Below are 72,089 nucleotides of genomic sequence, written 5' to 3'. Positions count from 1 at the left end.
GAATTTGCAACTGTAAAGAAACTTTGTGTTCCCAAAGATCTATGTGAAGGACGGCTTTCACACACAATTATCTCTCAGAACTGAGCATGTGGAGAGACGTTCGTTCATCTAGCACCAAGGGAACGGGTTGCAGGAGAAACTTTTACTCTGGTTTCCTCATTTGTTTCCTAGAGCCGGTTTGAAGTTCCTGCAGTTTTCACGGTAAAACCGAGTTGGGGCTTGTTACTCCCCATATATATGTATGGAGTGGAGTTGGCAACTGTTAAGATACTTTATGTTCCCAACAAGCTAGTTGAAGTATGGCTTTTACACACAATCATCTCTCAGTACTGAGCATGTGGAGAGACGTTCGTTCTTTTAGCAGAAAGGGAACGGGTTGCAGGAGAAACTTTTACACTGTTTTCTCAGTCTGTTTCCTAGTGCCGGTTTGAAGTTCCTGCAGTTTTCTCTGTAAAACCGAGTTGGAACTAGTACCTGCCCATATATATGTATGGAGAGGATTTGGCAACAGGAAAAATACTTTGTTTTCCCAACAAGCTAGGTGAAGGGCGGCTTTCACACACGCTTATCTCTCAGAACTGAGCATGTGGAGAGACGTTCGTTCATTTAGCACAAAGGGAACGGGTTTCAGGAGAAACTTTTACTCTGGTTTCTCTGTCTGTTTCCTAGTGCCGGTTTGAAGTTTCTGCAGTTTGCACTGTCAAACCGTGTTGGAGTTTGTTCTTCCCCATATATATGTATGGAGTGGAGTTTGCAACTGTAAAGAAACTTTGTGTTCCCAAAAATCTAGGTGAAAGACGGCTTTCACACACACATAACTCTCAGAACTGAGCATGTGGAGAGACGTTCGTTCATCTAGCACCAAGGGAACGGGTTGCAGGAGAAACTTTTACTCTGGATACTCAATCAGTTTCCGAGTTCCGGTTTGAAATTCCTGCAGTTTTCACTGTAAAAGCGAGTTGGAGCTTGTAGCTCCCCATATATATGTATGTAGTGGAATTTGCAACTGTAAAGAAACTTTGTGTTACCAAAAATCTAGGTGAAAGACGGCTTTCACACACACTTGTCTCTCAGAACTGAGCATGTGTAGAGACTTTCGTTCATCTAGCACCAAGGGAACGGGTTGCAGGATAAACTTTTACTCTGGTTTCTCAGTCTGTTTCCTAGTGCCGGTTTGACGTTCCTGCAGTTTTCACTGTAAAACCGAGTTGGAGCTTGTACCTCCCCATATATATGTATGGAGTGGAATTTGCCACTGTAAAGAAACTTTGTGTTCCCAAAGATCTAGGTGAAGGACGGCTTTCACACACACTTATCTCTCAGAACTGAGCATGTGGAGAGACGTTCGTTCATCTAGCACCAAGGGAACGGGTTGCAGGAGAAACTTTTACTCTGGATTCCTCATCTGTTTCCTAGAGCTGGTTTGAAGTTCCTGCAGTTTTCACTGTAAAACCGAGTTGGGGCTTGTTCCTCCCCATATATATGTATGGAGTGGAGTTGGCTACTCTAAAGAAACTTTGTGTTCCCAACAAGCTAGTTGAAGTATGGCTTTTACACACAATTATCTCTCAGTACTGAGCATGTGGAGAGACGTTCGTTCTTCTAGCAGAAAGGGTACGGGTTGCAGGAGAAACTTTTGCACTGTTTTCTCAGTCTGTTTCCTAGTGCCGGTTTGAAGTTCCTGCAGTTTTCACTGTAATACCGAGTTGGAACTAGTACCTGCCCATATATATGTATGGAGAGGATTTGGCAACAGAAAAAATACTTTGTTTTCCCAACAAGCTAGGTGAAGGGCGGCTTTCACACACGCTTATCTCTCAGAACTGAGCATGTGGAGAGACGTTCGTTCATTTAGCACAAAGGGAACGGGTTTCAGGAGAAACTTTTACTCTGGTTTCTCTGTCTGTTTCCTAGTGCCGGTTTGAAGTTTCTGCAGTTTGCACTGTCAAACCGTGTTGGAGCTTGTTCTTCCCCATATATATGTATGGAGTGGAGTTTGCAACTGTAAAGAAACTTTGTGTTCCCAAAAATCTAGGTGAAAGACGGCTTTCACACCCACATATCTCTCAGAACTGAGCATGTGGAGAGACGTTCGTTCATCTAGCACCAAGGGAACGGGTTGCAGGAGAAACTTTTACTCTGTATTCTCAATCTGTTTCCGTGTGCCGGTTTGAAATTCCTGCAGTTTTCACTATAAAACCGAGTTGGAGCTTGTACCTCCCCATATATATGTATGGATTGGAGTTTGCCACTGAAAAGGATCTTTGTGTTCCCAACAAGCTAGGTGAAGGACGGCTTTCACACACACTTATCTCTCAGAACTGAGCATATGGAGAGACTTTGGTTCATCTAGCACCAAGGGAACGGGTAGCAGGAGAAACTTTTACTCTGGTTTCTCAGTCTGTTTCCTAGTGCCGGATTGAAGTTCCTGCAGTTTTCACTGTAAAAATGAGTTGCAGCTTGTACCTCCTCATATATATGTATGGAATGGAGTTTGCAACTGAAAAGAATCTTTGTGTTCCCAACAACCTAGTTGAAGGACGCCTTCCAAACACACTTATCTCTCAGAACTGAGCATGTGGAGAGACGTTCGTTCATCTAGCACCAAAGGAACGGGTTGCAGGAGAAACTTTTACTATGGTTTCTCGGACTGTTTCTTAGTGCCTGATTGAATTTCCTGCAGTTTTCACTATAAACCCGAGTTTGAGCTAGTACCTCCCAATATATATGTATGGAGAGGGGTTTGCCACTGAAAAGAAACTTTGTGTTCCCAACAAGCTAGGTGAAGGACGGCTTTCACACACACTTATCTCTCAGAACTGAGCATGTGGAGAGACGTTCGTTCATCTAGCACCAAGGCAACAGGTTGCAGGATAAACTTTTACTCTGGTTTCTCAGTCTGTATCCTAGGGCCGGTTTGAAGATCCTGCAATTTTCACTGTAAAACCGTGTTGGAACTAGTACCTCCCCATATGTATGTATGGAGTGGAGTTTGCAACTGTAAAGAAACATTGTGTTCCCAAAAACCTAGTTGAAGGACGGCTTTTACACACAATTATCTCTCAGAACTGAGCAAGTGGAGAGACGTTCGTTCATCTAGCACCAATTTAACGGGTTGCAGGAGAAACTTTTACTCTGGTTTCTCAGTCAGTTTCCTAGTGCCGGTTAGAATTTCCTGCAGTTTTCACTCTAAAACCGAGTTGGAGCTTGTTCCTCCCCATATATATGTATGGAGTGGAGTTTGCAACTGTAAAGAAACTTTGTGTTCCCAAAAATCTAGGTGAAAGACGGCTTTCACACACACTTGTCTCTCAGAACGGAGCATGTGGAGAGACGTTCGTTAATCTAGCACCAAGGGAACGGGTTGCAGGGTAAACTTTTCCTCTGGTTTCTCAATCTTTTTCCGAGTGCCGGTTTGAAGTTCCTGCAGTTTTCACTGTAAAACCGTGTTGGAGCTTGTACCTCCCCATATATATGTATGGAGTGGAATTTGCAACTGTAAAGAAACTTTGTGTTCCCAAAAATCTAGGTGAAGGACGGCTTTCACACACACTTATCTCTCAGAACTGAGCATGTGGAGAGACTTTCGTTCATCTAGCACCAAGTGAACGGGTTGCAGGAGTAACTTTTACTCTGTATTCTCAATCTGTTTCCGAGTGCCGGTTTGAAATTCCTGCAGTTTTCACTGTAAAACCGAGTTGGAGCTTGTACCTCCCCATATATATGTATGGAGTGGAATTTGCAACTATAAAGAAACTTTGTGTTCCCAAAGATCCAGGTGAAGGACGGCTTTCACACACACTTATCTCTCAGAACTGAGCATGTGGAGAGACGTTCGTTCATCTAGCACCAAGGGAACGGGTTGCAGGGGAAACTTTTACTCTGTTTTCTCAGTCTGTTTCCTAGTGCCGGTTTGAAGTTCCTGCAGTTTTCACTGTAATACCGATTTGAAGCTTGTACCTCCCCATATATATATATGGAATTCAGTTTGCAACTGTAAAGAAAATATGTGTTCCCAAAAATCTAGTTGAAGGACTGCTTTCACACACACTTATCTCTCAGAACTGAGCATGTGGAGGGACGTTCGTTCATGTAGCAAAAGGGAACGGGTTGCACGGGAAATTTTTACTCTGGTTTCTCCGTCTGTTTCCTAGTGCCGGTTTGATGTTCCTGCAGTTTTCTCTGTAAAACCGATTTGGGGCTTGTTCCTCCCCATATATATGTATGGAGTGGAGTTTGCAACTGTAAAGAAACTTTGTGTTCCCAAAAATCTAGGTGAAGGACGGCTTTCACACACACTTATCTATCAGAACTGAGCATGTGGACAGACGTTCGTTCATCTAGCACCAATGGAACGGGTTGCAGGAGAAACTATTACTCTGGTTTCTCAGTCTGTTTCCTAGTGCCGGTTTGAAGTTCCTGCAGTTTTCACTGTAAAACCGAGTTGGAGCTTTTACCTCCCCATATATATGTATGGATTGGACTTTGCAACTGTAAAGAAACTATGTGTTCCCAAAAATCTTGTTGAAGGACGGCTTTCACACACACTTATCTCTCTGAACTGAGCATGTAGAGAGAATTTCGCTAATCTAGCAAAAAAAGAACGGTTTGCAGGAGAAACTATTTCTATGGATTCTCGGTCTGTTTCTTAGTGCCGGTTTGAATTTCCTGCAGTTTTCACTGTAAAACCGAGTTGGAGCTAGTACCTACCCATATATATGTATGGAGTGGAGTTTGCCACTGAAAAGGATCTTTGTGTTCCCAACAAGCTAGGTGAAGGACGGCTTTCACACACACTTATCTCTCAGAACTGAGCATATGGAGAGACATTGGTTCATCTAGCACCAAGGGAACGGGTAGCAGGAGAAACTTTTACTCTGGTTTCTCAGTCTGTTTCCGTGTGCCGGTTTGAAATTCCTGCAGTTTTCACTATAAAACCGAGTTGGAGCTTGTACCTCCCCATATATATGTATGGATTGGAGTTTGCCACTGAAAAGGATCTTTGTGTTCCCAACAAGCTAGGTGAAGGACGGCTTTCACACACACTTATCTCTCAGAACTGAGCATATGGAGAGACTTTGGTTCATCTAGCACCAAGGGAACGGGTAGCAGGAGAAACTTTTACTCTGGTTTCTCAGTCTGTTTCCTAGTGCCGGATTGAAGTTCCTGCAGTTTTCACTGTAAAAATGAGTTGCAGCTTGTACCTCCTCATATATATGTATGGAATGGAGTTTGCAACTGAAAAGAATCTTTGTGTTCCCAACAACCTAGTTGAAGGACGCCTTCCAAACACACTTATCTCTCAGAACTGAGCATGTGGAGAGACGTTCGTTCATCTAGCACCAAAGGAACGGGTTGCAGGAGAAACTTTTACTATGGTTTCTCGGACTGTTTCTTAGTGCCTGATTGAATTTCCTGCAGTTTTCACTATAAACCCGAGTTTGAGCTAGTACCTCCCAATATATATGTATGGAGAGGGGTTTGCCACTGAAAAGAAACTTTGTGTTCCCAACAAGCTAGGTGAAGGACGGCTTTCACACACACTTATCTCTCAGAACTGAGCATGTGGAGAGACGTTCGTTCATCTAGCACCAAGGCAACAGGTTGCAGGATAAACTTTTACTCTGGTTTCTCAGTCTGTATCCTAGGGCCGGTTTGAAGATCCTGCAATTTTCACTGTAAAACCGTGTTGGAACTAGTACCTCCCCATATGTATGTATGGAGTGGAGTTTGCAACTGTAAAGAAACATTGTGTTCCCAAAAACCTAGTTGAAGGACGGCTTTTACACACAATTATCTCTCAGAACTGAGCAAGTGGAGAGACGTTCGTTCATCTAGCACCAATTTAACGGGTTGCAGGAGAAACTTTTACTCTGGTTTCTCAGTCAGTTTCCTAGTGCCGGTTAGAATTTCCTGCAGTTTTCACTCTAAAACCGAGTTGGAGCTTGTTCCTCCCCATATATATGTATGGAGTGGAGTTTGCAACTGTAAAGAAACTTTGTGTTCCCAAAAATCTAGGTGAAAGACGGCTTTCACACACACTTGTCTCTCAGAACGGAGCATGTGGAGAGACGTTCGTTAATCTAGCACCAAGGGAACGGGTTGCAGGGTAAACTTTTACTCTGGTTTCTCAATCTTTTTCCGAGTGCCGGTTTGAAGTTCCTGCAGTTTTCACTGTAAAACCGTGTTGGAGCTTGTACCTCCCCATATATATGTATGGAGTGGAATTTGCAACTGTAAAGAAACTTTGTGTTCCCAAAAATCTAGGTGAAGGACGGCTTTCACACACACTTATCTCTCAGAACTGAGCATGTGGAGAGACTTTCGTTCATCTAGCACCAAGGGAACGGGTTGCAGGAGTAACTTTTACTCTGTATTCTCAATCTGTTTCCGAGTGCCGGTTTGAAATTCCTGCAGTTTTCACTGTAAAACCGAGTTGGAGCTTGTACCTCCCCATATATATGTATGGAGTGGAATTTGCAACTATAAAGAAACTTTGTGTTCCCAAAGATCCAGGTGAAGGACGGCTTTCACACACACTTATCTCTCAGAACTGAGCATGTGGAGAGACGTTCGTTCATCTAGCACCAAGGGAACGGGTTGCAGGGGAAACTTTTACTCTGTTTTCTCAGTCTGTTTCCTAGTGCCGGTTTGAAGTTCCTGCAGTTTTCACTGTAATACCGATTTGAAGCTTGTACCTCCCCATATATATATATGGAATTCAGTTTGCAACTGTAAAGAAAATATGTGTTCCCAAAAATCTAGTTGAAGGACTGCTTTCACACACACTTATCTCTCAGAACTGAGCATGTGGAGGGACGTTCGTTCATGTAGCAAAAGGGAACGGGTTGCAGGGGAAATTTTTACTCTGGTTTCTCCGTCTGTTTCCTAGTGCCGGTTTGATGTTCCTGCAGTTTTCTCTGTAAAACCGATTTGGGGCTTGTTCCTCCCCATATATATGTATGGAGTGGAGTTTGCAACTGTAAAGAAACTTTGTGTTCCCAAAAATCTAGGTGAAGGACGGCTTTCACACACACTTATCTATCAGAACTGAGCATGTGGACAGACGTTCGTTCATCTAGCACCAATGGAACGGGTTGCAGGAGAAACTATTACTCTGGTTTCTCAGTCTGTTTCCTAGTGCCGGTTTGAAGTTCCTGCAGTTTTCACTGTAAAACCGAGTTGGAGCTTTTACCTCCCCATATATATGTATGGATTGGACTTTGCAACTGTAAAGAAACTATGTGTTCCCAAAAATCTTGTTGAAGGACGGCTTTCACACACACTTATCTCTCTGAACTGAGCATGTAGAGAGAATTTCGCTAATCTAGCAAAAAAAGAACGGTTTGCAGGAGAAACTATTTCTATGGATTCTCGGTCTGTTTCTTAGTGCCGGTTTGAATTTCCTGCAGTTTTCACTGTAAAACCGAGTTGGAGCTAGTACCTCCCCATATATATGTATGGAGTGGAGTTTGCCACTGAAAAGGATCTTTGTGTTCCCAACAAGCTAGGTGAAGGACGGCTTTCACACACACTTATCTCTCAGAACTGAGCATATGGAGAGACATTGGTTCATCTAGCACCAAGGGAACGGGTAGCAGGAGAAACTTTTACTCTGGTTTCTCAGTCTGTTTCCTAGTGCCGGATTGAACTTCCGGCAGTTTTCACTGTAAAAATGACTTGGAGCTTGTACCTCCTCATATATATGTATGGAATGGAGTTTGCAACTGAAAAGAATCTTTGTGTTCCCAACAACCTAGATGAAGGACGCCTTCCAAACAAACTTATCTCTCAGAACTGAGCAATTGGAGAGACGTTCGTTCATCTAGCACCAATTTAACGGGTTGCAGGAGAAACTTTTACTCTGGTTTCTCAGTCAGTTTCCTAGTGCCGGTTTGCATTTCCTGCAGTTTTCACTCTAAAACCGAGTTGGAGCTTGTTCCTCCCCATATATATGTAAGGAGTGGAGTTTGCAACTGTAAAGAAACTTTGTGTTCCCAAATATCTAGGTGAAAGACGGCTTTCACACACACTTATCTCTCAGAACGAAGCATGTGGAGAGACGTTCGTTCATCTAGCACCAAGGGAACGGGTTGCAGGGTAAACTTTTACTCTGGTTTCTCAATCTTTTTCCGAGTGCCGGTTTGAAGTTCCTGCAGTTTTCACTGTAAAACCGTTTTGGAGCTTGTACCTCCCCATATATATGTATGGAGTGGAATTTGCAACTGTAAAGAAACTTTGTGTTCCCAAAAATCTAGGTGAAGGACGGCTTTCACACACACTTATCTCTCAGAACTGAGCATGTGGAGAGACTTTCGTTCATCTAGCACCAAGGGAACGGGTTGCAGGGGAAACTTTTACTCTGGTTTCTCAGTCTGTTTCCTAGTGCCGGTTTGAAGTTCCTGCAATTTTCACTGTAAAACCGGGTTGGAGCTTGTACCGCCCCATATATATTTATGGAGTGGAGTTTGCAACTGTAAAGAAACTATGTGTTCCCAAAAATCTAGGTGAACGACGGCTTTCACACACACTTATCTGTCAGAACTGAGCATGTGGAGAGACGTTCGTTCATCTAGCATCAAGGGAACGGGTTGCAGGACAAATTTTTACTCTTATTTCTCCGTCTGTTTCCTAGAGCCGGTTTGAAGTTCCTGCAGTTTTCACTGTAAAACCGAGTTGGGGCTTGTTCCTCCCCATATATATGTATGGAGTGGAGTTGGCAACTGTAAAGAAATTTGTGTTCCCAACATGCAAGTTGAAGTATGGCTTTCACACACACTTATCTCTCAGTACTGACCATGTGGAGAGACGTTCGTTCTTCTAGCCAAAGGGAACGGGTTGCAGGAGAAACTTTTACACTGGTTTCTCAGTCTGTTTCCTAGTCCCGGTTTGAAGTTCCTGCAGTTTTCACTGTAAAACCGAGTTGGAACTAGTACCTCCCCATATATATGTATGGAGAGGATTTGGCTACAGAAAAAATACTTTGTTTTCCCAACAAGCTAGCTGAAGTGCGGCTTTCACACACGCTTATCTCTCAGATCTGAGCATGTGGAGAGACGTTCGTTCATTTAGCACAAAGAGAACGGGTTTAAGGAGAAACTTTTACTCTGGTTTCTCAGTCTGTTTCCTATTGCCGGTTTGAAGTTTCTGCAGTTTGCACTGTCAAACCGTGTTGGAGCATGTACCTCCTCATATATATGTACGGAGTGAGGTTTTCAACTGAAAAGAAATTTTGTGTTCCCAACAAACTAGGTGAAGTACGGCTATCACACACACTTATCTCTCAGAACTGAGCATGTGGAGAGAAGTTCGTTCATCTAGCACCAAGGGAACGGGTTGCAGGAGAATCTTTTACTCTGGTTTCTCAATCAGTTTCCTAGTGCCGGTTTGAAGTTCCTGCAGTTTTCACTGTAAAACTGACTTGGAGCTAGTACATCCCCATATATATGTATGGAGTTGAGTTGTAAACTGAAAAGAAACTATGTGTTCCCAGCAAACTAGGTGAAGGACGACTTTCACCCAACTTATCCCTCAGAACTGAGCATGTGGAGAGACGTTCGTTCATCTAGCACCAAGGGAACGGGTTGCAGGAGAAACTTTTACTCTGGTTTCTCAGTCTGTTTCCTAGTGCCGGTTTGAAGTTCCTGCAGTTTTCACTGTAAAACCGAGTTGGAACTAGTACCTCCCCATATATATGTATGGAGAGGATTTGGCTACAGAAAAAATACTTTGTTTTCCCAACAAGCTAGCTGAAGTGCGGCTTTCACACACGCTTATCTCTCAGAACTGAGCATGTGGAGAGACGTTCGTTCATTTAGCACAAAGGGAACGGGTTTAAGGAGAAACTTTTACTCTGGTTTCTCAGTCTGTTTCCTATTGCCGGTTTGAAGTTTCTGCAGTTTGCACTGTCAAACCGTGTTGGAGCATGTACCTCCTCATATATATGTACGGAGTGAGGTTTTCAACTGAAAAGAAATTTTGTGTTCCCAACAAACTAGGTGAAGTACGGCTATCACACACACTTATCTCTCAGAACTGAGCATGTGGAGAGATGTTCGTTCATCTAGCACCAAGGGAACGGGTTGCAGGAGAATCTTTTACTCTGGTTTCTCAATCAGTTTCCTAGTGCCGGTTTGAAGTTCCTGCAGTTTTCACTGTAAAACTGACTTGGAGCTAGTACCTCCCCATATATATGTATGGAGTTGAGTTGTAAACTGAAAAGAAACTTTGTGTTCCCAACAAACTAGGTGAAGGACGACTTTCACCCAACTTATCCCTCAGAACTGAGCATGTGGAGAGACGTTCGTTCATCTAGCACCAAGGGAACGGGTTGCAGGAGAAACTTTTACTCTGGTTTCTCAGTCTGTTTCCTAGTGCCGGTTTGAAGTTCCTGCAGTTTTCACTGTAAAACCGAGTTGGAACTAGTACCTCCCCATATATATGTATGGAGAGGATTTGGCTACAGAAAAAATACTTTGTTTTCCCAACAAGCTAGCTGAAGTGCGGCTTTCACACACGCTTATCTCTCAGAACTGAGCATGTGGAGAGACGTTCGTTCATTTAGCACAAAGGGAACGGGTTTAAGGAGAAACTTTTACTCTGGTTTCTCAGTCGGTTTCCTATTGCCGGTTTGAAGTTTCTGCAGTTTGCACTGTCAAACCGTGTTGGAACATGTACCTTCTCATATATATGTATGCAGTGGGGTTTTCAACTGAAAAGAAATTTTGTGTTCCCAACAAACTAGGTGAAGTACGGCTATCACACACACTTATCTCTCAGAACTGAGCATGTGGAGAGAAGTTCGTTCATCTAGCACCAAGGGAACGGGTTGCAGGAGAATCTTTTACTCTGGTTTCTCAATCAGTTTCCTAGTGCCGGTTTGAAGTTCCTGCAGTTTTCACTGTAAAACCGAGTTGGAGCTTGATCCTCCCCATATATATGTATGGATTGGAGTTTGCAACTGTAAAGAAACTTTGTGTTCCCAAAAATCTAGGTGAAGGACGGCTTTCACACACACTTATCTCTCAGAACTGAGCATGTGGAGAGACGTTCGTTCATCTAGCACCAAGGGAACGGGTTGCAGGAGAAACTTTTACACTGGTTTCTCAGTCTGTTTCCTAGTGCCGGTTTGAAGTTCCTGCAGTTTTCACTGTAAAACCGAGTTGGAACTAGTACCTGCCCATATATATGTATGGAGAGGATTTGGCAACAGAAAAAATACTTTGTTTTCCCAACAAGCTAGGTGAAGGGCGGCTTTCACACACGCTTATCTCTCAGAACTGAGCATGTGGAGAGACGATCGTTCATTTAGCACAAAGGGAACGGGTTTCAGGAGAAACTTTTACTCTGGTTTCTCTGTCTGTTTCCTAGTGCCGGTTTGAAGTTTCTGCAGTTTGCACTGTCAAACCGTGTTGGAGCTTGTTCTTCCCCATATAGATGTATGGAGTGGAGTTTGCAACTGTAAAGAAACTTTGTGTTCCCAAAAATCTAGGTGAAAGACGGCTTTCACAGAGACTTATCTCTCAGAACTGAGCATGTGGAGAGACGTTCGTTCATCTAGCACCAAGGGAACGGGTTGCAGGAGAAACTTTTACTCTGGATTCTCCATCTGTTTCCGAGTGCCGGTTTGAAATTCCTACAGTTTTCACTGTAAAAGCGAGTTGGAGCTTGTACCTCCCCATATATATGTATGGAGTGGAATTTGCAACTGTAAAGAAACTTTGAGTTCCCAAAAATCTAGGTGAAGGACACTTTCACACACACTTATCTCTCACAACTCAGCATGTGGAGATACGTTCTTTCATCAAGCACCAAGGGAACGGGTTGCAGGGGAAACTTTTACTCTGGTTTCTCAGTCTCTTTCCTAGTGCCGGTTTGATGTTCCTGCAGTTTGCACTGTCAAACCGTGGTGGAGCATGTACCTCCCCATATATATGTATGGAGTGGGGTTTTCAACTGAAAAGAATCTATGTGTTCCCAACAAGCTAGGTGAATTACGGCTATAACACACAATTATCTCTCAGAACTGAGCATGTGGAGAGACGTTCGTTTCTCTAGCGAAAAGGGGACGGGTTGCAGGAGAAACTTTTACTCTGGTTCTCAGTCTGTTTCCGAGTTCCGGTTTGAAGTTCCTGCAGTTTTCACTGTAAAACCGAGTTGGAGCTTGTACCTCCCCATATATATGTATGGAGTGGAATTTGCAAATGTAAAGAAACTTTGTGTTCCCAAAGATCTAGGTGAAGGACGGCTTTCACACACACTTATCTCTCAGAACTAAGCATGTGGAGAGACGTTCGTTCATCTAGCACCAAGGGAACGGGTTGCAGGAGAAACTTTTACACTGGTTTCTCAGTCTGTTTCCTAGTGCCGGTATAAAGTTCCTGCAGTTTTCACTGTAAAACCGAGTTGGAACTAGTACATGCCCATATATATGTATGGAGAGGATTTGGCAACAGAAAAAATACTTTGTTTACCCAACAAGCTAGGTGAAGGGCGGCTTTCACACACGCTTATCTCTCAGAACTGAGCATGTGGAGAGACGATCGTTCATTTAGCACAAAGGGAACGGGTTTCAGGAGAAACTTTTACTCTGGTTTCTCTGTCTGTTTCTTAGTGCCGGTTTGAAGTTTCTGCAGTTTGCACTGTCAAACCGTGTTGGAGCTTGTTCTTCCCCATATATATGTATGGAGTGGAGTTTGCAACTGTAAAGAAACTTTGTTTTCCCAAAAATCTAGGTGAAAGACGGCTTTCACAGAGACTTATCTCTCAGAACTGAGCATGTGGAGAGACGTTCGTTCATCTAGCACCAAGGGAACGGGTTGCAGGAGAAACTTTTACTCTGGATTCCCAATCTGTTTCCGAGTGCCGGTTTGAAATTCCTGCAGTTTTCACTGTAAAAGCGAGTTGGAGCTTGTACCTCCCCATATATATGTATGGAGTGGAAATTGCAACTGTAAAGAAACTTTGTGTTCCCAAAAATCTAGGTGAAGGACACTTTCACACACACTTATCTCTCAGAACTGAGCATGTGGAGAGACGTTCATTCATCTAGCACCAAGGGAACGGGTTGCAGGGGAAACTTTTACTCTGTTTTCTCAGTCTGTTTCCTAGTGCCGGTTTGAAGTTCCTGCAGTTTTCACTGTAAAACCGAGTTGGAGCTTGTACCTCCCCATATATATGTATGGAGTGGAGTTTACTACTGTAAAGAAACATTGTGTTCCCAAAAATCTAGGTGAAGGACGGCTTTCACACACACTTATCTCTCAGAACTGAGCATGTTGAGACACGTTCGTTCATCTAGCACCAAGGGAACGGGTTGCAGGAGAAACTTTTACTCTGGTTTCTCCATCTGTTTCCTAGAGCCGGTTTGCAGTTCCTGCATTTTTCACTGTAAAACCGTGTTGGAGCTTGTTCCTCCCCATATATATGTATGGATTGGGGTTTGCAACTGTAAAGAAACTTTGTGTTCCCAAAAATCTAGGTGAAGGACGGCTTTCACACACAATTATCTCTCAGAAATGAGCATGTGGAGAGACGTTCGTTCATCAAGCACCAAGGTAACGGGTTGCAGGAGAAAATTTTACTGTGGTTTCTCAGTATGTTTCCAGTGCCGGTTTGAAGTTCCTGCAGTTTTCACTGTAAAACCGAGTTGGAGCTTGTACCTGCCCATATATATGTATGGAGTGGAGTTTGCAACTGTAAGGAAACTTTGTGTTCCCAAAAATCTGGCTGTAGTACGGCTTTCACCCACATTATCTCTCAGAACTGAGCATGTGGAGAGACTTTCGTTCATCTAGACCCAAGGGAACGGGTTGCATGAGAAAGTTTTACTCTGGTTTCTCAGTCAGTTTCCTAGTGCCGGTTTGCATTTCCTGCAGTTTTCACTCTAAAACCGAGTTGGAGCTTGTTCCTCCCCATATATATGTAAGGAGTGGAGTTTGCAACTGTAAAGAAACTTTGTGTTCCCAAATATCTAGGTGAAAGACGGCTTTCACACACACTTATCTCTCAGAACGAAGCATGTGGAGAGACGTTCGTTCATCTAGCACCAAGGGAACGGGTTGCAGGGTAAACTTTTACTCTGGTTTCTCAATCTTTTTCCGAGTGCCGGTTTGAAGTTCCTGCAGTTTTCACTGTAAAACCGTTTTGGAGCTTGTACCTCCCCATATATATGTATGGAGTGGAATTTGCAACTGTAAAGAAACTTTGTGTTCCCAAAAATCTAGGTGAAGGACGGCTTTCACACACACTTATCTCTCAGAACTGAGCATGTGGAGAGACTTTCGTTCATCTAGCACCAAGGGAACGGGTTGCAGGGGAAACTTTTACTCTGGTTTCTCAGTCTGTTTCCTAGTGCCGGTTTGAAGTTCCTGCAATTTTCACTGTAAAACCGGGTTGGAGCTTGTACCGCCCCATATATATTTATGGAGTGGAGTTTGCAACTGTAAAGAAACTATGTGTTCCCAAAAATCTAGGTGAACGACGGCTTTCACACACACTTATCTGTCAGAACTGAGCATGTGGAGAGACTTTCGTTCATCTAGCATCAAGGGAACGGGTTGCAGGACAAATTTTTACTCTTATTTCTCCGTCTGTTTCCTAGAGCCGGTTTGAAGTTCCTGCAGTTTTCACTGTAAAACCGAGTTGGGGCTTGTTCCTCCCCATATATATGTATGGAGTGGAGTTGGCAACTGTAAAGAAATTTGTGTTCCCAACATGCAAGTTGAAGTATGGCTTTCACACACACTTATCTCTCAGTACTGACCATGTGGAGAGACGTTCGTTCTTCTAGCCAAAGGGAACGGGTTGCAGGAGAAACTTTTACACTGGTTTCTCAGTCTGTTTCCTAGTCCCGGTTTGAAGTTCCTGCAGTTTTCACTGTAAAACCGAGTTGGAACTAGTACCTCCCCATATATATGTATGGAGAGGATTTGGCTACAGAAAAAATACTTTGTTTTCCCAACAAGCTAGCTGAAGTGCGGCTTTCACACACGCTTATCTCTCAGATCTGAGCATGTGGAGAGACGTTCGTTCATTTAGCACAAAGAGAACGGGTTTAAGGAGAAACTTTTACTCTGGTTTCTCAGTCTGTTTCCTATTGCCGGTTTGAAGTTTCTGCAGTTTGCACTGTCAAACCGTGTTGGAGCATGTACCTCCTCATATATATGTACGGAGTGGGGTTTTCAACTGAAAAGAAATTTTGTGTTCCCAACAAACTAGGTGAAGTACGGCTATCACACACACTTATCTCTCAGAACTGAGCATGTGGAGAGAAGTTCGTTCATCTAGCACCAAGGGAACTAGTTGCAGGAGAATCTTTTACTCTGGTTTCTCAATCAGTTTCCTAGTGCCGGTTTGAAGTTCCTGCAGTTTTCACTGTAAAACTGACTTGGAGCTAGTACTTCCCCATATATATGTACGGAGTTGAGTTGTAAACTGAAAAGAAACTTTGTGTTCCCAACAAACTAGGTGAAGGACGACTTTCACCCAACTTATCCCTCAGAACTGAGCATGTGGAGAGACGTTCGTTCATCTAGCACCAAGGGAACGGGTTGCAGGGGAAACTTTTACTCTGTTTTCTCAGTCTGTTTCCTAGTGCCGGTTTGAAGTTCCTGCAGTTTTCACTGTAAAACCGAGTTGGAGCTTGTACCTCCCCATATATATGTATGGAGTGGAGTTTACTACTGTAAAGAAACATTGTGTTCCCAAAAATCTAGGTGAAGGACGGCTTTCACACACACTTATCTCTCAGAACTGAGCATGTTGAGACACGTTCGTTCATCTAGCACCAAGGGAACGGGTTGCAGGAGAAACTTTTACTCTGGTTTCTCCATCTGTTTCCTAGAGCCGGTTTGCAGTTCCTGCATTTTTCACTGTAAAACCGTGTTGGAGCTTGTTCCTCCCCATATATATGTATGGATTGGGGTTTGCAACTGTAAAGAAACTTTGTGTTCCCAAAAATCTAGGTGAAGGACGGCTTTCACACACAATTATCTCTCAGAAATGAGCATGTGGAGAGACGTTCGTTCATCAAGCACCAAGGTAACGGGTTGCAGGAGAAAATTTTACTGTGGTTTCTCAGTATGTTTCCAGTGCCGGTTTGAAGTTCCTGCAGTTTTCACTGTAAAACCGAGTTGGAGCTTGTACCTGCCCATATATATGTATGGAGTGGAGTTTGCAACTGTAAGGAAACTTTGTGTTCCCAAAAATCTGGCTGTAGTACGGCTTTCACCCACATTATCTCTCAGAACTGAGCATTTGGAGAGACTTTCGTTCATCTAGACCCAAGGGAACGGGTTGCATGAGAAAGTTTTACTCTGGTTTCTCAGTCAGTTTCCTAGTGCCGGTTTGCATTTCCTGCAGTTTTCACTCTAAAACCGAGTTGGAGCTTGTTCCTCCCCATATATATGTAAGGAGTGGAGTTTGCAACTGTAAAGAAACTTTGTGTTCCCAAATATCTAGGTGAAAGTCGGCTTTCACACACACTTATCTCTCAGAACGAAGCATGTGGAGAGACGTTCGTTCATCTAGCACCAAGGGAACGGGTTGCAGGGTAAACTTTTACTCTGGTTTCTCAATCTTTTTCCGAGTGCCGGTTTGAAGTTCCTGCAGTTTTCACTGTAAAACCGTTTTGGAGCTTGTACCTCCCCATATATATGTATGGAGTGGAATTTGCAACTGTAAAGAAACTTTGTGTTCCCAAAAATCTAGGTGAAGGACGGCTTTCACACACACTTATCTCTCAGAACTGAGCATGTGGAGAGACTTTCGTTCATCTAGCACCAAGGGAACGGGTTGCAGGGGAAACTTTTACTCTGGTTTCTCAGTCTGTTTCCTAGTGCCGGTTTGAAGTTCCTGCAATTTTCACTGTAAAACCGGGTTGGAGCTTGTACCGCCCCATATATATTTATGGAGTGGAGTTTGCAACTGTAAAGAAACTATGTGTTCCCAAAAATCTAGGTGAACGACGGCTTTCACACACACTTATCTGTCAGAACTGAGCATGTGGAGAGACGTTCGTTCATCTAGCATCAAGGGAACGGGTTGCAGGACAAATTTTTACTCTTATTTCTCCGTCTGTTTCCTAGAGCCGGTTTGAAGTTCCTGCAGTTTTCACTGTAAAACCGAGTTGGGGCTTGTTCCTCCCCATATATATGTATGGAGTGGAGTTGGCAACTGTAAAGAAATTTGTGTTCCCAACATGCAAGTTGAAGTATGGCTTTCACACACACTTATCTCTCAGTACTGACCATGTGGAGAGACGTTCGTTCTTCTAGCCAAAGGGAACGGGTTGCAGGAGAAACTTTTACACTGGTTTCTCAGTCTGTTTCCTAGTCCCGGTTTGAAGTTCCTGCAGTTTTCACTGTAAAACCGAGTTGGAACTAGTACCTCCCCATATATATGTATGGAGAGGATTTGGCTACAGAAAAAATACTTTGTTTTCCCAACAAGCTAGCTGAAGTGCGGCTTTCACACACGCTTATCTCTCAGATCTGAGCATGTGGAGAGACGTTCGTTCATTTAGCACAAAGAGAACGGGTTTAAGGAGAAACTTTTACTCTGGTTTCTCAGTCTGTTTCCTATTGCCGGTTTGAAGTTTCTGCAGTTTGCACTGTCAAACCGTGTTGGAGCATGTACCTCCTCATATATATGTACGGAGTGGGGTTTTCAACTGAAAAGAAATTTTGTGTTCCCAACAAACTAGGTGAAGTACGGCTATCACACACACTTATCTCTCAGAACTGAGCATGTGGAGAGAAGTTCGTTCATCTAGCACCAAGGGAACGGGTTGCAGGAGAATCTTTTACTCTGGTTTCTCAATCAGTTTCCTAGTGCCGGTTTGAAGTTCCTGCAGTTTTCACTGTAAAACTGACTTGGAGCTAGTACCTCCCCATATATATGTATGGAGTTGAGTTGTAAACTGAAAAGAAACTTTGTGTTCCCAACAAACTAGGTGAAGGACGACTTTCACCCAACTTATCCCTCAGAACTGAGCATGTGGAGAGACGTTCGTTCATCTAGCACCAAGGGAACGGGTTGCAGGAGAAACTTTTACTCTGGTTTCTCAGTCTGTTTCCTAGTGCCGGTTTGAAGTTCCTGCAGTTTTCACTGTAAAACCGAGTTGGAACTAGTACCTCCCCATATATATGTATGGAGAGGATTTGGCTACAGAAAAAATACTTTGTTTTCCCAACAAGCTAGCTGAAGTGCGGCTTTCACACACGCTTATCTCTCAGAACTGAGCATGTGGAGAGACGTTCGTTCATTTAGCACAAAGGGAACGGGTTTAAGGAGAAACTTTTACTCTGGTTTCTCAGTCGGTTTCCTATTGCCGGTTTGAAGTTTCTGCAGTTTGCACTGTCAAACCGTGTTGGAACATGTACCTTCTCATATATATGTATGCAGTGGGGTTTTCAACTGAAAAGAAATTTTGTGTTCCCAACAAACTAGGTGAAGTACGGCTATCACACACACTTATCTCTCAGAACTGAGCATGTGGAGAGAAGTTCGTTCATCTAGCACCAAGGGAACGGGTTGCAGGAGAATCTTTTACTCTGGTTTCTCAATCAGTTTCCTAGTGCCGGTTTGAAGTTCCTGCAGTTTTCACTGTAAAACCGAGTTGGAGCTTGATCCTCCCCATATATATGTATGGATTGGAGTTTGCAACTGTAAAGAAACTTTGTGTTCCCAAAAATCTAGGTGAAGGACGGCTTTCACACACACTTATCTCTCAGAACTGAGCATGTGGAGAGACGTTCGTTCATCTAGCACCAAGGGAACGGGTTGCAGGAGAAACTTTTACACTGGTTTCTCAGTCTGTTTCCTAGTGCCGGCTTGAAGTTCCTGCAGTTTTCACTGTAAAACCGAGTTGGAACTAGTACCTGCCCATATATATGTATGGAGAGGATTTGGCAACAGAAAAAATACTTTGTTTTCCCAACAAGCTAGGTGAAGGGCGGCTTTCACACACGCTTATCTCTCAGAACTGAGCATGTGGAGAGACGATCGTTCATTTAGCACAAAGGGAACGGGTTTCAGGAGAAACTTTTACTCTGGTTTCTCTGTCTGTTTCCTAGTGCCGGTTTGAAGTTTCTGCAGTTTGCACTGTCAAACCGTGTTGGAGCTTGTTCTTCCCCATATAGATGTATGGAGTGGAGTTTGCAACTGTAAAGAAACTTTGTGTTCCCAAAAATCTAGGTGAAAGACGGCTTTCACAGAGACTTATCTCTCAGAACTGAGCATGTGGAGAGACGTTCGTTCATCTAGCACCAAGGGAACGGGTTGCAGGAGAAACTTTTACTCTGGATTCTCCATCTGTTTCCGAGTGCCGGTTTGAAATTCCTACAGTTTTCACTGTAAAAGCGAGTTGGAGCTTGTACCTCCCCATATATATGTATGGAGTGGAATTTGCAACTGTAAAGAAACTTTGAGTTCCCAAAAATCTAGGTGAAGGACACTTTCACACACACTTATCTCTCACAACTCAGCATGTGGAGATACGTTCTTTCATCAAGCACCAAGGGAACGGGTTGCAGGGGAAACTTTTACTCTGGTTTCTCAGTCTCTTTCCTAGTGCCGGTTTGATGTTCCTGCAGTTTGCACTGTCAAACCGTGGTGGAGCATGTACCTCCCCATATATATGTATGGAGTGGGGTTTTCAACTGAAAAGAATCTATGTGTTCCCAACAAGCTAGGTGAATTACGGCTATAACACACAATTATCTCTCAGAACTGAGCATGTGGAGAGACGTTCGTTTCTCTAGCGAAAAGGGGACGGGTTGCAGGAGAAACTTTTACTCTGGTTCTCAGTCTGTTTCCGAGTTCCGGTTTGAAGTTCCTGCAGTTTTCACTGTAAAACCGAGTTGGAGCTTGTACCTCCCCATATATATGTATGGAGTGGAATTTGCAAATGTAAAGAAACTTTGTGTTCCCAAAGATCTAGGTGAAGGACGGCTTTCACACACACTTATCTCTCAGAACTAAGCATGTGGAGAGACGTTCGTTAATCTAGCACCAAGGGAACGGGTTGCAGGAGAAACTTTTACACTGGTTTCTCAGTCTGTTTCCTAGTGCCGGTATAAAGTTCCTGCAGTTTTCACTGTAAAACCGAGTTGGAACTAGTACATGCCCATATATATGTATGGAGAGGATTTGGCAACAGAAAAAATACTTTGTTTACCCAACAAGCTAGGTGAAGGGCGGCTTTCACACACGCTTATCTCTCAGAACTGAGCATGTGGAGAGACGATCGTTCATTTAGCACAAAGGGAACGGGTTTCAGGAGAAACTTTTACTCTGGTTTCTCTGTCTGTTTCTTAGTGCCGGTTTGAAGTTTCTGCAGTTTGCACTGTCAAACCGTGTTGGAGCTTGTTCTTCCCCATATATATGTATGGAGTGGAGTTTGCAACTGTAAAGAAACTTTGTTTTCCCAAAAATCTAGGTGAAAGACGGCTTTCACAGAGACTTATCTCTCAGAACTGAGCATGTGGAGAGACGTTCGTTCATCTAGCACCAAGGGAACGGGTTGCAGGAGAAACTTTTACTCTGGATTCCCAATCTGTTTCCGAGTGCCGGTTTGAAATTCCTGCAGTTTTCACTGTAAAAGCGAGTTGGAGCTTGTACCTCCCCATATATATGTATGGAGTGGAATTTGCAACTGTAAAGAAACTTTGTGTTCCCAAAAATCTAGGTGAAGGACACTTTCACACACACATATCTCTCAGAACTGAGCATGTGGAGAGACGTTCATTCATCTAGCACCAAGGGAACGGGTTGCAGGGGAAACTTTTACTCTGTTTTCTCAGTCTGTTTCCTAGTGCCGGTTTGAAGTTCCTGCAGTTTTCACTGTAAAACCGAGTTGGAGCTTGTACCTCCCCATATATATGTATGGAGTGGAGTTTACTACTGTAAAGAAACATTGTGTTCCCAAAAATCTAGGTGAAGGACGGCTTTCACACACACTTATCTCTCAGAACTGAGCATGTTGAGACACGTTCGTTCATCTAGCACCAAGGGAACGGGTTGCAGGAGAAACTTTTACTATGGTTTCTCCATCTGTTTCCTAGAGCCGGTTTGCAGTTCCTGCATTTTTCACTGTAAAACCGTGTTGGAGCTTCTTCCTCCCCATATATATGTATGGATTGGGGTTTGCAACTGTAAGAAACTTTGTGTTCCCAAAAATCTAGGTGAAGGACGGCTTTCACACACAATTATCTCTCAGAAATGAGCATGTGGAGAGACGTTCGTTCATCAAGCACCAAGGGAACGGGTTGCAGGAGAAAATTTTACTGTGGTTTCTCAGTATGTTTCCAGTGCCGGTTTGAAGTTCCTGCAGTTTTCACTGTAAAACCGAGTTGGAGCTTGTACCTGCCCATATATATGTATGGAGTGGAGTTTGCAACTGTAAGGAAACTTTGTGTTCCCAAAAATCTGGCTGTAGTACGGCTTTCACCCACATTATCTCTCAGAACTGAGCATGTGGAGAGACTTTCGTTCATCTAGCACCAAGGGAACGGGTTGCATGAGAAAGTTTTACTCTGGTTTCTCAGTCTGTTTCCTAGTGCCGGTTTGAATTTCATGCAGTTTTCACTGTAAAACCGAGTTGAAGCTAGTTCCTCCCCATATGTATGTATGAAGTGGAGTTGGCAACTGAAAAGAAACTTTGTATTCCCAACAAGCTAGTTGAAGTACGGCATTCACACACACATATCTCTCAAAACTGAGCATGTGGTGAGACGTTCTTTCATCTAGCACAAAGTGAACCGGTTGCAGGTGAAACTTTTACTCTGATATCTCAGTCTGTTTCCAAGTGCCGGTTTGATGTTCCTGCAGGTTTCCCTTTAAAACCGAGTTGGAACTAGTACCTACCCATATATATGTGTGCAGTGGAGTTTGCAACTGTAAAGAAACTTTGTGTTCCCAAAAATCTAGGTGAAGGACTTCTTTCACACACACTTATCTCTCACAACTGAGCATGTGGAGAGACATTGGTTCATCTAGCACCAAGGGAACGGGTTGCAGGTGAAACTTTTACTCTGTATTCTCAGTCTGTTTCCTAGTGCCGGTTTGAAGTACCTGCAGTTTTCTCTATAAATCCGAGTTGGGGTTCTTACCTCCAGATATATATGTAAGGAGTGGAGTTTGCAAGTGAAAAGAAAATTTTGTTCCCAACAAGCTAGTTGAAGGACAGCTGTCACACACACTTATCTTTCAGAACTGAGCATGGGGAGAGACGTTCGTTCATCTAGCACAAAGAACGGTTTGCAGGAGAAACTTTTCTGTGTTTTCTCAGTCTGTTTCCTAGTGCCGGTTAGAAGTTCCTGCAGTTTTCACTGTAAAACTGACTTGGAGCTAGTACCTCCCCATATATATGTATGGAGTGGAGTTGGAAACTGAAAAGAAACTTTGTGTTCCCAAAAATCTTGTTGAAGGACGGCTTTCACCCAACTTATCTCTCAGAACTGAGCATGTGGAGAGACTTTCGTTCATCTAGCAACAAAGGAAAGGGTTGCAGGAGAAACTTTTACACTGGTTTCTCAGTCTGTATCTTAGTGCAGGTTTGAATTTCCTGCAGGTTTCACTGTAAAACCGAGTTGGAACTAGTACCAACCCATATATATGTATGCAGGGAAGTTTGCAACTGTAAAGAAACTTGTGTTCCCAAAAATCTAGGTGAAGGGCGGCTTTCACACACTTATCACTCACAACTGAGCATGTGGAGAGACATTGGTTCATCTAGCACCAAGGGAACGGGTTGCAGGTGAACCTTTTACTCTGTATTCTCAGTCTGTTTCCTAGTGCCGGTTTGAAGTTCCTGCAGTTTTCACTGTAAAACCGAGTTGGAGCTAGTACATTCCCATATATATGTATGGAGTAGAGATTGCAACTGTAAAGCAACTTTGTGTTCCCAAAAATCTAGGTGAAGGACGGCTTTCACACACACTTATATCTCAGAAATGAGCATGTGGAAACACTTTCGTTCATCTAGCAAAAAGGGAACGGGTTGCAGGAGAAACTTTTACTCTGGTTTCTCAGTCAGTTTCCTAGTGCCGGTTTGAAGTTCCTGTAGTTTTCACTGTAAAACCGAGTGGAGCTTGTTCCTCCCTAATATATATGTATGGAGTGGAGTTTGCAACTCTAAAGAAACTTTGTGTTACCAAAAATCTAGGTGAAGTTCGGCTTAAAAACACAATTATCTCTCAGAACTCAGCATGTGGATAGACGTTCGTTCATCTAGCACAAAAAGAACTGGTTGCAGGGGAAACTTTTACTCTGGTTTCTCAGTCTGTTTCCTAGTGCCGGTTTTAAGTTACTGCAGTTTTCACTAAAAATCAGAGTTGGAGTTCTTACCTCTAGATATATATGTAAGGAAAGGGTTTTGCAAGTGAAAAGAAAATTTGTGTTCCCAACAAGCTAGGTGAAGGACAGCTGTCACACACACTTATCTCTCAGAACTGAACATGTGGAGAGACGTTCGTTCATCTAGCACAAAGGGAATGGTTTGCAGGATAAAATTTTTCTCTGGATTCTCAGTCTGTTTCCTAGTGCCGGTTTGAAGTTCCTGCAGTTTTCACTGTAAAACCGAGTTGGAACTAGTACCACCCCATATATATATATGGAGTGGATTTGGCAACAGAAAAAATACTTTGTGTTCACAACAAGCTAGGTGATGGGCGGCTTTCACACACGCTTATCTCTCAGAACTGAGCATATGGAGAGACGTTCGTTCATTTAGCACAAAGGGAACGGGTTGCAGGGGCAACTTTTACTCTGGTTTTCAGTCTGTTTTCTAGTGCCGTTTTGAAGTTCCTGCAGTTTTCACTGTAAAACCGAGTTGGAGCTTGTACCTGCCCATATATATGTATGGAATGGAGTTTGCAACTGTAAAGAAACTTTGTGTTCCCAAAAATCTAGGTGAAGGACGTCTTTCACACAGACTTACCTCTCAGAACTGAGCATGTGGAGAGACATTCGTTCATCTACCACCAACTGAACGGGTTGCAGGAGAAAATTTTACTCTGGTTTCTCCGTCGGTTTCCTAGAGCCGGTTTGAAATTCCTGCAGTTTTCACTGTAAAACCGTGTTGGATCTAGTACCTCCCCATATATATGTATGGAGTGGAGTTTGCAACTGTAAAGCAACTTTGTGTTCCCAAAAATCTATGTGAAGGACGGCATTCACACACACTTATCTCTCAGAACTGAGCATGTGGGGAGACTTTCGTTCATCTAGCAAAAAGGAAACGGGTTGCAGGGGAAAATTTTACTCTGTTTTCTTAGTCTGTTTAATAGTGCTGTATTTAATTTCCTGCAGTTTTCAATGTAAAACCGAGTTGGAGCTTGTAATTCCCCATATATATGCATGGAGTGGAGTTTGCATCTGTAAAGAAAATTTCTGTTCAAAAATCTAGGTGAAGGATGGCTTTCACACACACTTATCTCTCAGAACTGAGCATGTGGAGAGACGTTCGTTCATCTAGCACCAAGGGAACGGGTTGCAGGAGAAACTTTTACTCTAGTTTCTCAGTCTGTTTCCTAGTGCCGGTTTGAAGTTCCTGCAGTTTTTACTGTAAAACCGAGTTGGAGCTAGTTCCTCCCCATATATATGTATGGAGTGGAGTTTGCAACTCTAAAGAATCTTTGTGTTACCAAAAATTTAGGTGAAGTTCGGCTTACACACACACTTATCTCTCAGAACTGAGCATGTGGAGACACGTTCATTCATCTAGCACCAACGGAACAGGTTGCTGGAGAAACTTTTACTCTGGATTCTCAGTCTGTTTTCTAGTGCCGGTTTTAAGTTACTGCAGTTTTCACTATAAATCTGAGTTGGAGTTCTTACCTCCAGATATATATGTATGGAGTGGAGTTTGCAAGTGAAAAGAAAATTTGTGTTCCCAAAAAGCTAGGTGAAGGACAGCTGTCACACACATTTATCTCTCAGAACTGAGCATGTTGAAAGACGTTCGTTCATTTAATACAAATGGAACGGTTTGCAGGAGAAACTTTTTCTCTGCTTTCTCAGTCTGTTTCCTAGTGTCGGTTAGAAGTTCCTGCAGTTTTCACTGTAAAACCGACTTGGAGCTAGTACCTCCCCATATATATGTATGGAGTGGATTTGACAACTGAAAAGAAACTTTGTGTTCCCAACAAGATAGGAGAAGGACGGCTTTCACACACACTTATCTCTCAGAAATGAGCATGTGGAGAGACGTTCTTTCATCTAGCACAAAGGGAACGTGTTACAGGTGAAACTTTTACTCTGATTTCTCAGTCTGTTTCCTAGTGCCGGTTTGAAGTTCCTGCAGTTTTCACTGTAAAACCGACTTGGAGATAGTACCTCCCCATATATATGTATGGAGTGGAGTTGACAACTGAAAAGAAACTTTGTGTTCCCAACAAGATAAGAGAAGGACGGCTTTCACACACACTTATCTCTCAGAACTGAGCATGTGGAGAGACGTTCGTTCATCTAGCACCAAGGGAACGGGTTGCAGGATAAACTTTTACTCTGGTTTCTCAGTCTGTTTCCTAGTGCCGGTTTGAAGTTCCTGCAGTTTTCACTGTAAATCAGTGTTGGAGCTACTACCTCCCCATATATATGTATACAATGGCGTATGCATCTGAAATGAAACTTTGTGTTTCCAAAAATATAGGTGAAGGGCGGCATTCACACACACTTATCTCTCAGAACTGAGCAAGTTTTGAGACGTTCGTTCTTCTAGCACCAAGGGAACGAGTTGCAGGAGAAACTTTTACTCTGGTTTCTCAGTCTGTTTCCTAGTGCCGCTTTGAATTTCCTGCAGTTTTCACTGTAAAACCGAGTTGGAGCTAGTACCTCCCCATATATATGTATGGAGTGGAGTTTGCCACTGAAAAGAAACTTTGTGTTCTCAACAAGCTAGGTGAATGACGGATTTCACACACAAATATATCACAGAACAGAGCATGTGGAGAGACGTTCATTCATCTAGCACCAAGGGAACGGGTTTCAGGAGAAAATTTTACTCTGTTTTCTCAGTCTGTTCCCTAGGGCCGGTTTGAAGTTCCTGCAGTTTTCACTGTAAAATCGTGTTTGAACTAGTACCTCCCCATATGTATGTATGGAGTGGAGTTTGCAACTCTAAAGAAACACTGTGTTCCCAAAAATCTAGGTGAAGGACGGCTTTCACACACAGTTATCTCTCAGAACTGAGCATGTGGAGAGACGTTCGTTCATCTAGAACGAAGGAACGGGTTGCAGGAGAAACTTTTACTATGGTTTCTCGGACTGTTTCTTAGTGCCGGGTTGAATTTCCTGCAGTTTTCACTATAAAACACAGTTGGAGCTAGTACCTACCCATATATATGTATGGAGTGGAGATTGCCACTGAAAAGAAACTTTGTGTTCCCAACAAGCAAGTTGAAGGACGGCTTTCCACACACTTATCTCTCAGAACTGAGCATGTTGATAGACGTTCATTCATTTATCACCAAGGGAACGGGTTGCAGGGGAAACTTTTATTCTGGTTTCTCAGTCTGTTTCCAATTGCCGGTTTGAAGTTCCTGCAGTTTTCACTGTAAAAACGATTTGGAGTTTGTGCCTTTCCATATATATGTATGGAGTGGAGTTTGCAACTGTACAGAAACTTTGTGTTCCCAAAAATCTAGGTGAAGGACGGCTTTCACACACACTTATTTCTCAGAAATGAGCAAGTGGAGAGACGTTCGTTCATCAAGCACCAAGGGAATGGGTCTCAGGAGAAACTTTTACTCTGGTCTCTCAGTCTGTTTCCTAGTGCCGATTTGAAGTTCCTGCAGTTTTCACTGTAACACCGAGTTGGAACTTGTTCCTCCCCATATATATGTATGGAGTGGAGTTTGCAACTGTAAAGAAACTTTGTGTTCCCAAAAATCTATGTGAAGGACTTCTTTCACACACACTTATCTCTCAGAACTGAGCATGTGGTGAGACGTTCGCTCATTTAGCACCAAAGGAACGGGTTGCAGGAGAAACTTTTACTCTGGTTTCTCAGTGTGTTTCCTAATGCCGGTTTGAAGTTCCTGCAGTTTTCACTGTAAAACCGAGATGGAGCTTGTTCCTCCCCGTATATATGTATGGAGAGGAGTTTGCAACTGTAAAGAAACTTTGTGTTCCCAAAAATCTAGGTGAAGGGCGGCTTTCACACACACTTATCTCTCAGAACTGAGCATGTGGAGAGACGTTCGTTCATCTTGCACCAATGCAACGGGTTGTAGTATAAACTTTTACTCTGGTTTCTCAGTCTGTTTCTTAGTGCCGGTTTGAAGTTCCTGCAGTTTTCACTGTAAAACCGAGTTGGAGCTTGTACCTACCCATATGTATGTATGGATTGGAGTTTGCAACTCTAAAGAAAATTTGTGTTCCCAAAAATCTAGGTGAAGGACGGCTTTCACACACACTTATCTCTCAGAACTGAGCATGTGGAGAGACGTTCGTTCATCTAGCACAAAGGGAAATGTTTCCAGGAGAAACTAATACTCTGTTTTCTCAGTCTGTTTCCTAGTGCCGGTTTGAATTTCCTGCAGTTTTCACTGTAAAACAGTGTTGGAACTTGTACCTCCCCATATGTATGTATGGAGTGGAGTATGCAAGTGTAAAAAAAATTTGTGTTCCCAAAAATCTATGTGAAGGACGGCTTTCACAGACACTTATCTCTCAGAACTTAGCATGTGGTGAGACGTTCGTTCATTTAGCACCAAAGGAACGGGTTGCAGGAGAAACTTTTACTCTGGTTTCTCAGTGTGTTTCCTAGTGCCGGTTTAAAGTTCCTGCAGTTTTCACTGTAAAACCGAGTTGGAGCTTGTTCCTCCCCATATATATGTATGGAGAGGAGTTTGCAACTGTAAAGAAACTTTGTGTTCCCAAAAATCTAGGTGAAGGACGGGTTTCACACACACTTATCTCTCAGAACTGAGCATGTGGAGAGACGTTCGTTCATCTAGCACCAAGGGAACGGGTTGCAGGAGAAACTTTTACTCTAGTTTCTCAGTCTGTTTCCTAGTGCCGGTTTGAAGTTCCTGCAGTTTTTACTGTAAAACCGAGTTGGAGCTAGTTCCTCCCCATATATATGTATGGAGTGGAGTTTGCAACTCTAAAGAATCTTTGTGTTACCAAAAATTTAGGTGAAGTTCGGCTTACACACACACTTATCTCTCAGAACTGAGCATGTGGAGACACGTTCATTCATCTAGCACCAACGGAACAGGTTGCTGGAGAAACTTTTACTCTGGATTCTCAGTCTGTTTTCTAGTGCCGGTTTTAAGTTACTGCAGTTTTCACTATAAATCTGAGTTGGAGTTCTTACCTCCAGATATATATGTATGGAGTGGAGTTTGCAAGTGAAAAGAAAATTTGTGTTCCCAAAAAGCTAGGTGAAGGACAGCTGTCACACACATTTATCTCTCAGAACTGAGCATGTTGAAAGACGTTCGTTCATTTAATACAAATGGAACGGTTTGCAGGAGAAACTTTTTCTCTGCTTTCTCAGTCTGTTTCCTAGTGTCGGTTAGAAGTTCCTGCAGTTTTCACTGTAAAACCGACTTGGAGCTAGTACCTCCCCATATATATGTATGGAGTGGATTTGACAACTGAAAAGAAACTTTGTGTTCCCAACAAGATAGGAGAAGGACGGCTTTCACACACACTTATCTCTCAGAAATGAGCATGTGGAGAGACGTTCTTTCATCTAGCACAAAGGGAACGTGTTACAGGTGAAACTTTTACTCTGATTTCTCAGTCTGTTTCCTAGTGCCGGTTTGAAGTTCCTGCAGTTTTCACTGTAAAACCGACTTGGAGATAGTACCTCCCCATATATATGTATGGAGTGGAGTTGACAACTGAAAAGAAACTTTGTGTTCCCAACAAGATAAGAGAAGGACGGCTTTCACACACACTTATCTCTCAGAACTGAGCATGTGGAGAGACGTTCGTTCATCTAGCACCAAGGGAACGGGTTGCAGGATAAACTTTTACTCTGGTTTCTCAGTCTGTTTCCTAGTGCCGGTTTGAAGTTCCTGCAGTTTTCACTGTAAATCAGTGTTGGAGCTACTACCTCCCCATATATATGTATACAATGGCGTATGCATCTGAAATGAAACTTTGTGTTTCCAAAAATATAGGTGAAGGGCGGCATTCACACACACTTATCTCTCAGAACTGAGCAAGTTTTGAGACGTTCGTTCTTCTAGCACCAAGGGAACGAGTTGCAGGAGAAACTTTTACTCTGGTTTCTCAGTCTGTTTCCTAGTGCCGCTTTGAATTTCCTGCAGTTTTCACTGTAAAACCGAGTTGGAGCTAGTACCTCCCCATATATATGTATGGAGTGGAGTTTGCCACTGAAAAGAAACTTTGTGTTCTCAACAAGCTAGGTGAATGACGGATTTCACACACAAATATATCACAGAACAGAGCATGTGGAGAGACGTTCATTCATCTAGCACCAAGGGAACGGGTTTCAGGAGAAAATTTTACTCTGTTTTCTCAGTCTGTTCCCTAGGGCCGGTTTGAAGTTCCTGCAGTTTTCACTGTAAAATCGTGTTTGAACTAGTACCTCCCCATATGTATGTATGGAGTGGAGTTTGCAACTCTAAAGAAACACTGTGTTCCCAAAAATCTAGGTGAAGGACGGCTTTCACACACAGTTATCTCTCAGAACTGAGCATGTGGAGAGACGTTCGTTCATCTAGAACGAAGGAACGGGTTGCAGGAGAAACTTTTACTATGGTTTCTCGGACTGTTTCTTAGTGCCGGGTTGAATTTCCTGCAGTTTTCACTATAAAACACAGTTGGAGCTAGTACCTACCCATATATATGTATGGAGTGGAGATTGCCACTGAAAAGAAACTTTGTGTTCCCAACAAGCAAGTTGAAGGACGGCTTTCCACACACTTATCTCTCAGAACTGAGCATGTTGATAGACGTTCATTCATTTATCACCAAGGGAACGGGTTGCAGGGGAAACTTTTATTCTGGTTTCTCAGTCTGTTTCCAATTGCCGGTTTGAAGTTCCTGCAGTTTTCACTGTAAAAACGATTTGGAGTTTGTGCCTTTCCATATATATGTATGGAGTGGAGTTTGCAACTGTACAGAAACTTTGTGTTCCCAAAAATCTAGGTGAAGGACGGCTTTCACACACACTTATTTCTCAGAAATGAGCAAGTGGAGAGACGTTCGTTCATCAAGCACCAAGGGAATGGGTCTCAGGAGAAACTTTTACTCTGGTCTCTCAGTCTGTTTCCTAGTGCCGATTTGAAGTTCCTGCAGTTTTCACTGTAACACCGAGTTGGAACTTGTTCCTCCCCATATATATGTATGGAGTGGAGTTTGCAACTGTAAAGAAACTTTGTGTTCCCAAAAATCTATGTGAAGGACTTCTTTCACACACACTTATCTCTCAGAACTGAGCATGTGGTGAGACGTTCGCTCATTTAGCACCAAAGGAACGGGTTGCAGGAGAAACTTTTACTCTGGTTTCTCAGTGTGTTTCCTAATGCCGGTTTGAAGTTCCTGCAGTTTTCACTGTAAAACCGAGATGGAGCTTGTTCCTCCCCGTATATATGTATGGAGAGGAGTTTGCAACTGTAAAGAAACTTTGTGTTCCCAAAAATCTAGGTGAAGGGCGGCTTTCACACACACTTATCTCTCAGAACTGAGCATGTGGAGAGACGTTCGTTCATCTTGCACCAATGCAACGGGTTGTAGTATAAACTTTTACTCTGGTTTCTCAGTCTGTTTCTTAGTGCCGGTTTGAAGTTCCTGCAGTTTTCACTGTAAAACCGAGTTGGAGCTTGTACCTACCCATATGTATGTATGGATTGGAGTTTGCAACTCTAAAGAAAATTTGTGTTCCCAAAAATCTAGGTGAAGGACGGCTTTCACACACACTTATCTCTCAGAACTGAGCATGTGGAGAGACGTTCGTTCATCTAGCACAAAGGGAAATGTTTCCAGGAGAAACTAATACTCTGTTTTCTCAGTCTGTTTCCTAGTGCCGGTTTGAATTTCCTGCAGTTTTCACTGTAAAACAGTGTTGGAACTTGTACCTCCCCATATGTATGTATGGAGTGGAGTATGCAAGTGTAAAAAAAATTTGTGTTCCCAAAAATCTATGTGAAGGACGGCTTTCACAGACACTTATCTCTCAGAACTTAGCATGTGGTGAGACGTTCGTTCATTTAGCACCAAAGGAACGGGTTGCAGGAGAAACTTTTACTCTGGTTTCTCAGTGTGTTTCCTAGTGCCGGTTTAAAGTTCCTGCAGTTTTCACTGTAAAACCGAGTTGGAGCTTGTTCCTCCCCATATATATGTATGGAGAGGAGTTTGCAACTGTAAAGAAACTTTGTGTTCCCAAAAATCTAGGTGAAGGACGGGTTTCACACACACTTATCTCTCAGAACTGAGCATGTGGAGAGAAGTTCGTTCATCTTGCACCAAGGCAACGGGTTGCAGTATAAACTTTTACTCTGGTTTCTCAGTCTGTTTCTTAGTGCCGGTTTGAAGTTCCTGCAGTTTTCACTGTAAAACCGAGTTGGAGCTTGTACCTACCCATATGTATGTATGGAGAGGAGTTTGCCAATGAAAAGGATCTTTGTGTTCCCAACAAGCTAGGTGAAGGACGGCTTTCACACACACTTATCTCTCATAACTGAGCATATGGAGAGACTTTCGTTCATCTAGCACCAAGGGAACGGGTTGCAGGAGAAAATTTTACTCTGGATTCTCAGTCTGTTTCCTAGAGCCGGTAGGAAGTTCCTGCAGTTTTCACTGTAAAAATGAGTTGGAGCTAGTACCTCCTCATATATATATATGGAGTGAAGTTTGCAACTGAAAAGACTCTTTGAGTTCCCATCAAGATAGATGAAGGACGGCTTCCACCCACACTTATCTCTCAGAACTGAGCATGTGGAGAGACGTTCGTTCATCTAGCACCAAGGGAACTGGTTACAGGAGAAACTTTTACTCTGGTTTCTCAGTCTGTTTCGTAGTGCCGGTTTGAAGTTCCTGCAGTTTTCACTATAAAAACGAGTTGGGGCTTGTACCTCCCCATATATATGTATGGATTGGAGTTTGCAACTGTAAAGAAACTATGTGTTCCCAAAAATGTTGTTGAAGGAAGGCTTTCACACATACTTATCTATCAGAACTGAGCATGTGGAGAGACGTTCGTTCATCTAGCAAAAAGAGAACGGTTTGCAGGAGAAATTTTTACTACGGTTTCTCGGTCTGTTTCTTAGTGCCGGTTTGAATTTCCTGCTGTTTTCACTGTAAAACCGATTTGGAGCTAATATCTCCCCTTATATATGTATGGAGTGGGGTTTTCCACTGAAAAGGATCTTTGTGACCCCAAAAATCTAGGTAAAGGACGGCTTTCACCCACACTTATCTCTCAGAAATGAGCATGTGGAGAGACGTTCGGTCATCTAGCACAAAGGGAAATGGTCCCAGGAGAAACTAATACTCTGTTTTCTCAGTCTGTTTCCTAGTGCCGGTTTGAAGTTCCTGCAGTTTTCACTGTAAAACCGTGTTGGAACTAGTACCTCCCCATATGTATGTATGGAGTGGAGTTTGCAACTGTAAAGTAAATATGTGTTCCCAAAAATCTAGGTGAAGTTCGGCTTTCACACACACTTATCTCTCAGAACTTAGCATGTGGTAGACGTTCGTTCATTTAGCACCAAAGGAACGGGTTGCAGGAGAAACTTTTACTCTTGTTTCTCAGTGTGTTTCCTAGTGCCGGTTTGAAGTTCCTGCAGTTTTCTCTGTAAAACCGAGTTGGAGCTTGTTCCTCCCCATATATATGTATGGAGAGGAGTTTGCAACTGTAAAGAAACTATGTGTTCCCAAAAATCTAGGTGAAGGGCGGCTTTCACACACAATTTTCTCTCAGAACTGAGCATGTGGAGAGACGTTCGTTCATCTTGCACCAAGGCAACGGGTTGTAGGATAAACTTTTACTCTGGTTTCTCAGTCTGTTTCTTAGTACCGGATTGAATTTCCTTCAGTTTTCACTGTAAAACCGAGTTGGAACTTGTAACTACCCCTATGTATGTACGGAGAGGAGTTTGCCACTGAAAAGGATCTTTGTGTTCCCAACAAGCTAGGTGAAGGACGGCATTCACACACACTTATCTCTCATAACTGAGCATATGGAGAGACTTTCGTTCATCTAGCACCAAGGGAACGGTTTGAAGGAGATAATTTTACACTGGATTCTCAGTCTGTTTCCTAGTGCCGGTAGGAAGTTCCTGCAGTTTTCACTGTAAAAATGAGTTGGAGCTTGTACCTCCTCATATATATGTATGGAGTGGAGTTTGCAACTGAAAAGAATCTTTGTGTTCCCAACAAGCTAGATGAAGGACGGCTTACACCCACACTTATCTCTCAGAACTGAGCATGTGGAGAGGCGTTAGTTCATCTAGCACCAAAGGAACGGGTTGCAGGAGAAACTTTTACTATGGTTTCTCGGACTGTTTCTTAGTGCCGGGTTGAATTTCCTGCAGTTTTCACTATAAAACAGAGTTGGAGCTTGTACCTACCCATACGTATGTATGGAGTGGAGTGTGCAACTCTAAAGAAAATTTGTGTTCCCAAAAATCTAGGTGAAGGACGGCTTTCACACACACTTATCTCTCAGAACTGAGCATGTGGAGAGACGTTCGTTCATCTAGCACCAAGGGAACGTGTTGCAGGGGAAACTTGTACTCTGGTTTCTCAGTCTGTTTCCAAGTGCCGGTTTGAAGTTCCTGCAGTTTTCACTGTAAAAACGATTTGGAGCTTGTGCCTCCCCATATATATGTATGGAGTGGAGATTGCAACTGTACAGTAACTTTGTGTTCCAAAAATCTACGTGAAGGACGGCTTTCACACACACTTATCTCAGAACTGAGCAAGTGGAGAGACGTTCGTTCATCTAGCACCAAGGGAACGGGTCTCAGGAGAAACTTTTACTCTGGTCTCTCAGTCTGTTTCCTAGTGCCGGTTTGAAGTTCCTGCAGTTTTCACTGTAAAACCGAGTTGGAACTTGTTCCTCCCCATATATATGTATGGATTGGAGTTTGCAACTGTAAAGAAACTTTGTGTTCCCAAAAATCTTGGTGAAGGACGGCTTTCACACACACTTATCTCTCAGAACTGAGCATGTGGAGAGACGTTCGTTCATCTAGCACAAACTGAAATGGTTCCAGGATAAAATAATACTCTGTTTTCTCAGTCTGTTTCCTAGTGCCGGTTTGAATTTCCTGCAGTTTTCACTTAAAACCGTGTTGGAACTAGTACCTCCCCATATGTATATATGGAGTGGAGTTTGCAACAGTAAAGAAACAATGTGTTCTCAAAAATTTAGGTGAAGGACGGCTTTCACACACACTTATCTCTCAGAACTTAGCATGTGGTGAGACGTTCGTTCATTTAGCACCAAAGGAACGGGTTGCAGGGGAAACTTTTACTCTGGTTTCTCAGTGTGTTTCCTAGTGCCGGTTTAAAGTTCCTGCAGTTTTCACTGTAAAACCGAGTTGGAGCTTGTTCCTCCCCATATATATGTATGGAGAGGAGTTTGCAACTGTAAAGAAACTTTGTGTTCCCAAAAATCTAGGTGAAGGACGGGTTTCACACACACTTATCTCTCAGAACTGAGCATGTGGAGAGAAGTTCGTTCATCTTGCACCAATGCAACGGGTTGCAGGATAAACTTTTACTCTGATTTCTCAGTCTGTTTCTTAGTGCCGGTTTGAAGAACCTGCATTTTTCACTGTAAAAACGAGTTGGAGCTTGTACCAACCCATATGTATATATGGAGTGGAGTTTGCAACTCTAAAGAAAATTTGTGTTCCCAAAAATCTAGGTGAAGTACGGCTTTCACACACACTTATCTCTCAGAACTGAGCATGTGGAGAGATGTTCGTTCATCTAGCACCAAGGGAACGGGTCTCAGGAGAAACTTTTACTCTGGTCTCTCAGTCTGTTTCCTAGTGCCGGTATGAAGTTCCTGCAGTATTCACTGTAAAACCGAGTTGGAACTTGTTCCTCCCCATATATATGTAAGCAGTGGAGTTGGCAACTGTAAAGAAACTTTGTGTTCCCAAAAATCTAGGTGAAGGACGGCTTTCACACACACTTATCTCTCAGAACTGAGTATGTGGAGAGACGTTCGTTCATCTAGCACAAAGGTAACCGGTTCCAGGTGAAACTTTTACTCTGGTTTCTCAGTCTGTTTTCTAGTGCCGGTTTGAAGTTCCTGCAGTTTTCACTGTAAAACCGAGCTGGAGCTAGTACCTCCCCATATATTTGTATGGAGTGGAGTTGGCAACTGTAAAGAAACTTTGTGTTCCCAAAAATCTAGGTGAAGGACGGCTTTCACACACACTTATCTCTCAGAACTGAGCATGTGGAGATACGTTCGTTCATCTAGCAGAAAAGGAACGGGTTGCAGGAGAAACTTTTACTCTGGTTTCTCAGTGTGTTTCCTAGTGCCGGTTTGAAGTTCCTGCAGTTTTCAAAGTAAAACAGAGTTGGAGCTTGTTCCTCACCATATATATGTATTGAGAGGAGTTTGCAACTGTAAAGTAACTTTGTGTTCCCAAAAATTTAGGTGAAGGACGGCTTTCACACACACTTATCTCTCAGAACTGAGCATGTGGAGATACGTTCGTTCATCTAGAAAAAAGGGAACGGTTTGCAGGTGAAACTTTTACTCTGTTTTCTCAGTCTGTTTCCTAGTGCCGGTTTGAAATTCCTGCAGTTTTCACTGTAAAACCGATTTGGAGCTAGTACCTCCCCATATATATGTATGGAGTGGAGTTTGCAACTGAAAAGAAACTTTGTGTTCCCAACAAGCTAGGTGAAGGACGGCTTTCACACCGAATTTTCTCTCACAACTGAGCATGTGGAGAGACGTTCGTTCATCTAGCACAAAGAGAACGGTTTGCAGGAGAAACCTTTACTCTGGTTTCTCAGTCTGTTTCCTAGTGCCGGTTTGAAGTTCCTGCAGTTTTCACTGTAAAACCGAGTTGGAGCTAGTACCTCCCCATATATATGTATGGAGTGGAGTTTGCAAATGAAGAGAAACTTTGTGTTCCCAACAAGCTATGTGAAGGACGGCTTTCACACACACTTAGCTCTCAGAACTGAGCATGTGTAGAGACGTTCTTTCATCTAGCACAAAGGGAACGGGTTGCAGGAGAAACTTTTACTCTTTTTATCTCAGTCTGTTTCCTAGTGCCGGTTTGAAGTTCCTGCAGTTTTCATTGTAAAAACGAGTTGGAGCTAGACCCTCCCCATATATATATATGGAGTGGAGTTTGCAACTGAAGAGGAACTTTGTGTTCCCAACAAGCTAGCTGAAGGACGGCTTTCACACACAATTACCTTTCAGAACTGAGCATGTTGGGAGACGATCGTTCATCTAGCACAAAGTGAACGGGTTGCAGGACAATCTTTTACTCTGGTTCCACAGTCTGATTCCTAGTGCCGGGTTGAAGTTCCTGCAGTTTTCACTGTAAAACCGAGTTGGGGCTAGTACCTCCCCATATAAATGTATGGAGTGGAGTTTGCAACTGAAAAGAAATTTTAGGTTCCCAACAAGCTAGGTGAATGACGGCTTTCACACACACTTACCTCTCAGAACTTAGCATGTGGAGAGACGTTCGTTCATCTAGCACAAAGGGAACGGGTTGCAGGAGAAACTTTTACTCTGGTTTCTCAGTCTGTTTCCTAGTGCCGGTTTGAAGTTCCTGCAAGTTTCACTGTAAAAACGAGTTGGAGCTTGTACCTACCCTTATATATGTATGGAGTGGAGTTTGCAACTTAAAATTAACTTTGTGTTCCCAACAAGCTAGGTGAAGGACGGCTTTCACACACACTTATCCCTCAGAACAAAGCATGTGGAGAGACGTTCGTTCATCTAGCACAAATGGAACGGGTTACAGGAGAAACCTTTACTCTGGTTTCTCAGTCTGTTTCCTAGTGCCGGTTTGAAGTTCCTACAGTTTGCATTGTAAAACCGAGTTGGAGCTAATACCTCCCCATATAAATGTATGGAATGGAGTTTGCAACTGAAAAGAAACTTTGGGTTCCCAACAAGCTAGGTGAATGACGGCTTTCACACACACTTCTCTCTCAGAACTGAGCATGTGGAGAGACGTTCGTTCATCTAGCACAAAGGGAACGGGTTGCAGGAGAAACTTTTACACTGGTTTCTCAGTCTGTTTCCTAGTGCCGTTTTGAAGTTCCTGCAGTTTTCACTGTAAAATAGAGTTGGAGCTATTACATCCCCATATATATGCATGGACTGGATTATGCATATGAAAAGAAACTTTGTGTTCCCAACAAGCAAGATGAAGGTCGGCTTTCACACACACTTATCTCTCAGAACACAGCATCTGGAGAGACGTTCGTTCATCTAGCACAAAGGGAACGGGTTGCAGGAGAAACTTTTACTCTGGTTTCTCAGTCTGTTTCCTAGTGCCGGTTTGAAGTTCCTGCAGTTTTCACTGTAAAAAAGAGTTGGAGCTAGTACCTCCCCATATATATATTGAGTGGCGTTTGGAACTGAAGAGAAACTTTGTGTTCCCAACAAGCTATGTGAAGTACGGCTTTCACACTCACTTATCTCTCAGAAATGAGCATGTGGAGAGACTTTCCTTCATCTAGCACAAAGGGAACGGGTTGCAGGAGAAACTTTTACTCTGGTTTCTCAGTCTGTTTCCTAGTGCCGGTTTGAAGTTCCTGCAGTTTTCACTGTAAAACCTAGTTGGAGGTAGTAGCTCCCCATATATATGTATGGAGTGGAGTTTGCAACTGAAGAGAAACTTTGTGTTCCCAACAAGATAGGTTAAGGACGGCTTTCACACAGACTTATCTCTCAGAACTGAGCATGTGGAGAGACGATCGTTCATCTAGCACAAAAGGAACGGGTTGCAGGAGAAACTTTTTCTCTGGTTTCTCAGTCTGTTTCCTAGTGCCGGTTTGAAGTTCCTACATTTATCACTGTAAAACCGAGTTGGAGCTAGTACCTACCCATATATAAGTATGGAGTGGAGTTTGCAACTGAAAAGAAACTTTGTGTTCCCAACAAGCTATGTGAAGGACGGCTTTCACACACACTTATATCTCAGAACTGAGCATGTGGAGAGACGTTCGTTCATCTAGCACAAAGGGAACGGTTTGCAGGGAAACCTTTACTCTGGTTTCTCAGTCTGTTTCCTAGTGCCGGTTTGAACTCCCTACAGTTTTCATTGTAAAACCGAGTTGGAGCTAATACCTCCCCATATATATGTATGGAGTGGAGTTTGCAACTGAAGAGAAACTTTGTGTTCCCAACAAACTAGGTGAAGGACGGCTTTCACAAAAAATTTTTTCTCAGAACTGAGCATGTGGAGAGACGTTCGTTCATCTAGCACAAAGGGAACGGGTTGCAGGAGAAACTTTTACTCTGGTTTCTCAGTCTGTTTCCTAGTGCCGGTTTGAAATTCCTGCAGTTTTCACTGTAAAACCGATTTGGAGCTAGTACCTCCCCATATATATGTATGGAGTGGAGTTTGCAACTGAAAAGAAACATTGTGTTCCCAACAAGCTAGGTGAAGGACGGCTTTCACACACACTTTTCTCTTAGAAATGAGCATGTGGAAAGACTTTCGTTCATCTAGCACAAAGAGAACGGGTTGCAGGAGAAACAATTACTCTGGTTTCTCAGTCTGTTTCCTAGTGCCGGTTTGAAGTTCCTGCAGTTTTCACTGTAAAACCGAGTTGGAGCTAGTACTTTCCCATATATATGTATGGAGTGGGATATGCAACTGAAAAGAATCTTTGTGTTCCCAACATGCTAGGTGAAGGACGGCTTTCACACACACTTATCTCTCAGAATTTAGCATGTGGATAGACGTTCGTTCATCTAGCACAAAGGGAACGGGCTGCAGGAGAAACTTTTTCTCTGGTTTCTCAGTCTGTTTCCTAGTGCCAGTTTGAAGTTCCTGCAGTTTTCACTGTAAAATCGAGTTGGAGCTAGTACCTCCCCATATATATGTAAGGAGTGGAGTTTGCAACTGAAGAGACACTTTGTGTTCCCAACAAGCTATTTGAAGTGCGGCTTTCACACACACTTATCTCTTAGAAGTGAGCATGTGGAGAGACTTTCGTTCATCTAGCACAAAGGGAACGGGTTGCAGGAGAATCTTTTACTCTGGTTTCTCAGTCTGTTTCCTAGTGCCGGTTTGAAGTTCCTGCATTTTTCACTGTAAAACCGTGTTGGTGCTAATACCTCCCCATATATATTTATGGAGTGGAGTTTGCACCTGAAGAGAAACTTTGTGTTCCCAACAAACTAGGTGAAGGACGGCTTTCACACACACTTATCTCTCAGAACTGAGCATGTGGAGAGACGATCTTTCAACTAGCACAAAGGGAAAGGGATGCAGGAGAAACTTTTACTTTGGTTTCTCAGTCTGTTTCCTAGTGCCGGTTTGAAGTTCCTGCAGTATTCACTGTAAAACCGAGTTGGAGCTAGTACCACCCCATATATATGTATAGAGTGCAGTTTGCAACTGAAAAGGAACTTTGTGTTCCCAACAAGCTAGGTGAAGGACGGCTTTCACACACACTTATCTCTCAGAACTGAGCATGTGGAGAGACGTTCGTTCATCTAGCACAAAGGGAACGGGTTGCAGGAGAAACCTTTACTCTGGTTTCTCAGTCTGTTTCCTAGTGCCGGTTTGAAGTTCCTACAGTTTGCATTGTAAAACCGAGTTGGAGCTAATACCTCCCCATATATATGTATGGAGTGGAGTTTGCAACTGAAGAGAAACTTTGTGTTCCCAACAAACTAGCTGAAGGACGGCTTTCACAAAAAATTTTTTCTCAGAACTGAGCATGTGGAGAGACGTTCGTTCATCTAGCACAAAGGGAACGGGTTGCAGGAGAAACTTTTACTCTGGTTTCTCAGTCTGTTTCCTAGTGCCGGTTTGAAATTCCTGCAGTTTTCACTGTAAAACCGATTTGGAGCTAGTACCTCCCCATATATATGTATGGAGTGGAGTTTGCAACTGAAAAGAAACATTGTGTTCCCAACAAGCTAGGTGAAGGACGGCTTTCACACACACTTTTCTCTTAGAAATGAGCATGTGGAAAGACTTTCGTTCATCTAGCACAAAGAGAACGGGTTGCAGGAGAAACAATTACTCTGGTTTCTCAGTCTGTTTCCTAGTGCCGGTTTGAAGTTCCTGCAGTTTTCACTGTAAAACCGAGTTGGAGCTAGTACTTTCCCATATATATGTATGGAGTGGGATATGCAACTGAAAAGAATCTTTGTGTTCCCAACAAGCTATGTGAAGGACGGCTTTCACACACACTTATCTCTCAGAACTGAGCATGTGGAGAGACGTTCGTTCATCTAGCACAAAGGGAACGGGTTGCAGGAGAAACCTTTACTCTGGTTTCTCGGTCTGTTTCCTAGTGCCGGTTTGAATTTCCTACAGTTTTCATTGTAAAACCGAGTTGGAGCTAATACCTCCCCATATATATGTATGGAGTGGAGTTTGCAACTGAAGAGAAACTTTGTGTTCCCAACAAACTAGGTGAAGGACGGCTTTCAAAAAAATTTTTTTCTCAGAACTGAGCATGTGGAGAGACGTTCGTTCATCTAGCACAAAAAGAACGGGTTGCAGGAGAAACTTTTACTCTGGTTTCTCACACTGTTTCCTAGTGCCGGTTTGAAATTCCTGCAGTTTTCACTGTAAAACCGATTTGGAGCTAGTACCTCCCCATATATATGTATGGAGTGGAGTTTGCAACTGAAAAGAAACATTGTGTTCCCAACAAGCTAGGTGAAGGACGGCTTTCAAACACACTTTTCTCTTAGAAATGAGCATGTGGAGAGACTTTCGTTCATCTAGCACAAAGAGAACGGGTTGCAGGAGAAACAATTACTCTGGTTTCTCAGTCTGTTTCCTAGTGCCGGTTTGAAGTTCCTGCAATTTTCACTGTAAAACCTAGTTGGAGCTTGTACCTCCCCATATATATGTATGGAGTGGAGTTTGCAAATGAAGAGAAACTTTGTGTTCCCAACAAGCTATGTGAAGGACGGCTTTCACACACTCTTAACTCTCAGAAGTGAGCATGTGGAGAGACGTTCTTTCATCTAGCACAAAGGGAACGGGTTGCAGGAGAAACTTTTACTCTGGTATCTCAGTCTGTTTCCTAGTGCCGGTTTGAAGTTCCTGCAGTTTTCATTGTAAAAACGAGTTGGAGCTAGACCCTCTCCATATAAATGTATGGAGTGGAGTTTGCAACTGAAAAGAAACTTTGTGTTCCCAACAAGCTAGGTGAATGACGGCTTTCACACACACTTATCTCTCAGAACTGAGCATGTGGAGAGACTTTCGTTCATCTAGCACAAAGGGAACGGGTTGCAGGAGAATCTTTTACTCTGGTTTCTCAGTCTGTTTCCTAGTGCCGGTTTGAAGTTCCTGCATTTTTCACTGTAAAACCGTGTTGGTGCTAATACCTCCCCATATATATTTATGGAGTGGAGTTTGCACCTGAAGAGAAACTTTGTGTTCCCAACAAACTAGGTGAAGGACGGCTTTCACACACACTTATCTCTCAGAACTGAGCATGTGGAGAGACGATCTTTCAACTAGCACAAAGGGAACGGGTTGCAGGAGAAACTTTTACTTTGGTTTCTCAGTCTGTTTCCTAGTGCCGGTTTTAAGTTCCTGCAGTTTTCACTGTAAAACCGAGTTGGAGCTAGTACCACCCCATATATATGTATAGAGTGCAGTTTGCAACTGAAAAGGAACTTTGTGTTCCCAACAAGCTAGGTGAAGGACGGCTTTCACACACACTTATCTCTCAGAACTGAGCATGTGGAGAGACGTTCGTTCATCTAGCACAAAGGGAACGGGTTGCAGGAGAAACCTTTACTCTGGTTTCTCAGTCTGTTTCCTAGTGCCGGTTTGAAGTTCCTACAGTTTGCATTGTAAAACCGAGTTGGATCTAATACCTCCCCATATATATGTATGGAGTGGAGTTTGCAACTGAAGACAAACTTTGTGTTCCCAAAAAGCTAGGTGAAGGACGGCTTTCACACACACTTATCTCTCTGAACTGAGCATGTGGAGAGACGATCGTTCATCTAGCACAAAAGAACGGGTTGCAGGAGAAACTTTTTCTCTGGTTTCTCAGTCTGTTTCCTAGTGCCGGTTTGAAGTTCCTGCATTTTTCACTATAAAACCGAGTTGGAGCTAGTACCTACCCATATATATGTATGGAGTGGAGTTTGCAACTGAAAAGAAACTTTGTGTTCCCAACAAGCTATGTGAAGGACGGCTTTCACACACACTTATCTCTCAGAACTGAGCATGTGGAGAGACGTTCGTTCATCTAGCACAAAGGGAACGGGTTGCAGGAGAAACCTTTACTCTGGTTTCTCGGTCTGTTTCCTAGTGCCGGTTTGAATTTCCTACAGTTTTCATTGTAAAACCGAGTTGGAGCTAATACCTCCCCATATATATGTATGGAGTGGAGTTTGCAACTGAAGAGAAACTTTGTGTTCCCAACAAACTAGGTGAAGGACGGCTTTCAAAAAAATTTTTTTCTCAGAACTGAGCATGTGGAGAGACGTTCGTTCATCTAGCACAAAAGGAACGGGTTGCAGGAGAAACTTTTACTCTGGTTTCTCACACTGTTTCCTAGTGCCGGTTTGAAATTCCTGCAGTTTTCACTGTAAAACCGATTTGGAGCTAGTACCTCCCCATATATATGTATGGAGTGGAGTTTGCAACTGAAAAGAAACATTGTGTTCCCAACAAGCTAGGTGAAGGACGGCTTTCATACACACTTTTCTCTTAGAAATGAGCATGTGGAGAGACTTTCGTTCATCTAGCACAAAGAGAACGGGTTGCAGGAGAAACAATTACTCTGGTTTCTCAGTCTGTTTCCTAGTGCCGGTTTGAAGTTCCTGCAATTTTCACTGTAAAACCTAGTTGGAGCTTGTACCTCCCCATATATATGTATGGAGTGGAGTTTGCAAATGAAGAGAAACTTTGTGTTCCCAACAAGCTATGTGAAGGACGGCTTTCACACACTCTTAACTCTCAGAAGTGAGCATGTGGAGAGACGTTCTTTCATCTAGCACAAAGGGAACGGGTTGCAGGAGAAACTTTTACTCTGGTATCTCAGTCTGTTTCCTAGTGCCGGTTTGAAGTTCCTGCAGTTTTCATTGTAAAAACGAGTTGGAGCTAGACCCTCTCCATATAAATGTATGGAGTGGAGTTTGAAACTGAAAAGAAACTTTGTGTTCCCAACAAGCAAGGTGAAGTTCGGCTTTCACACACACTTATCTCTCAGAACTGAGCATGTGGAGAGACGTTCGTTCATCTAGCACAAAGGGAACGGGTTGCAGGAGAAACTTTTACTCTGGTTACTCAGTCTGTTTCCTAGTGCCGGTTTGAAGTTCCTGCAGGTTTCACTGTAAAAAAGATTTGGAGCTTGTACCTACCCATATATATGTATGGAGTGGAGTTTGCAATTGAAAATTAACTTTGTGTTCCCAACAAGCTAGGTGAAACACGGCTTTCACACACACTTATCTCTCAGAACACAGCATGTGGAGAGACGTTCGTTCATCTAGCACAAAGGGAACGGGTTGCAGGAGAAACCTTTACTCTGGTTTCTCAGTCTGTATCCTAGTGCCGGTTTGAAGTTCCTACAGTTTGCATTGTAAAACCGAGTTGGAGCTAATACCTCCCCATATAAATGTATGGAATGGAGTTTCCAACTGAAAAGAAACTTTGGGTTCCCAACAAGCTAGGTGAATGACGGCTTTCACGCACAATTATCTCTCAGAACTGAGCATTCGGAGAGACGTTCGTTCACATAGCACAAAGGGAAAGGGTTGCAGGAGAAACTTTTACACTGGTTTCTCAGTCTGTTTCCTAGTGCCGGTTTGAAGTTCCTGCAGTTTTCAATGTTAAACCGAGTTAGAGCTAGTACCTCCCCATATATATGTATGGAGTTGAGTTTGCAAATGAAGAGAAACTTTGTGTTCCCAACAAGCTATGTGAAGGACGGCTTTCACACACACTTATCTCTCAGAACTGAGCATGTGGAGAGACGTTCGTTCATCTAGCACAAAGGGAACGGGCTGCAGGAGAAACTTTTTCTCTGGTTTCTCAGTCTGTTTCCTAGTGCCAGTTTGTAGTTCCTGCAGTTTTCACTGTAAAATCGAGTTGGAGCTAGTTCCTCCCCATATATATGTAAGGAGTGGAGTTTGCAACTGAAGAGACACTTTGTGTTCCCAACAAGCTATGTGAAGTGCGGCTTTCACACACACGTATCTCTTAGAAGTGAGCATGTGGAGAGACTTTCGTTCATCTAGCACAAAGGGAACGGGTTGCAGGAGAATCTTTTACTCTGGTTTCTCAGTCTGTTTCCTAGTGCCGGTTTGAAGTTCCTGCATTTTTCACTGTAAAACCGTGTTGGTGCTAATACCTCCCCATATATATTTATGGAGTGGAGTTTGCACCTGAAGAGAAACTTTGTGTTCCCAACAAACTAGGTGAAGGACGGCTTTCACACACACTTATCTCTCAGAACTGAGCATGTGGAGAGACGATCTTTCAACTAGCACAAAGGGAACGGGTTGCAGGAGAAACTTTTACTCTGGTTTCTCAGTCTGTTTCCTAGTGCCGGTTTGAAGTTCCTGCAGTTTTCACTGTAAAACCGAGTTGGAGCTAGTACCAACCCATATATATGTATAGAGTGCAGTTTGCAACTGAAAAGGAACTTTGTGTTCCCAATAAGCTAGGTGAAGGACGGCTTTCACACACACTTATCTCTCAGAACTGAGCATGTGGAGAGACGTTCGTTCATCTAGCACAAAGGGAACGGGTTGCAGGAGAAACCTTTACTCTGGTTTCTCAGTCTGTTTCCTAGTGCCGGTTTGAAGTTCCTACAGTTTGCATTGTAAAACCGAGTTGGAGATAATACCTCCCCATATATATGTATGGAGTGGAGTTTGCAACTGAAGACAAACTTTGTGTTCCCAAAAAGCTAGGTTAAGGACGGCTTTCACACACACTTATCTCTCAGAACTGAGCATGTGGAGAGACGATCGTTCATCTAGCACAAAAGGAACGGGTTGCAGGAGAAACTTTTTCTCTGTTTTCTCAGTCTGTTTCCTAGTGCCGTTTTGAAGTTCCTGCATTTTTCACTATAAAACCGAGTTGGAGCTAGTACCTACCCATATATATGTATGGAGTGGAGTTTGCAACTGAAAAGAAACTTTGTGTTCCCAACAAGCTATGTGAAGGACGGCTTTCACACACACGTATCACTCAGAACACAGCATGTGGAGAGACGTTCGTTCATCTAGCACAAAGGGAACGGGTTGCAGGAGAAACCTTTACTCTGGTTTCTCAGTCTGTTTCCTAGTGCCGGTTTGAAGTTCCTACAGTTTGCATTGTAAAACCGAGTTGGTGCTAATACCTCCCCATTTAAATGTATGGAGAGGAGTTTGCAACTGAAAAGAAACTTTGGGTTCCCAACAAGCTAGGTGAATTACGGCTTTCACACACACTTATCTCTCAGAACTGAGCATGTGGAGAGACGTTCGTTCATCTAGTACAAAGGGAACGGGTTGCAGGAGAAACTTTTACACTGGTTTCTCAGTCTGTTTCCTAGTGCCGGTTTGAAGTTCCTGCAGTTTTCACTGTAAAACCGAGTTGGAGCTAGTACTTCCCCATATATATGTATGGAGTGGAGTTTGCAACTTAAGAGAAACTTTGTGTTCCCAACAAGCTAGGTGAAGGACGGCTTTCACACACATTATTCTCTCAGAACACAGCATGTGGAGAGACGTTCGTTCATCTAGCACAAAGGGAACGGGTTGCAGGAGAAACCTTTACTCTGGTTTCTCAGTCTGTTTCCTAGTGCCGGTTTGAAGTTCCTACAGTTTGCATTGTAAAACCGAGTTGGAACTAATACCTCCCCATATAAATGTATGGAGTGGAGTTTGCAACTGAAAAGAAACTTTGGGTTCCCAACAAGCTAGGTGAATTACGGCTTTCACACACACTTATCTCTCAGAACTGAGCATGTGGAGAGACGTTCGTTCATCTAGCACAAAGGGAACGGGTTGCAGGAGAAACTTTTACTCTGGTTTCTCAGTCTGTTTCCTAGTGCCGGTTTGAAGTTCCTGCAGTTATCACTATAAAACCGATTTGGAGCTAGTAACCCCCCATATATATGTATGGAGTGGAGTTTGCAACTGAAGAGATACTTTGTGTTCCCAACAAGCTAGGTGAAGGACGGCTTTCACACACACTCTATCTCTCAGAACTGAGCATGTGGAGAGACGATCTTTCATCTAGCACAAAGGGAACGGGTTGCAGGAGAAACTTTTACTCTGGTTTCTCAGTCTGTTTCCTAGTGCCGGTTTGAAGTTCCTGCAGTTTTCACTGTAAAACAGAGTTGGAGCTTGTACCTCCCCATATATATGTATGGAGTGCAGTTTGCAACTGAAAAGATACATTGTGTTCCCAACAAGCTAGGTGAAAGACGGCATTCACACACAATTATCTCTCAGAACTGAGCATGTGGAGAGACGTTCGTTCATCTAGCACAAATGGAACGGGTTGAAGGAGAAACCTTTACTCTGGTTTCTCAGTGTGTTTCCTAGTGCCGGTTTGAAGTTCCTACAGTTTGCATTGTAAAACCGAGTTGGAGCTAATACCTCCCCATATATATGTATGGAGTGGAGTTTGCAACTGAAGAGAATCTTTGTGTTCCCAACAAGCTAGGTGAAAGACGGCTTTCACACATACTTATCTATCAGAACTGAGCATGTGGAGAGACGTTCTTTCATCTAGCACAAAGGGAAAGGTTTGCAGGAGAAACTTTTACTCTGGTATCTCAGTCTGTTTCCTAGTGTCAGTTTGAAGTTCCTGCAGTTTTCACTGTAAAACCGAGTTGGAGCTAGTACCTCCCCATATATTTATGGAGTGGAGTTTGCAACTGAAAAGAAACTTTGCTTTCCCAACAAGCTAGGTGAAGTACGGCATTCACACACACTTATCTCTCAGAACTGAGTATGTGGAGAGACGTTCGTTCATCTAACACAAAGGGAACGGGTTGCAGGAGAATCTTTTACTCTGGTTTCTCAGTCTGTTTCCTAGTGCCGGTTTGAAGTTCCTGCAGTTTTCACTGTAAAATAGAGTTGGAGCTTGTACCTCCCCATATATATCTATGGAGTGGGGTTTGCAACTGAAGAGAAACTTTGTGTTCCCAACAAACTTGCTGAAGGACGGGATTCACACAAAATTATTTCTCAGATCTGAGCATGTGGAGAGACGTTCGTTCATCTAGCACAAAGTGAACGGGTTGCAGGAGAAATTTTACTCTGGTTTCTCAGTCTTTTTCCTAGTGCCGGTTTGATATTCCTGCAGTTTTCACTGTAAAACCGATTTGGAACTAGTACCTCCCCATATATATGAATGGATTGGAGTTTGCTACTGAAAAGAAACCTTGTGTTCCCAACAAGCTAGGTGAAGGACGGCTTTCAAAAACACTTTTCTCTTAGAAATGAGCATGTGGAAAGACGTTCGTTCATCTAGCACAAGAGAACGTGTTGCAGGAGAAACATTTACTCTGGTTTCTCAGTCTGTTTCCTAGTGCCGGTTTGAAGTTCCTCCAGTTTTCACTGTAAAACCGAGTTGGAGCTAGTACCTCCCCATATATATGTATGGAGTTGAGTTTGAAAATGAAGAGAAACTTTGTGTTCCCAACAAGCTAAGTGAAGGACGGCTTTCACACACAATTATCTCTCAGAAATGAGCATGTGGAGAGACGTTCGTTCATCTAGCACAAAGGGAACGGTTTGCAGGAGAAACTTTTACTCTGGTTTCTCAGTCTGTTTCCTAGTGCCGGTTTGAATTTCCTGCAGTTATCACTGTAAAACCGAGTTGGAGCTAGTACTTCCCCTTATATATGTATGGAGTGGAGTTTGCAACTGAAGAGAAACTTTGTGTTCCCAACAAGCTAGGTGAAGGACGGCTTTCACACACACTTTTCTCTCAGAACACAGCATGTGGAGAGACGTTCGTTCATCTAGCACAAAGGGAACGGGTTGCAGGAGAAACTTTTACTCTGGTTTCTCAGTCTGTTTCCTAGTGCCGGTTTGAAGTTCCTACAGTTTGCATTGTAAAAACGAGTTGGAGCTAATACCTCCCCATATAAATATATGGAGTGGAGTTTGCAACTGAAAAGAATCTTTGGGTTCCCAACAAGCTAGGTGAATTACGGCTTTCACACACAATTATCTCTCAGAACTGAGCATATAGAGAGACGTTCGTTCATCTAGCACAAAGGGAACGGGTTGCAGGAGAAACTTTTACTCTGGTTTCTCAGTCTGTTTCCTAGTGCCGGTTTGAAGTTCCTGCAGTTATCACTGTAAAACAGATTTGGAGCTAGTACCTACCCATATATGTGTATGGAGTGGAGTTTGCAACTGAAGAGATACTTTGTGTTCCCAACAAGCTAGGTGAAGGACGGCTTTCACACACACTTATCTCTCAAAACTGAGCATGTGGAGAGACGATCTTTCATCTAGCACAAAGGGAACGGGTTGCAGGAGAAACTTTTACTCTGGTTTCTCAGTCTGTTTCCTAGTGCATGTTTGAAGTTCCTGCAGTTTTCACTGTAAAACCGATTTGGAGCTAGTACCTCCCCATATATATGTATGGAGTGCAGTTAGCATCTGAAAAGGAACTTTGTGTTCCCAACAAGCTAGGTGAAGGACGGCATTCACACAGAATTATCTCTCAGAACTGAGCATGTGGAGAGACGTTCGTTCATCTAGCACAAAGGGAACGGGATGCAGGAGAAACCTTTACTCTGGTTTCTCAGTCTGTTTCCTAGTGACGGTTTGAAGTTCCTACAGTTTGCATTGTAAAACCGAGTTGGAGCTAATACCTCCCCATATATATGTATGGAGTGGAGTTTGCAACTGAAGAGAAACTTTGTGTTCCCAACAAGCTAGGTGAAGGACGGCTTTCACACACAATTTTCTCTCAGAACTGAGCATGTGGAGAGACGATCGTTCATGTAGCACAAAGGGAACGGTTTGCAGGAGAAACATTTACCATGGTTTCTCAGTCTGTTTCCTAGTGCCGATTTGAAATTCCTGCACTTTTCACTGTAAAACCGATTTGGAGCTAGTACCTCCCCATATATATGTATGGAGTGGAGTTTGCAACTGAAAAGAAACTTAGTGTTCCCAAGAAGCTTTGTGAAGGACGGCTTTCACACACACTTATCTGTCAGAACTGAGCATGTTGAGAGACGTTCTTTCATCTAACACAAAGGGAACGGGTGGCAGGAGAAATTTTACTCTGGTTTCTCAGCCTGTTTCCTAGTGCCGGTTTGAAGTTCCTGCAGTATTCAATGTAAAACCGAGTTGGAGCTAGTATCTCACCATATATATGTAAGGAGTGGAGTTTCCAACTTAAGAGAAACTTTGTGTTCCCAACAAGCTAGGTGAAGGACGGCTTTCACACACACTTATCTCTCAGAACTGAGCATGTGGAGAGACGATCTTTCATCTAGCACAAAGGGAACGGGTTGCAGGAGAAACTTTTACTCTGCTTTCTCAGTCTGTTTCCTAGTGCCGTTTTGAAGTTCCTGCAGTTTTCACTGTAAAACCTAGTTGGAGCTAGTACCTCCCCATATATATGTATGGAGTGGAGTTTGCAACTGAAGAGAAACTTTGTGTTCCCAACAAGCTGGGTGAAGGACGGCTTTCACACACAATTTTCTCTCAGAACTGAGCATGTGGAGAGACGTTCGTTCATCTAGCACAAAGGGAACGGTTTGCAGGAGAAACTTTTACTCTGGTTTCTCAGCCTGTTTCCTAGTGCCGGTTTGAAGTTCCTGCAGTTATCACTGTAAAACCGAGTTGGAGCTAGTACCTCCCCATATATATGTATGGAGTGGAGTTTGCAACTGAAGAGAAACTTTGTGTTCCCAACAAGCTGGGTGAAGGACGGCTTTCACACACAATTTTCTCTCAGAACTGAGCATGTGGAGAGACGTTCGTTCATCTAGCACAAAGGGAACGGTTTGCAGGAGAAACTTTTACTCTGGTTTCTCAGCCTGTTTCCTAGTGCCGGTTTGAAGTTCCTGCAGTTATCACTGTAAAACCGAGTTGGAGCTAGTACCTCCCCATATATATGTATGGAGTGGAGTTTGCAACTGAAGAGAAATTTTGTGTTCCCAAAAAGCTAGGTGAAGGACGGCTTTCACACATACTTATCTATCAGAACTGAGCATGTGGAGAGACGTTCTTTCATCTAGCACAAAGGGAACGGGTTGCAGAAGGAACTTTTACTCTGGTATCTCAGTCTGTTTCCTAGTGCCAGTTTGATGTTCCTGCAGTTTTCACTGTAAAACCGAGTTGGAGATAGTACCTCCCCATATATATATGGAGTGGAGTTTGCAACTGAAAAGAATCTTTGCTTTCCCAACAAGCTATGTGAATTACGGCTTTCACACACCCTTATTTCTCAGAACTGAGTATGTGGAGAGACGTTCGTTCATCTAGCACAAAGGGAACGGGTTGCAGGAGAAACTTTTACTCTGGTATCTCAGTCAGTTTCCTAGTGCCAGTTTGAAGTTCCTGCAGCTTTCACTGTAAAACGGAGTTGGAGCTAGTACCTCCCCATACATATATGGAGTGGAGTTTGCAACTGAAAAGAAACTTTGCTTTCCCAACAAGCTAGGTGAAGTACGGCATTCACACACACTTATCTCTCAGAACTGAGTATGTGGAGAGACGTTCGTTCATCTAACACAAAGGGAACGGGTTGCAGGAGAAACTTTTACTCTGGTTTCTCAGTCTGTTTCCTAGTGCCGGTTTGAAGTTCCTGCAGTATTCACTGTAAAACCGAGTTGGAGATAGTATCTCACCATATATATGTATGGAGTGGAGTTTGCAACTGAAAAGAAAATTTGTGTTCCCAACAAGCTAGATGAAGGACGGCTTTCACACACACTTATCTCTCAGAACTGAGCATGTGGAGAGACGATCTTTCATCTAGCACAAAGGGAACGGGTTGCAGGAGAAACTTTTACTCTGGTTTCTCAGTCTGTTTCCTAGTGCCGGTATGAAGTTCCTGCAGTTTTCACTGTAAAACCGAGTTGGAGCTAGTACCTCCCCATATATATGTATGGAGTGCAGAGTTCAACTGAAAAGGAACTTTGTGTTCCCAACAAGCTATGTGAAGGACGGTTTAACACACACTTATCTCTCAGAACTGAGCATGTGGAGAGACGTTCGTTCATCTAGCACAAAGGGAACGGGTTGCAGGAGAAACCTTTACTCTGGTTTCTCAGTCTGTTTCCTAGTGCCGATTTGAAGTTCCTACAGTTTGCATTGTAAAACCGAGTTGGAGCTAGTACCTCCCCATATATCTTTGTGTTCCCAACAAGCTAGGTGAAAGACGGCTTTCACACATACTTATCTATCAGAACTGAGCATGTGGAGAGACGTTCTTTCATCTAGCACAAAGGGAAAGGTTTGCAGGAGAAACTTTTACTCTGGTATCTCAGTCTGTTTCCTAGTGTCAGTTTGAAGTTCCTGCAGTTTTCACTGTAAAACCGAGTTGGAGCTAGTACCTCCCCATATATTTATGGAGTGGAGTTTGCAACTGAAAAGAAACTTTGCTTTCCCAACAAGCTAGGTGAAGTACGGCATTCACACACACTTATCTCTCAGAACTGAGTATGTGGAGAGACGTTCGTTCATCTAACACAAAGGGAACGGGTTGCAGGAGAATCTTTTTCTCTGGTTTCTCAGTCTGTTTCCTAGTGCCGGTTTGAAATTCCTGCAGTTTTCACTGTAAAACCGAGTTGGAGCTACACCCTCCCCATATATATATATGGAGTGGAGATTGCAACTGAAGAGGAACTTTGTGTTCCCAACAAGCTAGGTGAAGTACGGCTTACACACACTTATCTCTCAGAACTGAACATGTGGAGATACGATCGTTCATCTAGCACAAAGGGAACGGGTTGCAGGAGAAACTTTTACTCTGGTTTCTCAGTCTGATTCCTAGTGCCGGTTTGAAGTTCCTGCAGTTTTCACTGTAAAAACGAGTTGGAGCTAGTACCTCCCCATATATATGTATGGAGTGGAGTTTGCAACTGAAGAGGAACTTTGTGTTCCCAACAAGCTAGGTGAAGGACGGCTTTCACACACACTTATCTCTCAGAACACAGCATGTGGAGAGACGATCGTTCATCTAGCACTAAAGGAATGGTTTGCAGGAGAATCTTTTACTCTGGTTTCTCAGTCTGTTTCCTAGTGCCGGTTTGAAGTTCCTGCAGTTTTCACTGTAAAAACGAGTTGGAGCTAGTACCTCCCCATATATATGTATGGAGTGGAGTTTGCAACTGAAGAGGAACTTTGTGTTCCCAACAAGCTAGGTGAAGGACGGCTTTCACACACACTTATCTCTCAGAACACAGCATGTGGAGAGACGATCGTTCATCTAGCACTAAAGGAATGGTTTGCAGGAGAATCTTTTACTCTGGTTTCTCAGTCTGTTTCCTAGTGCCGGTTTGAAGTTCCTGCAGTTTTCACTGTAAAACAGAGTTGGAGCTTGTACCTCCCCATATATATGTATGGAGTGCAGTTTGCAAATGAAAAGATACATTGTGTTCCCAACAAGCTAGGTGAAAGACGGCATTCACACACAATTATCTCTCAGAACTGAGCATGTGGAGAGACGTTCGTTCATCTAGCACAAATGGAACGGGTTGAAGGAGAAACCTTTACTCTGGTTTCTCAGTGTGTTTCCTAGTGCCGGTTTGAAGTTCCTACAGTTTGCATTGTAAAACCGAGTTGGAGCTAATACCTCCCCATATATATGTATGGAGTGGAGTTTGCAACTGAAGAGAATCTTTGTGTTCCCAACAAGCTAGGTGAAAGACGGCTTTCACACATACTTATCTATCAGAACTGAGCATGTGGAGAGACGTTCGTTCATCTAACACAAAGGGAACGGGTTGCAGGAGAATCTTTTTCTCTGGTTTCTCAGTCTGTTTTCTAGTGCCGGTTTGAAATTCCTGCAGTTTTCACTGTAAAACCGAGTTGGAGCTACACCCTCCCCATATATATATATGGAGTGGAGATTGCAACTGAAGAGGAACTTTGTGTTCCCAACAAGCTAGGTGAAGTACGGCTTACACACACTTATCTCTCAGAACTGAACATGTGGAGATACGATCGTTCATCTAGCACAAAGGGAACGGGTTGCAGGAGAAACTTTTACTCTGGTTTCTCAGTCTGATTCCTAGTGCCGGTTTGAAGTTCCTGCAGTTTTCACTGTAAAAACGAGTTGGAGCTAGTACCTCCCCATATATATGTATGGAGTGGAGTTTGCAACTGAAGAGGAACTTTGTGTTCCCAACAAGCTAGGTGAAGGACGGCTTTCACACACACTTATCTCTCAGAACACAGCATGTGGAGAGACGATCGTTCATCTAGCACTAAAGGAATGGTTTGCAGGAGAATCTTTTACTCTGGTTTCTCAGTCTGTTTCCTAGTGCCGGTTAGAAGTTCCTGCAGTTTTCACTGTAAAAACGAGTTGGAGCTAGTACCTCCCCATATATATGTATGGAGTGGAGTTTGCAACTGAAGAGGAACTTTGTGTTCCCAACAAGCTAGGTGAAGGACGGCTTTCACACACACTTATCTCTCAGAACACAGCATGTGGAGAGACGATCGTTCATCTAGCACTAAAGGAATGGTTTGCAGGAGAATCTTTTACTCTGGTTTCTCAGTCTGTTTCCTAGTGCCGGTTTGAAGTTCCTGCAGTTTTCACTGTAAAACAGAGTTGGAGCTTGTACCTCCCCATATATATGTATGGAGTGCAGTTTGCAAATGAAAAGATACATTGTGTTCCCAACAAGCTAGGTGAAAGACGGCATTCACACACAATTATCTCTCAGAACTGAGCATGTGGAGAGACGTTCGTTCATCTAGCACAAATGGAACGGGTTGAAGGAGAAACCTTTACTCTGGTTTCTCAGTGTGTTTCCTAGTGCCGGTTTGAAGTTCCTACAGTTTGCATTGTAAAACCGAGTTGGAGCTAATACCTCCCCATATATATGTATGGAGTGGAGTTTGCAACTGAAGAGAATCTTTGTGTTCCCAACAAGCTAGGTGAAAGACGGCTTTCACACATACTTATCTATCAGAACTGAGCATGTGGAGAGACGTTCTTTCATCTAGCACAAAGGGAAAGGTTTGCAGGAGAAACTTTTACTCTGGTATCTCAGTCTGTTTCCTAGTGTCAGTTTGAAGTTCCTGCAGTTTTCACTGTAAAACCGAGTTGGAGCTAGTACCTCCCCATATATTTATGGAGTGGAGTTTGCAACTGAAAAGAAACTTTGCTTTCCCAACAAGCTAGGTGAAGTACGGCATTCACACACACTTATCTCTCAGAACTGAGTATGTGGAGAGACGTTCGTTCATCTAACACAAAGGGAACGGGTTGCAGGAGAATCTTTTACTCTGGTTTCTCAGTCTGTTTCCTAGTGCCGGTTTGAAGTTCCTGCAGTTTTCACTGTAAAACAGAGTTGGAGCTTGTACCTCCCCATATATATCTATGGAGTGGGGTTTGCAACTGAAGAGAAACTTTGTGTTCCCAACAAGCTGGGTGAAGGACGGCTTTCACACAAAATTTTTTCTCAGATCTGAGCATGTGGAGAGACGTTCGTTCATCTAGCACAAAGTGAACGGGTTGCAGGAGAAATTTTACTCTGGTTTCTCAGTCTTTTTCCTAGTGCCGGTTTGATATTCCTGCAGTTTTCACTGTAAAACCGATTTGGAACTAGTACCTCCCCATATATATGAATGGATTGGAGTTTGCTACTGAAAAGAAACCTTGTGTTCCCAACAAGCTAGGTGAAGGACGGCTTTCAAAAACACTTTTCTCTTAGAAATGAGCATGTGGAGAGACGTTCGTTCATCTAGCACAAAGGGAACGGGTTGCAGGAGAAACTTTTACTCTGGTTTCTCAGTCTGTTTCCTAGTGCCGGTTTGAAGTTCCTACAGTTTGCATTGTAAAAACGAGTTGGAGCTAATACCTCCCCATATAAATATATGGAGTGGAGTTTGCAACTGAAAAGAATCTTTGGGTTCCCAACAAGCTAGGTGAATTACGGCTTTCACACACAATTATCTCTCAGAACTGAGCATATAGAGGGACGTTCGTTCATCTAGCACAAAGGGAACGGGTTGCAGGAGAAACTTTTACTCTGGTTTCTCAGTCTGTTTCCTAGTGCCGGTTTGAAGTTCCTGCAGTTATCACTGTAAAACAGATTTGGAGCTAGTACCTACCCATATATGTGTATGGAGTGGAGTTTGCAACTGAAGAGATACTTTGTGTTCCCAACAAGCTAGGTGAAGGACGGCTTTCACACACACTTATCTCTCAAAACTGAGCATGTGGAGAGACGATCTTTCATCTAGCACAAAGGGAACGGGTTGCAGGAGAAACTTTACTCTGGTTTCTCAGTCTGTTTCCTAGTGCCGGTTTGAAGTTCCTGCAGTTTTCACTTTAAAACAGAGTTGGAGCTTGTACCTCCCCATATATATGTATGGAGTGCAGTTTGCAACTGAAAAGATACATTGTGTTCCCAACAAGCTAGGTGAAAGACGGCATTCACACACAATTATCTCTCAGAACTGAGCATGTGGAGAGACGTTCGTTCATCTAGCACAAATGGAACGGGTTGAAGGAGAAACCTTTACTCTGGTTTCTCAGTGTGTTTCCTAGTGCCGGTTTGAAGTTCCTACAGTTTGCATTGTAAAACCGAGTTGGAGCTAATACCTCCCCATATATATGTATGGAGTGGAGTTTGCAACTGAAGAGAATCTTTGTGTTCCCAACAAGCTAGGTGAAAGACGGCTTTCACACATACTTATCTATCAGAACTGAGCATGTGGAGAGACGTTCTTTCATCTAGCACAAAGGGAAAGGTTTGCAGGAGAAACTTTTACTCTGGTATCTCAGTCTGTTTCCTAGTGTCAGTTTGAAGTTCCTGCAGTTTTCACTGTAAAACCGAGTTGGAGCTAGTACCTCCCCATATATTTATGGAGTGGAGTTTGCAACTGAAAAGAAACTTTGCTTTCCCAACAAGCTAGGTGAAGTACGGCATTCACACACACTTATCTCTCAGAACTGAGTATGTGGAGAGACGTTCGTTCATCTAACACAAAGGGAACGGGTTGCAGGAGAATCTTTTACTCTGGTTTCTCAGTCTGTTTCCTAGTGCCGGTTTGAAGTTCCTGCAGTTTTCACTGTAAAACAGAGTTGGAGCTTGTACCTCCCCATATATATGTATGGAGTGGAGTTTGCAACTGAAGAGAAACTTTGTGTTCCCAACAAGCTGGGTGAAGGACGGCTTTCACACAAAATTTTTTCTCAGATCTGAGCATGTGGAGAGACGTTCGTTCATCTAGCACAAAGTGAACGGGTTGCAGGAGAAATTTTACTCTGGTTTCTCAGTCTTTTTCCTAGTGCCGTTTTGATATTCCTGCAGTTTTCACTGTAAAACCGATTTGGAACTAGTACCTCCCCATATATATGAATGGATTGGAGTTTGCTACTGAAAAGAAACCTTGTGTTCCCAACAAGCTAGGTGAAGGACGGCTTTCAAAAACGCTTTTCTCTTAGAAATGAGCATGTGGAAAGACGTTCGTTCATCTAGCACAAGAGAACGTGTTGCAGGAGAAACATTTACTCTGGTTTCTCAGTCTGTTTCCTAGTGCCGGTTTGAAGTTCCTCCAGTTTTCACTGTAAAACCGAGTTGGAGCTAGTACCTCCCCATATATATGTATGGAGTTGAGTTTGAAAATGAAGAGAAACTTTGTGTTCCCAACAAGCTAAGTGAAGGACGGCTTTCACACACACTTATCTCTCAGAAATGAGCATGTGGAGAGACGTTCGTTCATCTAGCACAAAGGGAACGGTTTGCAGGAGAAACTTTTACTCTGGTTTCTCAGTCTGTTTCCTAGTGCCGGTTTGAATTTCCTGCAGTTATCACTGTAAAACCGAGTTGGAGCTAGTACTTCCCCATATATATGTATGGAGTGGAGTTTGCAACTGAAGAGAAACTTTGTGTTCCCAACAAGCTAGGTGAAGGACGGCTTTCACACACACTTTTCTCTCAGAACACAGCATGTGGAGAGACGTTCGTTCATCTAGCACAAAGGGAACGGGTTGCAGGAGAAACTTTTACTCTGGTTTCTCAGTCTGTTTCCTAGTGCCGGTTTGAAGTTCCTACAGTTTGCATTGTAAAAACGAGTTGGAGCTAATACCTCCCCATATAAATATATGGAGTGGAGTTTGCAACTGAAAAGAATCTTTGGGTTCCCAACAAGCTAGGTGAATTACGGCTTTCACACACAATTATCTCTCAGAACTGAGCATATAGAGAGACGTTCGTTCATCTAGCACAAAGGGAACGGGTTGCAGGAGAAACTTTTACTCTGGTTTCTCAGTCTGTTTCCTAGTGCCGGTTTGAAGTTCCTGCAGTTATCACTGTAAAACAGATTTGGAGCTAGTACCTACCCATATATGTGTATGGAGTGGAGTTTGCAACTGAAGAGATACTTTGTGTTCCCAACAAGCTAGGTGAAGGACGGCTTTCACACACACTTATCTCTCAAAACTGAGCATGTGGAGAGACGATCTTTCATCTAGCACAAAGGGAACGGGTTGCAGGAGAAACTTTTACTCTGGTTTCTCAGTCTGTTTCCTAGTGCATGTTTGAAGTTCCTGCAGTTTTCACTGTAAAACCGATTTGGAGCTAGTACCTCCCCATATATATGTATGGAGTGCAGTTTGCATCTGAAAAGGAACTTTGTGTTCCCAACAAGCTAGGTGAAGGACGGCATTCACACAGAATTATCTCTCAGAACTGAGCATGTGGAGAGACGTTCGTTCATCTAGCATAAAGGGAACGGGATGCAGGAGAAACCTTTACTCTGGTTTCTCAGTCTGTTTCCTAGTGCCGGTTTGAAGTTCCTACAGTTTGCATTGTAAAACCGAGTTGGAGCTAATACCTCCCCATATATATGTATGGAGTGGAGTTTGCAACTGAAGAGAAACTTTGTGTTCCCAACAAGCTAGGTGAAGGACGGCTTTCACACACAATTTTCTCTCAGAACTGAGCATGTGGAGAGACGATCGTTCATCTAGCACAAAGGGAACGGTTTGCAGGAGAAACATTTACCATGGTTTCTCAGTCTGTTTCCTAGTGCCGATTTGAAATTCCTGCACTTTTCACTGTAAAACCGATTTGGAGCTAGTACCTCCCCATATATATGTATGGATTGGAGTTTGCAACTGAAAAGAAACTTAGTGTTCCCAAGAAGCTATGTGAAGGACGGCTTTCACACACACTTATCTGTCAGAACTGAGCATGTGGAGAGACGTTCGTTCATCTAGCACAAAGGGAACGGGTTGCAGGAGAAACCTTTACTCTGGTTTCTCAGTCTGTTTCCTAGTGACGGTTTGAAGTTCCTGCAGTTTGCATTGTAAAACCGAGTTGGAGCTAGTACCTCCCCTTATATATGTATGGAGTGGAGTTTGCAACTGAAGAGAAACTTTGTGTTCCCAACAAGCTGGGTGAAGGACGGCTTTCACACACAATTTTCTCTCAGAACTGAGCATGTGGAGAGACGTTCGTTCATCTAGCACAAAGGGAACGGGTTGCAGGAGAAACTTTTACTCTGGTTTCTCTGTCAGTTTCCTAGTGCCGTTTTGAAATTCCTGCACTTTTCACTGTAAAACCGATTTGGAGCTAGTACCTCCCCATATATATGTATGGAGTGGAGTTTGCAACTGAAAAGATACTTTGTGTTCCCAAGAAGCTTTGTGAAGGACGGCTATCACACACACTTATCTCTCAGAACTGAGCATGTTGAGAGACGTTCGTTCATCTAGCACAAAGGGAACGGGTTGCAGGAGAAACTTTTACTCTGGTTTCTCAGCCTGTTTCCTAGTGCCGGTTTGAAGTTCCTGCAGTTATCACTGTAAAACCGAGTTGGAGCTAGTACCTCCCCATATATATGTATGGAGTGGAGTTTGCAACTGAAGAGAAATTTTGTGTTCCCAAAAAGCTAGGTGAAGGACGGCTTTCACACATACTTATCTATCAGAACTGAGCATGTGGAGAGACGTTCTTTCATCTAGCACAAAGGGAACGGGTTGCAGGAGGAACTTTTACTCTGGTATCTCAGTCTGTTTCCTAGTGCCAGTTTGAAGTTCCTGCAGTTTTCACTGTAAAACCGAGTTGGAGCTAGTACCTCCCCATATATATATGGAGTGGAGTTTGCAACTGAAAAGAATCTTTGCTTTCCCAACAAGCTAGGTGAATTACGGCTTTCACACACCCTTATCTCTCAGAACTGAGTATGTGGAGAGACGTTCGTTCATCTAGCACAAAGGGAACGGGTTGCAGGAGAAACTTTTACTCTGGTATCTCAGTCAGTTTCCTAGTGCCAGTTTGAAGTTCCTGCAGCTTTCACTGTAAAACGGAGTTGGAGCTAGTACCTCCCCATACATATATGGAGTGGAGTTTGCAACTGAAAAGAAACTTTGCTTTCCCAACAAGCTAGGTGAAGTACGGCATTCACACACACTTATCTCTCAGAACTGAGTATGTGGAGAGACGTTCGTTCATCTAACACAAAGGGAACGGGTTGCAGGAGAAACTTTTACTCTGGTTTCTCAGTCTGTTTCCTAGTGCCGGTTTGAAGTTCCTGCAGTATTCACTGTAAAACCGAGTTGGAGATAGTATCTCACCATATATATGTAAGGAGTGGAGTTTGCAACTGAAGAGAAACTTTGTGTTCCCAACAAGCTAGATGAAGGACGGCTTTCACACACACTTATCTCTCAGAACTGAGCATGTGGAGAGACGATCTTTCATCTAGCACAAAGGGAACGGGTTGCAGGAGAAACTTTTACTCTGGTTTCTCAGTCTGTTTCCTAGTGCCGGTTTGAAGTTCCTGCAGTTTTCACTGTAAAACCGAGTTGGAGCTAGTACCTCCCCATATATATGTATGGAGTGCAGAGTTCAACTGAAAAGGAACTTTTTGTTCCCAACAAGCTATGTGAAGGACGGTTTAACACACACTTATCTCTCAGAACTGAGCATGTGGAGAGACGTTCGTTCATCTAGCACAAAGGGAACGGGTTGCAGGAGAAACCTTTACTCTGGTTTCTCAGTCTGTTTCCTAGTGCCGGTTTGAAGTTTCTACAGTTTGCATTGTAAAACCGAGTTGGAGCTAGTACCTCCCCATATATATGTATGGAGTGGAGTTTGCAACTGAAGAGAAACTTTGTGTTCCCAACAAGCTGGGTGAAGGACGGCTTTCACACAAAATTTTTTCTCAGAACTGAGCATGTGGAGAGACGTTCGTTCATCTAGCACAAAGGGAACGGGTTGCAGGAGAAACTTTTACTCTGGTATCTCAGTCTGTTTCCTAGTGCCGGTTTGAAATTCCTGCAGTTTTCACTGTAAAACCGAGTTGGAGCTACACCCTCCCCATATATATATATGGAGTGGAGATTGCAACTGAAGAGGAACTTTGTGTTCCCAACAAGCTAGGTGAAGTACGGCTTACACACACTTATCTCTCAGAACTGAACATGTGGAGAGACGATCGTTCATCTAGCACAAAGGGAACGGGTTGCAGGAGAAACTTTTACTCTGGTTTCTCAGTCTGATTCCTAGTGCCGGTTTTAAGTTCCTGCAGTTTTCACTGTAAAAACGAGTTGGAGCTAGTACCTCCCCATATATATGTATGGAGTGGAGTTTGCAACTGAAGAGGCACTTTGTGTTCCCAACAAGCTAGGTGAAGGACGGCTTTCACACACACTTATCTCTCAGAACACAGCATGTGGAGAGACGAAGGTTCATCTAGCACTAAAGGAACGGTTTGCAGGAGAATCTTTTACTCTGGTTTCTCAGTCTGATTCCTAGTGCCGGTTTGAAGTTCCTGCAATTTTCACTGTAAAACCGAGTTGGAGCTTGTACCTCCCCATATATATGAATGGAGTGGAGTTTGCAACTGAAAAGAATCTTTTTGTTCCCAACAAGCTAGTTGAAGGACGGCTTTCACACACACTTATCTCTCAGAACTGAGCATGTGGAGAGACGATCTTTCATCTAGCACAAAGGGAACGGGTTGCAGGAGAAAATTTACTCTGGTTTCTCAGTCTGTTTCCTAGTGCCGGTTTGAAGTTCCTGCAGTTTTCACTGTAAAACAGAGTTGGAGTTTGTACCTCCCCATATATATGTATGGAGTGGAGTTTGCAACTGAAAAGAATCTTTGTGTTCCCAACAAGCTAGGTGAAGGACGGCTTTCACACACAATTATCTCTCAGAACTGAGCATGTGGAGAGACGTTCATTCATCTAGCACAAAGGGAACGGGTTGCAGGAGAAACTTTTACTCTGGTATCTCAGTCTGTTTCCTAGTGCCGGTTTGAAGTTCCTCCAGTTTTCACTGTAAAACCGAGTTGGAGCTAGTACCTCCCCATATATATGTATGGAGTGGAGTTTGCAACTGAAGAGAAACTTTGTGTTCAAAACAAGCTAGGTGAAGGACGGCTTTCACACACACTTATCTCTCAGAACTGAGCATGTGGAGAGACGTTCGTTCATCTAGCACAAATGGAACGGGTTGCAGGAGAAACTTTTACTCTGGTTTCTCAGTCTGATTCCTAGTGCCGGTTTGAAGTTCCTGCAGTTTTCACTGTAAAACCGAGTTTGAGCTTGTACCTCCCCATATATATGAATGGAGTGGAGTTTACAACTGAAAAGAATCTTTTTGTTCCCAACAAGCTAGTTGAAGGACGGCTTTCACACACACATATCTCTCAGAACTGAGCATGTGGAGAGACGTTCGTTCATGTAGCACAAAGGGAACGGGTTGCAGGGGAAAATTTACTCTGGTTTCTCAGTCTGCTTCCTAGTGCCGGTTTGAAGTTCCTGCAGTTTTCACTGTAAAACCGATTTGGAGCTAGTACCTACCCATATATATGTATGGATTGGAGTTTGCAACTGAGGAGGAACTTTGTGTTCCCAACAAGCTAGGTTAAGGACGGCTTTCACACACACTTATCTCTCAGAACACAGCATGTGGAGAGACGATCGTTCATCTAGCACAAAGGGAATGTGTTGCAGGAGAATCTTTTACTCAGGTTTCTCAGTCTGATTCCTAGTGCCGGTTTGAAGTTCCTGCAGTTTTCACTGTAAAACAGAGTTGGAGCTAGTACCACCCCATATATATGTATGGAGTGGAGTTTGCAACTGAAAAGAAACTTTGGGTTCCCAAGAAGCTAGGTGAAGACCGCTTTCACACACACATATCTCTCAGATCTGAGCATGTGGAGAGACGTTCGTTCATCTAGCACAAAGGGAACGGGTTGCAGGAGAAACTTTTACACTGGTTTCTCAGTCTGTTTCCTAGTGCCGGTTTGAAGTTCCTGCAGTTTTCACTGTAAAACCGAGTTGGAGCTAGTACCTCCCCATATATATTTATGGAGTGGAGTATGCATCTGAAAAGAAACTTTGTGTTCCCAACAAGCAAGGTGAAGGACGGCTTTCACACACACTTATCTCTCAGAACTTAGCATTTGGAGAGACGTTCGTTCATCTAGCACAAAGGGAACGGTTTGCAGGAGAAATTTTACTCTGGTTTCTCAGTCTGTTTCCTAGTGCCAGTATGAAGTTCCTGAAGTTTTCACTGTAAAACAGAGTTGGAGCTTGTACCTGCCCATATATATGAATGGAGTGGATTTTGCAACTGAAAAGAATCTTTTTGTTCCCAACAAGCTAGTTGAAGGACGGCTTTCACACACACTTATCTCTCAGAACTGAGCATGTGGAGAGACGATCGTTCATCTAGCACAAAGGGAACGGGTTGCAGGAGAAACTTTTACTCTGGTTTCTCAGTCTGTTTCCTAGTGCCGGTTTGAAGTTCCTGCAGTTTTCACTGTAAAACCGAGTTGGAGCTAGTACCTCCCCATATATATGTATGGATTGGAGTTTGCAACTGAAGAGGAACTTTGTGTTCCCAACAAGCTAGTTGAAAGACGGCTTTCACACACACTTATCTCTCAGAACACAGCATGTTGAGAGACGATCGTTCATCTAGCACAAAGGGAACGGGTTGCAGGAGAATCTTTTACTCTGGTTTCTCAGTCTGATTCCTAGTGCCGGTTTGAAGTTCCTGCAGTTTTCACTGTAAAACCGAGTTGGAGCTAGTACCACCCCATATATATGTATGGAGTGGAGTTTGCAACTGAAAAGAAACTTTGGGTTCCCAAGAAGATAGGTGAAAACGGCTTTCACACACACATATCTCTCAGAACTGAGCATGTGGAGAGACGTTCGTTCATCTAGCACAAAGGGAACGGGTTGCAGGAGAAACTTTTACACTGGTTTCTCAGTCTGTTTCCTAGTGCCGGTTTAAAGTTCCTGCAGTTTTCACTGTAAAACCGAGTTGGAGCTAGTACCTCCCATATATATGTATGGATTGGAGTATGCAACTGAAAAGAAACTTTGTGTTCCCAACAAGCAAGGTGAAGGACGGCTTTCACACACACTTATCTCTCAGAACTTAGCATGTGGAGAGACGTTCGTTCATCTAGCACAAAGGGAACGGTTTGCAGGAGCAACTTTTACTCTGGTTTCTCAGTCTGTTTCCTAGTGCCAGTATGAAGTTCCTGAAGTTTTCACTGTAAAAACGGGTTGGAGCTTGTACCTCCCCATATATATGAATGGAGTGGAGTTTGCAACTGAAAAGAATCTTTTTGTTCCCAACAAGCTAGTTGAAGGACGGCTTTCACACACACTTATCTCTCAGAACTGAGCATGTGGAGAGACGATCGTTCATCTAGCACAAAGGGAACGGGTTGCAGGAGAAACTTTTACTCTGGTTTCTCAGTCTGTTTCCTAGTGTCGGTTTGAAGTTCCTGCAGTTTTCACTGTAAAACCGAGATGGAGCTATTACCTCCCCATATATATGTATGGATTGGAGTTTGCAAGTGAAGAGGATCTTTGTGTTCCCAACAAGCTAGTTGAAAGACGGCTTTCACACACACTTATCTCTCAGAACACAGCATGTTGAGAGACGATCGTTCATCTAGCACAAAGGGAACGGGTTGCATGAGAATCTTTTACTCTGGTTTCTCAGTCTGATTCCTAGTGCCAGTTTGAAGTTCCTGCAGTTTTCACTGTAAAACCGAGTTGGAGCTAGTACCTCCCCATATATATGTATGGAGTGGATTTTGCAACTGAAAAGAAACTTTGGGTTCCCAAGAAGCTAGGTGAAGGACGGCTTTCACACACATATCTCTCAGAACTGAGCATGTGGAGAGACGTTCGTTCATCTAGCACAAAGGGAACGGGTTGCAGGAGAAACTTTTACACTGGTTTCTCAGTCTGTTTCCTAGTGCCGGTTTGAAGTTCCTGCAGTTTTCACTGTAAAACCGAGTTGGAGCTTGTACCTCCCCATATATATGAATGGAGTGGAGTTTGCAACTGAAAAGTATCTTTTTGTTCCCAACAAGCTAGTTGAAGGACGGCTTTCACACACAGTTATCTCTCAGAACTGAGCATGTGGAGAGACGTTCGTTCATCTAGCACAAAGGGAACGGGTTTCAGGAGAATCTTTTACACTGGTTTCTCAGTCTGTTTCCTAGTACCGGTTTGAAGTTCCTGCAGTTTTCACTGTAAAACCGAGTTGGAGCTAGTACCTCCCAATATATATGTAAGGAGTGGAGTTTGCAACTGAAGAGAAACTATGTGTTCCCAACAAGCTATGTGAAGGACGGCTTTCACACACACTTATCTCTTAGAAGTGAGCATGTTGAGAGACGTTCGTTCATCTAGCACAAAGGGAACGGGTTGCAGGAGAAACTTTTACTCTGGTTTCTCAGCCTGTTTCCTAGTGCCGGTTTGAAGTTCCTGCAGTTATCACTGTAAAACCGAGTTGGAGCTAGTACCTCCCCATATATATGTATGGAGTGGAGTTTGCAACTGAAGAGAAATTTTGTGTTCCCAAAAAGCTAGGTGAAGGACGGCTTTCACACATACTTATCTATCAGAACTGAGCATGTGGAGAGACGTTCTTTCATCTAGCACAAAGGGAACGGGTTGCAGGAGGAACTTTTACTCTGGTATCTCAGTCTGTTTCCTAGTGCCAGTTTGAAGTTCCTGCAGTTTTCACTGTAAAACCGAGTTGGAGCTAGTACCTCCCCATATATATATGGAGTGGAGTTTGCAACTGAAAAGAATCTTTGCTTTCCCAACAAGCTAGGTGAATTACGGCTTTCACACACCCTTATCTCTCAGAACTGAGTATGTGGAGAGACGTTCGTTCATCTAGCACAAAGGGAACGGGTTGCAGGAGAAACTTTTACTCTGGTATCTCAGTCAGTTTCCTAGTGCCAGTTTGAAGTTCCTGCAGCTTTCACTGTAAAACGGAGTTGGAGCTAGTACCTCCCCATACATATATGGATTGGAGTTTGCAACTGAAAAGAAACTTTGCTTTCCCAACAAGCTAGGTGAAGTACGGCATTCACACACACTTATCTCTCAGAACTGAGTATGTGGAGAGACGTTCGTTCATCTAACACAAAGGGAACGGGTTGCAGGAGAAACTTTTACTCTGGTTTCTCAGTCTGTTTCCTAGTGCCGGTTTGAAGTTCCTGCAGTATTCACTGTAAAACCGGGTTGGAGATAGTATCTCACCATATATATGTAAGGAGTGGAGTTTGCAACTGAAGAGAAACTTTGTGTTCCCAACAAGCTAGATGAAGGACGGCTTTCACACACACTTATCTCTCAGAACTGAGCATGTGGAGAGACGATCTTTCATCTAGCACAAAGGGAACGGGTTGCAGGAGAAACTTTTACTCTGGTTTCTCAGTCTGTTTCCTAGTGCCGGTTTGAAGTTCCTGCAGTTTTCACTGTAAAACCGAGTTGGAGCTAGTACCTCCCCATATATATGTATGGAGTGCAGAGTTCAACTGAAAAGGAACTTTGTGTTCCCAACAAGCTATGTGAAGGACGGTTTAACACACACTTATCTCTCAGAACTGAGCATGTGGAGAGACGTTCGTTCATCTAGCAAAAAGGGAACGGGTTGCAGGAGAAACCTTTGCTCTGGTTTCTCAGTCTGTTTCCTAGTGCCGGTTTGAAGTTCCTACAGTTTGCATTGTAAAACCGAGTTGGAGCTAGTACCTCCCCATATATATGTATGGAGTGGAGTTTGCAACTGAAGAGAAACTTTGTGTTCCCAACAAGCTGGGTGAAGGACGGCTTTCACACAAAATTTTTTCTCAGAACTGAGCATGTGGAGAGACGTTCGTTCATCTAGCACAAAGGGAACGGGTTGCAGGAGAAACTTTTACTCTGGTATCTCAGTCTGTTTCCTAGTGCCGGTTTGAAATTCCTGCAGTTTTCACTGTAAAACCGAGTTGGAGCTACACCCTCCCCATATATATATATGGAGTGGAGATTGCAACTGAAGAGGAACTTTGTGTTCCCAACAAGCTAGGTGAAGTACGGCTTACACACACTTATCTCTCAGAACTGAACATGTGGAGAGACGATCGTTCATCTAGCACAAAGGGAACGGGTTGCAGGAGAAACTTTTACTCTGGTTTCTCAGTCTGATTCCTAGTGCCGGTTTGAAGTTCCTGCAGTTTTCACTGTAAAAACGAGTTGGAGCTAGTACCTCCCCATATATATGTATGGAGTGGAGTTTGCAACTGAAGAGGAACTTTGTGTTCCCAACAAGCTAGGTGAAGGACGGCTTTCACACACACTTATCTCTCAGAACACAGCATGTGGAGAGACGATCGTTCATCTAGCACTAAAGGAACGGTTTGCAGGAGAATCTTTTACTCTGGTTTCTCAGTCTGATTCCTAGTGCCGGTTTGAAGTTCCTGCAATTTTCACTGTAAAACCGAGTTGGAGCTTGTACCTCCCCATATATATGAATGGAGTGGAGTTTGCAACTGAAAAGAATCTTTTTGTTCCCAACAAGCTAGTTGAAGGACGGCTTTCACACACACTTATCTCTCAGAACTGAGCATGTGGAGAGACGATCTTTCATCTAGCACAAAGGGAACGGGTTGCAGGAGAAAATTTACTCTGGTTTCTCAGTCTGTTTCCTAGTGCCGGTTTGAAGTTCCTGCAGTTTTCACTGTAAAACAGAGTTGGAGTTTGTACCTCCCCATATATATGTATGGAGTGGAGTTTGCAACTGAAAAGAATCTTTGTGTTCCCAACAAGCTAGGTGAAGGACGGCTTTCACACACAATTATCTCTCAGAACTGAGCATGTGGAGAGACGTTCATTCATCTAGCACAAAGGGAACGGGTTGCAGGAGAAACTTTTACTCTGGTATCTCAGTCTGTTTCCTAGTGCCGGTTTGAAGTTCCTCCAGTTTTCACTGTAAAACCGAGTTGGAGCTAGTACCTCCCCATATATATGTATGGAGTGGAGTTTGCAACTGAAGAGAAACTTTGTGTTCAAAACAAGCTAGGTGAAGGACGGCTTTCACACACACTTATCTCTCAGAACTGAGCATGTGGAGAGACGTTCGTTCATCTAGCACAAATGGAACGGGTTGCAGGAGAAACTTTTACTCTGGATTCTCAGTCTGATTCCTAGTGCCGGTTTGAAGTTCCTGCAGTTTTCACTGTAAAACCGAGTTTGAGCTTGTACCTCCCCATATATATGAATGGAGTGGAGTTTACAACTGAAAAGAATCTTTTTGTTCCCAACAAGCTAGTTGAAGGACGGCTTTCACACACACTTATCTCTCAGAACTGAGCATGTGGAGAGACGTTCGTTCATCTAGCACAAAGGGAACGGGTTGCAGGGGAAAATTTACTCTGGTTTCTCAGTCTGCTTCCTAGTGCCGGTTTGAAGTTCCTGCAGTTTTCACTGTAAAACCGATTTGGAGCTAGTACCTACCCATATATATGTATGGATTGGAGTTTGCAACTGAAGAGGAACTTTGTGTTCCCAACAAGCTAGGTGAAGGACGGCTTTCACACACACTTATCTCTCAGAACACAGCATGTGGAGAGACGATCGTTCATCTAGCACAAAGGGAATGGGTTGCAGGAGAATCTTTTACTCAGGTTTCTCAGTCTGATTCCTAGTGCCGGTTTGAAGTTCCTGCAGTTTTCACTGTAAAACCGAGTTGGAGCTAGTACCACCCCATATATATGTATGGAGTGGAGTTTGCAACTGAAAAGAAACTTTGGGTTCCCAAGAAGCTAGTTGAAGACCGCTTTCACACACACATATCTCTCAGAACTGAGCATGTGGAGAGACGTTCGTTCATCTAGCACAAAGGGAACGGGTTGCAGGAGAAACTTTTACACTGGTTTCTCAGTCTGTTTCCTAGTGCCGGTTTGAAGTTCCTGCAGTTTTCACTGTAAAACCGAGTTGGAGCTAGTACCTCCCCATATATATGTATGGAGTGGAGTATGCAACTGAAAAGAAACTTTGTGTTCCCAACAAGCAAGGTGAAGGACGGCTTTCACACACACTTATCTCTCAGAACTTAGCATTTGGAGAGACGTTCGTTCATCTAGCACAAAGGGAACGGTTTGCAGGAGAAATTTTACTCTGGTTTCTCAGACTGTTTCCTAGTGCCAGTATGAAATTCCTGAAGTTTTCACTGTAAAACAGAGTTGGAGCATGTACCTGCCCATATATATGAATGGAGTGGATTTTGCAACTGAAAAGAATCTTTTTGTTCCCAACAAGCTAGTTGAAGGACGGCTTTCACACACACTTATCTCTCAGAACTGAGCATGTGGAGAGACGATCGTTCATCTAGCACAAAGGGAACGGGTTGCAGGAGAAACTTTTACTCTGGTTTCTCAGTCTGTTTCCTAGTGCCGGTTTGAAGTTCCTGCAGTTTTCACTGTAAAACCGAGTTGGAGCTAGTACCTCCCCATATATATGTATGGATTGGAGTTTGCAACTGAAGAGGAACTTTGTGTTCCCAACAAGCTAGTTGAAAGACGGCTTTCACACACACTTATCTCTCAGAACACAGCATGTTGAGAGACGATCGTTCATCTAGCACAAAGGGAACGGGTTGCAGGAGAATCTTTTACTCTGGTTTCTCAGTCTGATTCCTAGTGCCGGTTTGAAATTCCTGCAGTTTTCACTGTAAAACCGAGTTGGAGCTAGTACCACCCCATATATATGTATGGAGTGGAGTTTGCAACTGAAAAGAAACTTTGGGTTCCCAAGAAGATAGGTGAAAACGGCTTTCACACACACATATCTCTCAGAACTGAGCATGTGGAGAGACGTTCGTTCATCTAGCACAAAGGGAACGGGTTGCAGGAGAAACTTTTACACTGGTTTCACAGTCTGTTTCCTAGTGCCGGTTTAAAGTTCCTGCAGTTTTCACTGTAAAACCGAGTTGGAGCTAGTACCTCCCATATATATGTATGGATTGGAGTATGCAACTGAAAAGAAACTTTGTGTTCCCAACAAGCAAGGTGAAGGACGGCTTTCACACACACTTATCTCTCAGAACTTAACATGTGGAGAGACGTTCGTTCATCTAGCACAAAGGGAACGGTTTGCAGGAGCAACTTTTACTCTGGTTTCTCAGTCTGTTTCCTAGTGCCAGTATGAAGTTCCTGAAGTTTTCACTGTAAAAACGGGTTGGAGCTTGTACCTACCCATATATATGAATGGAGTGGAGTTTGCAACTGAAAAGAATCTTTTTGTTCCAAACAAGCTAGTTGAAGGACGGCTTTCACACACACTTATCTCTCAGAACTGAGCATGTGGAGAGACGATCGTTCATCTAGCACAAAGGGAATGGGTTGCAGGAGAAACTTTTACTCTGGTTTCTCAGTCTGTTTCCTAGTGCCGGTTTGAAGTTCCTGCAGTTTTCACTGTAAAACCGAGATGGAGCTATTACCTCCCCATATATATGTATGGATTGGAGTTTGCAAGTGAAGAGGATCTTTGTGTTCCCAACAAGCTAGTTGAAAGACGGCTTTCACACACACTTATCTCTCAGAACACAGCATGTTGAGAGACGATCGTTCATCTAGCACAAAGGGAACGGGTTGCATGAGAATCTTTTACTCTGGTTTCTCAGTCTGATTCCTAGTGCCGGTTTGAAGTTCCTGCAGTTTTCACTGTAAAACCGAGTTGGAGCTAGTACCTCCCCATATATATGTATGGAGTGGATTTTGCAACTGAAAAGAAACTTTGGGTTCCCAAGAAGCTAGGTGAAGGACGGCTTTCACACACACATATCTCTCAGAACTGAGCATGTGGAGAGACGTTCGTTCATCTAGCACAAAGGGAACGGGTTACAGGAGAAACTTTTACACTGGTTTCTCAGTCTGTTTCCTAGTGCCGGTTTGAAGTTCCTGCAGTTTTCACTGTAAAACCGAGTTGGAGCTTGTACCTCCCCATATATATGAATGGAGTGGAGTTTGCAACTGAAAAGAATCTTTTTGTTCCCAACAAGCTAGTTGAAGGACGGCTTTCACACACACTTATCTCTCAGAACTGAGCATGTGGAGAGACGTTCGTTCATCTAGCACAAAGGGAACGGGTTTCAGGAGAATCTTTTACACTGTTTTCTCAGTCTGTTTCCTAGTACCGGTTTGAAGTTCCTGCAGTTTTCACTGTAAAACCGAGTTGGAGCTAGTACCTCCCAATATATATGTAAGGAGTGGAGTTTGCAACTGAAGACAAACTATGTGTTCCCAACAAGCTAGGTGAAGGACGGCTTTCACACACACTTATCTCTTAGAAGTGAGCATGTGGAGAGACTTTCGTTCATCTAGCACAAAGGGAACGGGTTGCAGGAGAAACTTTTACTCTGGTTTCTCAGTCTGTTTCCTAGTGCCGGTTTGAAATTCCTGCATTTTTCTCTGTAAAACCGTGTTGGTGCTAGTACAACCCAATATATATGTATGCAGTGGGGTTTGCAACTGAAGAGAAACTTTGTGTTCCCAACAAGCTAGGTGAAGGACGGCTTTCACACACACTTATCTCTCAGAACTGAGCATGTAGAGAGACGTCTGTTCATCTAGCACAAAGCGAACGGGTTGCAGGGGAAAATTTTACTCTGGTTTCTCAGTCTGTTTCCTAGTGCCGGTTTGAAGTTCCTGCATTTTTCACTGTAAAACCGAGTTGGAGCTAGTACCACCCCATATATATGTATGGAGTGCAGTTTGCAACTGAAAAGGAACTTTGTGTTCCCAACAAGCTAGGTGAAGGACGGCTTTCACACACACTTATCTCTCAGAACTGAGCATGTGTAGAGACGTTCGTTCATCTAGCACAAAGGGAACGGGTTGCAGGAGAATCCTTTACTCTGGTTTCTCAGTCTGTTCCCTAGTGCCAGTTTGAAGTTCCTGCAGTTTTCATTGTAAAACCGAGTTGGAGCTAGTACCTCCCCATATATATGAATGGAGTGGAGTTTGCAACTGAAAAGAAACTTTGTGTTCCCAACAAGCTAGGTGAAGGACGGCTTTAACACACACTTATCTCTCAGAACTGAGCATGTGGAGAGACGTTCGTTCATCTAGCACAAAGGGAACGGGTTGCAGGAGAAACTTTTACTCTGGTTTCTCAGTCTGTTTCCTAGTGCCGGTTTGAAGTTCCTGCAGTTTTCACTGTAAAACCGAGTTGGAGCTATTACCTCTCCACATATATGTATGGATTGGAATTTGCAACTGAAAAGAAACTTTGTGTTCCCAACAAGCTAGGTGAAGGACGGCTTTCACACACACTTATCTCTCAGAACTGAGCATGTGGAGAGACGATCTTTCATCTAGCACAAAGGGAACGGGTTGCAGGAGAAACTTTTACTCTGGTTTCTCAGTCTGTTTCCTAGTGCCGGTTTGAAGTTCCTGCAGTTTTCACTGTAAAACCGAGTTGGAGCTAGTACCTCCCCATATATATGTATGGAGTGCAGAGTTCAAC

Source organism: Camelus dromedarius, chromosome 21 (genome assembly GCF_036321535.1).
Source record: "Camelus dromedarius isolate mCamDro1 chromosome 21, mCamDro1.pat, whole genome shotgun sequence".
NCBI classification, from domain to species: Eukaryota; Metazoa; Chordata; class Mammalia; order Artiodactyla; family Camelidae; genus Camelus; species Camelus dromedarius.
This window is presented reverse-complemented; position numbering follows the sequence as displayed.